The 72,089-nt window shown below is 40.5% G+C and overlaps 1 protein-coding gene across 1 annotated transcript; it reads left to right on the top strand.

The window, feature by feature from the left end:
• The first annotated feature begins 22,319 nt into the window (after positions 1–22,319).
• LOC145397169 (uncharacterized) lies at positions 22,320–56,757 on the top strand. Its single transcript, XM_080270365.1, has 14 exons — positions 22,320–22,399; positions 23,708–23,775; positions 28,077–28,177; positions 30,725–30,847; positions 31,117–31,220; positions 32,385–32,513; positions 33,521–33,679; positions 35,048–35,138; positions 35,441–35,536; positions 36,755–36,863; positions 38,778–38,995; positions 50,396–50,576; positions 51,991–52,090; positions 56,601–56,757. Exons 1-14 carry the CDS (start codon positions 22,320–22,322, stop codon positions 56,755–56,757), a joined length of 1,716 nt encoding a protein of 571 aa, XP_080126491.1.
• Positions 56,758–72,089: the final 15,332 nt, after the last annotated feature.

Genomic DNA, 72,089 nt, shown 5'->3' on the forward strand with positions numbered 1-72,089 from the left:
TTCCCAAATATCTTCGTATCTTTTTTTTATACTGATATCATATTCATGTAACTAGTTGGTATCTTAACATGAAATGCATTAGCAGTTTTTTAAAATGTTTATAATTTCTTTTGTGTGATACTATCTTTATTTATAGATTTTTAGGTGACTGGTGCTACCCTCTTATGATCAAACTACTGCTAATGCACACACCAAAGTCATTGACTTCTACCATTCCCAAGTTATCTGTGTCTCATAAAGTAGTGATCCAAGCAACTTCACCACTTATTTTCAAGAGCGCTTTATCTAACAGACTTGTACACCATTCCACTTTTCATTAGTGTCTTCAGAAAGGCAAGCACGTGGTATAATTTAAGGCCGTGGTTAGATTACTGCCATCGCCGCTAAATTCGAGCTGACATAATCCTAATCACTTCTTTTTTATGGTGGCCATAACTCAAATAACCTAACATATTTCTAACAATGCTAAAAAACAAACATAACCACTAACTTCTAGCGGTTTAAGCTGAACTGTAGCAGTATTAACCTATCCTAACCAACACTTACCTAACCTAATCTATCCTGTTTCTAACCTAGCTGAACCACCAAACAAAACAGCGAAATTCTAGCTGTCCTAATCCTAACCGTGGTTAGGATTACGGAAATCGCCACTAAATTCTAACTGCCGTAATCCTAATCACTGCCTTAAATTATACCACGTGCTTACCTTTCTGAAGACAGTAATGAAAAGTGGAATGGTGTACAAGTCTGTTAGATAACCTGACCTGACTTAACCTAACCTATTTCTAACCTAACCAAACAACCAAACAAAACCGCTAAATTCTAGTTGCCGTAATCCTAACCACCATTGGACCACCTCTCAAATATTAAAGTATAAGGTATTTAAACTATTTCCTACCATTGGACTGATTCGGAGACGTTGTTTATCATATTTAGCATATTATTTTCGTAATATATCACACGAGAGTAAACATAAAACAAATGACGGCAAACTTGCGCTCCTCCGGCATACCAATCTCACGATTTCTCTCCCAGAGAGCACCCCCGCAGCATACCAACCCTTCCTTAGTCTCCTTCTGGGAAGAGGCTGTTCAGCCGGGGTATAAAGGTACCAAACCGGGAATAGTCTCTTCACGAAGATGCTTCACGAGAAGGGGAAGAGGTTGTTTAATACTACCAGCCAGAGAATGTTGGAAGTGTAACAAATCACAACACGAAGTATTAACACACCTCTTTAAGGGCATGGCAGGCCCTACCTTGTCCTCGTAAGGTTTCCAAACAGCAGGTACTTCCATCACTCGGATACCTTCCCTACTGAGTGTCTTCTCGATCATCTCACTTTTATACATCAGCGCCAGGCACACAGCGACGACGCACAACAGGCTCTGCTCTGCCGCATTTTGCTTGGCTTGACATTTTGTTTTCCGGGATGAATAAACAAAGTGACCAGAACAATAACAGCAAACTTACCTTAGAAGTAACAGTAAATTCCTCATTGTTGCCTTTTTTTTTTTTTTTTTTTTTTTTTTTGGTGTATCATCTTGAAAATTAATTGAATGACATTTGGAGGAATACTTTATGCCACAGGTTTGATTCCACGTAAATGAACGAAGTCTCATTTGCGTATCTAGTTACGTTTGCCCGAACATTATCTGTAAGGTAGGGTACAAGATAATATATTTGGGTTCATTCATGGAGCGTACATATGTAAAACATATAAGGGAATGGCATTTGTAATGCATGTCAAACTATACAAGGAATACAGAGCGACCAACGGCGGCAATGCCCTCAGTGCGCGCGCGCGCGCGCGCACGCACACACACACACACACACACACACACACACACACACACACACACACACACACACACACACACACACACACACACACACACACACACACACACACACACACACACACACGCAGATTACATAGATAGATAGATACACACATACGATTACATACATTGATACAGAGAGAGAGAGAGAGAGAAGTACTGATACAGCTATAATGTCTGTGTGTGTTCATAATAAATCAAAGATCATGTAAATACGTACTTTTCTAACATGTCGTCTGACACAAAGAATCGGTAATAGTTTGGGAGGCCACGACATCATGTGTTTCGTCCAAAACTAAATAATTGGCAAATCCAGTGTAAAGTCGACCACTTTTACCCCATGTCTTATAGGCTGAATACCAATGATTCTGCGAATAACTGATACTCATACTTTCACAGCAGAAGTAAGTGATACAGAACGCTGGAGTTATATTTCCCAGTAACAGGTTCCCTTACTGTTATTGAAAATGTCCCACAGTAAAAACACAGAAACTTAATCATGAACAATGATCTTTCACAAGAACATACATTTTTTTATGCCAATGACCGCTTCTACCTCCCTCTCTACGGAAAAAGTAGAAATCGTATTTTACATTCATGTTCCTCTCGAGGAAATCATTGCTTTAAGCAGTCGCACTGAAAAGAAATACTGTACTCTCCCCTTTTGCCCTGATACCATCTTAGCTCGTTTAACCTACTTCTGCATTTCCACTCTCCCTTAAAAACTGTCCCATTATATATTCTCAAATTAGATAGTCCAACATCTATACGCTGTGTGTAATGCTGTATTCAGGTGACATTACACTCACTGGACACATACATGCACGCACACTATGAGGACATCATTAAATCAGCAGCAATCCGAAGCAAGTTTTAAGGATATTAGCTGAAAAGAAGTAATTGAGAGTATTAATGTCGTTGATTCATATTGCCGAATGAGTGATGCTGAGATAGAACACACGGGAATAAGGTTGTATTCTTTATTTCTCCTAAACACAGAAGTAGACACACTAAAATATTATGATGGTTGATCTTTATCATTTTGGATGTGTTGTGTCACAGCCTGATTGGTGATCACCCACAGCCCTTTCTGCCTAAGTACCTATTTGACCGACTTCGTTACATGATTTCAGATGTAAAGTCATGATTTCAGATGTAAATTCATAACATTCTATGACAAACATATGAAACCTTTTCGGTTACCGCCCACAACTTTGTTGCAAATAAGCTGCTGCCTAGTCAGTGACCATCATTTGGGGGGAATTATTTGAATGATTGATCAATCGATATAAAATTACGTGGAATGTGTGCTGTCAATGTACTATTACAACCAAGGCGGCCCTCAATGAATAATTATATTCTTAATATGTTCCTTGGTTTCTGAATAAAATTTCATAGGCACTGTTTACGTTGCAGGTGACTGAACAGGTGGAGATGCGACAGCCACTCATGGTCACAATTGTCTATGGGGTTCTGACAAACCAACTTGAGAAAAGGGTGGCTTACAATGGCACACCAAATACACAACAGAGGTCGAATTTCTTCTGCTCTTGTGTTTGTAAGGTTCTCAAGGAATTAGAAAGAAGCTTACGATTAGCCTGAGGCCTAACCCTCCATTCTGTGTTCATTCTGTTATCCTGTTGCTGCTTGTATGTGTGGGAGGGTGGTTTATTGTTACAAGTTGGAAGATACCTATATATCTATTTCTATGTCTGTTTCTCTCTCTCTCTCTCTCTCTCTCTCTCTCTCTCTCTCTCTCTCTCTCTATATATATATATATATATATATATATATATATATATATATATATATATATATATATACTTGATGGTGGCCAGAATTAGGATCCAAGTAAGATGGAGGAATAGAAGAAAGGAAAGACGAGAGGAAGGAGTAGTTGCAAAGAGAGTGGAAAGGTTACAAGAGGATGAGAAAAAGGCAGAGTATAAGAGAGAAGTGGAGGAATGATTGAGCAAATATGAATTGGAGCAGATGGGGGACGTGGAAGGTGTGTGCAGGATACTTACAGAAGAAAAATGTGCAGCATGTGATGTGGTGTGTGGGAGGAAGAGAAGACGGAGGGGGGGTGCAAGGAACAGCGTGGTGGACTGAAGAGGTGAGACAGGCTGTGGCACAAAAGAAGAAAGCATACAGTGAATGGATGAGAAATAGGGGCGTGGAAGAAGTTGAGAGGCGGAAGAGAGAGTTATATGCAGAAAGAAAGAGGTAAAAAGATTAGTAAGAGAGAGTAAGAAGAGAGTGGTTGAGGAATTTGGAAGGAATTTCAGTGTAAAGTGCAGGGACTGTAAGAAAATGTTCTGGAAAGAGGTGAAGAGAGTAAGATAGGGGGGAAGTGAGGTTAGCAGGGGAGTGAAAGATAAAAATGGTAGATTACTAGTGGAGAAGGGAGAAAAAGTGAGCAGATGGAGAGAACACTTTAAGGAATTGTTGAACATAGAGGATGGAAGTAATGCGAGTATAAGTGGCTGGGGAATGGCTGGGAGAAGGAGGGAGGTGAGAAGACAGGAAGAAATCAGTAGGATAGAAGTTGTGGAAGCAATGAAGAAAGTTAAACTTGGGAAAGCCCCAGGAATTGATGGAGTGTGTGGTGAAATGCTGAAGCATGGGGGAGAGATAGTAGTAGAATGGATGTGGAAGATGTGCAGATTGGCCTGGGGGGAAGGTAGAGTCCCGGAGGATTGGAAGTCAGGTATAATTATTCCCTTGTACAAAGGAAAAGGGGAAAAAGAAGTGTGTGGTAATCATAGGGGCATTTGTCTTCTTAGTATACTAGGAAAAGTGTATGGTAGGATACTTATTGATAGGGTTAGGGAAAGAACAGAGAAATTAGTTGGAGAAGAAGAGGGAGGCTTTAGGAAGGGAAGGGGTTGTGTAGATCAGATATTCATTCTTAGATCCTTAGTGGAAAAGTTTCTAGAGAAGGGAAAGAAGTTGTATGTGGCTTTCATGGCTTTGGGGAAAGCATATGACAGGGCGGATAGACAAAGATTGTGGGACGTATTAAGAATATATGGAGTAGATGGGAAGTTGTTGAATGCTGTGAAGAGTATGTATGATGGTGCTAAGGCTGCAGTGCGTGTGGATGGTGAACTAAGTGAATTTTTCTCTTTGAAGGTTGGGTTGAAACAGGGACGTGTCATGTATCCATGGTTGTTCAACCTGTACCTGGATGGGGTAATAAAAGAGGTACAAGGTAGGGTAGTGGATGTTGGAGTGGCCCTGGTGAGAGAGGATAGTGTTTGGAAACTCCCTGTACTGTTGTTTGCAGATGATACTGTGTTGTTGAGTGAATACGAGGGGGATCTGCAAGGCTTGGTGGATGAGTTTGGGAGAGTGTGTAAGAAACGGAATCTAAAGGTGAATGTAGGGAAGAGTAAAGTGATGGTCTTTGAGAGAGGTGAAGTCAGTGAATGTACAGCGAGGTTGGATGGTGAGGAATTGGAAAATGTGAGTACGTTTAAGTACTTGGGTAGTGTGATGAGTAAGGATGGAGGTTTGGAGGGTGAAGTTCTTGAAAGGGTACAGCAGGGAAGAAAGGTTGCTGGTTCTTTGAAAGCAGTGATAAGAAACAGGGAAGTGAGCATGGAAGTGAAAAAGTTACATGACAGTAATGTGATACCAATTCTAACATATGGAAGTGATGCTTGGACGTTGTTGGAAGGACACAAGTCAAGAGTGAGGGCAGTGGAAATAAGTTAAGAGGAGCCTGTGGAGTCACATGGAGAGACAGGCTGACGAATGAGGATATAAAGGAGCGTTGTGATGTGGATGTGGATGTGATAGGAAGCGTTATGAGGAACACAATAAGGTAGTTTGGCCATGTGGAGAGGATGGAGGGTGAGAGACTGACGAAGAGAGTGTATATGAGTGAGGTGAAGGGGGGAAGAGGGAGGGGGAGGCCGAGGATGAGATGGAGGGATGGGGTGGAGAGGTATATGAGAGAGGGGTGTGTGAGTTGTGAGCAGGGGAGTGAAATGGCGGGGGACAGGGCGACGTGGAGGCGATTTGTTCGTGGCCACCCCAAACGGGATTGAGGCGTCTGGCAATAGATAGATATAGACTATACTATCAGGTCCATTTGACACCTCTAAGACTGAGACCTCGGCGCCGGTTTGCTGCTGCGAGTCTAAAAGGTGTGGGCGCCTCTCATTAGGTGATGTTTCCTTATGGATTCCCTAACATGAACCATTGGAGTGGGGGAGACGGTGAGTTTAAGTTAATGCGGCCGCAATGATTGACACATATGCAGAACGACAGTTTAGACCTGATAGTATATTGCAAACTGATGGTATATAATAAACTGTCATTCTGCATATATATACAGTATATGTTATGGGCATATATGGCAGTGCACTCTTAGCGTTTAATTCATCACCAAAAGGGGTAAGGTAAAGCTCACAGGAAAACTAACTTTCCTTTACACTGTAACATACACACAAAAACAAAATCAGGTTCGTATATCAAAAGGAAATTCACACAGGCATCACAATACAAATATAAAACAATAAATTATATGTCTTACCTAACCACGTTACAATGAATGGAAGCTACGTACTAACAGCTTGAGGTATTAGAACTCGTTGAAACTTAAACCACACAACCATATGGTATGGAGAGGTAAACCAAAAGAAGAAATGATGTACAGTGTGTTTTGTAATCAAAGTAATGTATCTAGTAATAAACTGTGTGAAAATGTGTCTAGTTATGAAATGTAGCTCTCATGCTAATTCCTCAAGCTTATTTACTCCGTCTTCTTAGATTTAATGTCAAAGTACGGTTTTAAGTATAATCTCCAGCCAATTTCACATAAAGAAGGCATGAGCTACCAATTATAAACTGGCACATCATAACTCCTAGCCAATTTAGAGTCGTTAAGAGGCCGGAGCCGGTTAGTTATTGATAAACAATCTCATTTGCTCCTCCCACACGATATGTAACACACACTTTTGGTCAAGGACAAGGTCTCTATGCGATGAACATGAATAACATTTAATGATATTCTGCCCGGAAACAGAAAAAAACAAAACAAAATGATTTCGTGATCTAAAGTGCTTTCTTGAGTGAAAAAAAAAGCCTTTCTCAGGGCTTGTGTAAATAGTTAACATAGAGAGGTAATAATTTTCCCCAGCTCGCGTGCAACAAACATACAAGAAAGCTTGGCTAGTTAAGACAGACTCTCGAGAAAAGGATTTACTGTAGTGTTTTGGGGTGTTCGCCTTATATCTCTCCTTTATCAGTCACCTCTTTCACACGTTCGTTGTCTCATACTCCACGGGATAACTACAGCCGTGACTATATATATATATATATATATATATATATATATATATATATATATATATATATATATATATATATTTGTGTGTGTGTGTGTGTGTGTGTGTGTGTGTGTGTGTGTGTGTGTGTGTGTGTTTGAATGGATGAGTAAATGGGGAGTGTGTCGTCCTGTCTCGGCTACCTCCCTTTCCCTGAGGGAAGCAGCCTATATATATATATATATATATATATATATATATATATATAATATCTATCTATCCATCTATCTATCTATCTATCTATCTCTCTCTCTCTCTATATATAGATATATATAGATATATATATAGATATATATATATAAAGAAAAATTTGCACGCGTAGGCTCGTCTCAAAAATATTTTACGGAGCTGTCAAACCACTGAGCTTTATAATATGGAGAGTCTTTCTCATGGGTAAGACCACATAGTTTGTGTAAAAGCCGCCAGGGGCCCAGGGCGGCGCTGATGTTGTTTATCTACACCACCGACGCCCACGTCTTTTTGAAATTAGCCGAAGAATTCGGAAAGTATAGTGCCATGGACTATATAAACAACAGCTTATATAAACAACAGCGAAACAAAAACAGCAAGTTAAGAACAGTGATCCAACTGCATTTCCATGGTGAAGGCGACGAGTGGTGGTATTTCAATGTGGCGGCCAAAGCTACACGCTACCTGCGGAGATAGCCTCTGCATAATATAGAGCTCAGTGTGTCAAACTCACAGTTTGTAGTCCACATAATAACAGAAATCTATAGGATGTCGTTAGTTGCCTTGTACCATTCCTCAACGAATTTCATGTTTGCCTTGATTTGTAAGTAGCAATCATGAGCATGACAGGTGAGAAAATCAATGCCTTATGTACAGTTGCGTTCATGATTCCCTGGACACATCTGGAGGTATCTGGCATCCTCTTGCTACACGACATAGTAGTAATCTATGAATGAAGGCAACGATTTGTGTCGTGCCCGCTGTTGGTTACAGACGCTCAGTTCCATTGGTTACCAGTGTGAAAATAAAAAATTACCTTCTAAGCATCTCTAGAGTGTATTGAGTGATACTGTCAGTATAATGGTAGTGATATCACTGATTCAGTCGTACTGAGTAGATGTATCAGCATTATTTACATACATCTACAGTTGGTTAAACCGTAGTAATATAAGGAACAGCAGCCAATGGCAACCTATATTACATCTTGTTGGATTCGCTTCAGAGGATCGAAACAGAATTCATATTGACCAAAGTAAGTTAAAGTATTGTTTCTGCGTAGCTAATTGATGTTTAACATGTGCCTCAATCCTCTGTTGCTGTGTCCTAACACTGTTTGACCTAAGGAGCACTGCATCATTTCATACAGTTACTGTATAACGGAACACTGTGTGTGTGTGTGTGTGTGTGTGTGTGTGTGTGTGTGTGTGTGTGTGTGTGTGTGTGTTTCCAGTGTATCTCATGAAAGGCTTAAGGAATCAATATGAAACCTTCAGGGTATCAAGATATGGCCAAAATCGTGGCCGAGTTCGAAAATGGGCACTTGGGGTTAAGGTCACTAATATGGCTGTCAGAAGTCTACTAAAGTTTATCGCCAGCCTTTAACACCATTATATTTCATGAATAGCTTGAGCTATCAACATGAAACCTTCAGGGTATAAAGATATGGCCAAAATCTTGGACTTGGCCAAACATATTCTGGCGGGCAATTAGCATTCGGCTCCCGAACGCTTCTCTGTCATTTATATCTTATTTGCTTAAACATATTTTTTTACGAGAGAGTAATTCGAACCCGAAAGGTTCCTGCGTCCTTGTGGCGTCTTGGGTGAGTGATTAGTATCAGCGGATATCATATAGGCATACCGATCTCTATTTAGTAATTATTCATTATTAGTGTAACCCTGTATAACTTAAAACGTGGGCTCTCCGAGCCTAACCTGGAAGGAATGGCCATCTTTATACCTCGTTTCGTACTGTGCGCTACATTATTAGATTAAAAACTGCTTTTGTGGTCACCGATCAGTATTTTAATGCACAAATTCAAATCATAACTTAAATGCGGCTCATACACGTATGCAAAGAATTACTATTATCCTGAAACAAAATACCGGACTGTTGCGGAGTTACAGGGAGAAACGAATGTAGGACGTTTCGGCCACGGAAGTTTGGGCCATGGGACACCAACCTAGGACGTTTTGAAGTGTGAAGTGTTGTGAACCTTAACCTAACCTTACCTGACCTGACCTAACCTAACCTATGCCCTACCTTCCGTGGCTAAAACGTCCTAGGGTGGTGGCCCATGGCTCAAACGTCCTTGGCCGAAACATCGGAGTATCCAAGTGGTGAGGGTGCTACTATCCTGTGTTTTTTTGTATTATTTGTCAGAAATAGGTCCAAGAGACAGGCGTTATGGTCAGGATTATCTGGTATTCTGGTTGGTTGCTTTACCAACTGCGGGAGATTAAACAATTCTGCAAACAGCACGCATTTTAGACCAGTGACGGCATCCCTGGCAGAATACAATAACCATTCTACATTATGGACTTTAAAATCTCCCCAAACGGTCATTTCAGTGGTAAGGATAATGTTTAGGTTAGTTAACCGTGTGAATATGGAGTCAAATACACTGGGTTCTGAAGAAGCATTAGATAAGCGATAATTTTTTTTTTTAATGCAAGGGACAAGGAACCAAAGGCCAGGAGCCTGCAAACCATTCCTTTCAAGAAAAAACAAACAAAAACAATGCAAAAGAGAGCCAGTTTTAAGATCCGTTCATTTCGATATACCTGGACACACTGAGCTGAAAGACTGGAGATCATAGGAAGTAGGAAATACAGACAGAGGGAGACAGTTTCAAAGATAAACTGTTTAAGGACTAGAAGTAGCAGTTAACTCTTGCATTAGAGAGTTGGACAGAGAAGGGATGAGAGTTTGTTGCTAGACGGGTGCTAAGCGCCCATCTTAGAGGTGGAGGGATGCAAGCAGACAGTTCGGAAGAGCAGTGACCATTGAAGTAGCGACAGAAAAGAGATAAGAAGAAGCAACAATGCAACGAAGAGACAGCGGTTGAAGGGAGCCAGTAAGAGGAGTACAGTTAATGAGATGAAAAGCCTTTGACTCCACCCTATTTAGATAATTTAGTTTATATAGTGAATAACCAAAATTAGGTTTAGTGAAATTCAAATTAGTGTCAGCAACAAATTCAGATTTGATATAACAACAGGTTCCAAAATGGTTACGGAAGTTTGTGAGGAGTTGGTAATCTCAAAAAGAAAATGTGGGTATGTCAGTAGAGGGAGAGATTTGGGATTCTGTCCTTTCAGAAGAATAAACATTTAGAAATGATCTCGAATTATCTGAAGTCTCGTAACTCGCCCTAGAATATTCCTGTTGTCTTTAGATTTTCTGGCACTTGCTCTGCTTCAACAGGATATTCATCCACAGGAGGGACCCTGTATTCAATGGCAAGATTATGGAGCACTGCAGCTGCTACGATGTTGATTTTCGTCGTGTCGAGACTTGTCTGCATTGATCTGCCAAGACATGAAAACTCCTTTTAAGCACGCCAGACACGCAATACTGTGTTTCTTGTTCGAACATGTGATGCATTGTACCATTCTTCCTTGTCCACATGGGGTCTCAGAAGTGGTGTTAGCAAGTAGTTACGACAGGGATAACCACTATCACCAAGCAGATGTCCAGGACAGAGGCCGTCTTCCAGTTCTTGACATAATCTACTGTTTTCAAAGACCCTGCTGTCATGGACACTACTGGCCCACCTTGCAACAATATTAAAGAGCTGAAGTTGTGGTCCACATACAGCCTGCACGTTCAAAGAACAGAATTCCGTTCTACAATGAAAAATATCAGGCTGGTGGACTGAAGACCTTCTTACAGGCATGTGTGTACTTTCAGTGCAACTTAACACATCAGGCATGTCACCATTTGCTCTTGAAAGCTCGCATGCTTTCATGTATTTCCCTGACCAAGGGAAACTGGGTGATGTCCCGGCTCCTCCGCGCTATGGCCTTTGCAACTCTGGCCAGACAACGACTCACATATATTTGTGAAATGTCAAAAAAGTCTGCGACATTCATTTGATGACTGCCACTTGCCTTGCACCTTAGTGCTATGATAACCTGTATGTGTGGTGGAACTGGGCAGTGGGCAACCTATCAAAAAAAGAAGAGGCAGGTAATATCAAGAAAAGTAATGGTATGTAATATCATGAATTAAAAAATAAACAAAATAAAATATCAAAATTTTGAAGCTTAAATATTGTCTTAATAATTATAATTTTAAAATTTAAACAACCGTGTATGAGTTTCTAAAATTCACATACAATATAATCTCTTAATGTTAGGGGCTGTTAACCCCTTTATCATCCTACGAGTATGCCTTGGCTGGTCATATCGATCTAGACGTTCCAAGTAGCGGAGATGAGGAAACGTTAAGAAGATTACTTGAAAACAGAGTTTTTGAGTAAAAATCTTAATGACAGGCAATATTTAATATAGTTTTATTAAACAATGTCGACCTTTAAGTCAAAACCAGCAAGACATCATGCATTTACTGCAGTCAGTTGAATTAAAGCAAAAAAATAGTGCAGAAACATATGTGTGGCCATCAGATTATAGAACGTGTGGTATAACTGTATAAGCTCATAACATTTTCTTCTCGTATGCTGATATTATGTTCTGATGTTTATTGCCGAGACTCGAATGATTCTTACCTATATAAACGGTGCATGAGTTTCGTTCAAGAGATTTATGTTTTTCTAGTGGAGATAATTTTGCACACCAACCTCCAATATCCTCTATACTGGCATTTATACTGACAATGTATCAACTAGTAACTGTGAAGTATATCACAGCCATCTTTGATTGACGACTTTTTTTTTCTTTTTTTTTATCACGACCAATCATATTAACTCTTTCAACATAGCGCCATTGAGAACCCTATTCATATTAATTAAGCCTTGACAGGGACACCTGTTGTGAGAACTATTAAGGCTGGCCTGTCTTCAAAGAGAGAGGACAGTCATTTGTGGTACTATGACCATTACAAGACAAGTAAGAGGTGGATCTTTCTACCTGATCGTTCAATCTGTGAGCTGTTGCACCAATGAGGTTAGTACATTAAACATTTGCACCTGCAGGTGGGTAAGAATTATGTAAATGTTTTTTCCAGGTTAATATTCATTATGGTACCTGCAACTTAGGTTGGGTAAGGATCCAAGTTTTTTTTTCACTTTTCTGGTTAACATTTATGTTGCACCTGCAGGTTATGTTAGGTAAGGACTCATGTTTGGTATACTCCAGGTTAGGTTAGGTTTGGTCGTTAGGTTCAATGGACTGAATGTGGGTTATGGTAACATGTTTTCTGGTGTATACTGAAGCGACTTTAATGATTTTGACAATATTTCTTCCTCAATTACTTGTTTTTGCCATTTTTCCCAAACCAAAACTCCGAAATCCCACCAGTCCCGAAAGACCCTTGAGGGGGAGGGAGGGGGTAATTTCAAAACCATTGAAGAGAACTGAAAATAATAATCGAATTCGTTCAAACCACACCAAAACACACCAGGAAAACCTATTGCTAAGGCAAAAGAAATGGTGCGAACTTGTAAAAGTTTATTGAGCGCATACAGTACGTGAAACCGTAATTTACACTAATTGACTATGCACGATTCGTCTGTCTAGGTAATTCTCGGTCATTCTTTATTGTAGGAATCATTTCGTGCACTAACTAGTTATTAAAGTATCATGCACCAAATCCGGCGGCATACGACCCTGGCAGTTCCGCCGCCAGATTTTAATTATATTCTTATTCATGCACCATATCTGATAAACAGCTTGGCAGAAATACAGAATTAAAAAATGGAAGTGGATACGGTACTTTGTTATCGTCTCGCCGTAAATTAACCATCTCCGAAGGTGGTGAAGTTTTTTAAACGAAAAAAAAATATTAAAAGATTATTTCCTTACAAGATATTTTTATCATCAAATTACAATTCCCCTCACACATACCATACGGTCCATCAGATTCTACATAGTTTTAATTGCAGAAGGCTACTATAGTATGACGAAGGGACATGCGAATGGGTGATATGAGACTGCCCCCGAATTCCAATAGTACGCTGCGATAACCCTCTCCCGTTCGTAGGGGGATGCACTCCCTTTCTTTTGTTAAGATTACCAAAAGATAAAGGTAGGACAAGGTGAACACTTGCCCACAGTTTAAGACTACGGCCGTTGCAACTTCCAAGCAGTTTTTAACCAATCTGCATCGAATTCTTGGAAGGGTTTAGAGCAATAATAAAGTTGCTTGGTTTTGAAAACAATGATTCAAAAGTCAGGGTCACAGTGAAATGTCAAAAGTCAGAGTCACAGGAGAAGCTCATTCAGTTCTGATCCGATCTGGACCAGATTTTGTGACTGAGTTACTTTTAAAAAACAACTCGCAAAATTATCGTGCAGTCATATGCTCGTTCCTTTCATCAACTGGTAGGCGTGTGTTGCTATTGTTGTTTGTTGTTGTTCTTATGACATTATTATTATTATTATTATATTTATTATTATTATATAGAAGCTTGTGAAAGAACTGAAACAAGCCGTAACTGCTAGGAACTTCCTATTCAACTCGATGAATACATTTTTTCCAGCCGGGATAGCGATGCTGGTGTTGTTCTCGGTTTGTATGTGTACGTGTCTGTGTGTCTGTTTGCAAGATAACTTCGCAAAGGCTCAAGGTATCATCACAAAATATTACAGGCCAATGGTAAGGAAAAAATAGCAAACACGAGTTCGAAATTGGTGAAAGTAGGTCAAGGTCTATGTGTCTGTTACCACGATAACTTTGCAACCGCTTAAGATATCATCAGAAAATTTTACAGGTGTATAGTAGGGATGAAAATCTCCTACGAATATTGTTTTCATCTTGTCTGTGTGTCTGTGTGTCTCTTAGCACAATAAATTCGCAACAACTCATATCATCACAAAATTTTCCAGGTGTGCAGTAGAGATGAAAATCTCTTACGAATAATGTTTTCATTTTGTCTGTCTGTTTGTGTGTCTGGGTGTCTGTTAGCACCTTAACTTCGCAACCGCTCGACATATCTTTACAAAATCTTACACGTGTGTAGTAGGGATGAAAATTTCCTACGAGTTCGAGATTGGTGGAAGTACTGTAGGTGAAGGTCTGTGTTGATACCACGATAACTTCTCAGCCAATAATAATATCATCACAAACTTTTGCAGGTGTGTACTAGGGATGAAAATCTCGTACGAGTTCGAAATTGGTGAATACAGATCAAGGCCAAGGTCATATTCCGCGCCGCACTAGATATGTATCGGCTCGCGGCTGGTGTAATTACTCCTTTGGGGGTGCCTCTAGTATTTTATTTTTTTCATTCTTTATTAAAACTACATCCAGACTAGAATAACCTGCCAAGTAAAGATATTTCGTGTTGAAAGGGTCAAGAAGGGATTCTTCCTAACGCCTGAAGATCGAAAAGTTAACACTTAACAGACTAAAACAACTGAAGGGAGCAAGAATAATAGTATAGACTTGGTGCGGCACAAAGGCGGGGAACATTTCTAGGTCTTGCCTTATTTTTCAGTACTCAGTGCAATCTTAAGCTAATTTATTCAGAGCCTATTTTTATACTGTTCTAAACCTCCATGTTTTCTTATAACACACAATGTCCTTATATCATTGTTTCCTTCTACACATTTTTTGTGAGTATTCAGTCTTCATGATATTTACCCACATTTTAACTCTCCGTGTGCAATATCTTATACTTTCTTTTTATTTATTTAATTCTTAAATATATATAAATGTTAGGTTGCATTACTGTCTTCAGCACGAAAACCTCTTCATTTCATTCTACTGCTGTCAGAATCCTTCGTAGTGAAGATTTTAATGAAGACTGTATTTAATCTCTTTACTGTTAATGATCTTCCGTCAATCTGAATAATATCATTAAATCGTAGCACAAATTACACACACACACACACACACACACACACACACACACACACACACACACACACACACACACATAAGGATTTGCAGATTTCAGGAGGATGACGTCTTTCTCATTCGTTTGGGCTACGCACAAGACGATTTCCTCCAATTTACGGAACACTTCTTAGTTTGATAGGGTTTGAAAGTCTCTGCATTCACGAACCTCAGTCGTCAGATCCTTCCAAAGTTAAATAAGATAATCTGATAATATAACTAATGAATAAAGTATGGCGTCATCTGGTGGAAGGGGTTTGGAGGATTTAGATATACTAAAATGTTGTCATGACAGATTCACCAACGATCGTCACTACTAATCTTCCCTCACGGCATATGGGAAACGAATATGTGAAAATAATACCCCTAACCTATTTCTTTCCATGGACAAAAAAATTTGTTAAAGTATTGTGTACGTTATATAAGAACCACTCTCCTATTTCATATCAGAATATTAAGAAAGAAATGCATCCTGCTTTGCTGTATAATTTGAAGAATGCCATAGTCGTTTTTGTCAATTGGAACATTTATTTTACAAATGAAAATGGGATGAGGTATTGTCCATAATCAAAAAACAAGAAAAGCCCAGCACAATGGACAAAACAAACCATTAACATCATTTTCGCTACATACTTTTGCCTTCACTCCAAACGTAAACAACTGTACATATTCTTCCCATATAGATATTCCCCACATAAACCTATCAAAGTAAGTCAATCTGTCCACTATCAAGTTGGCAAAAGGCGTGACACACTTTTGGTCATGTCCCTTCCCACACATAGACTATCTCAGCCAACAAGTGATTTACTGTACGAAAGTGTGGGTCTGAAGAGAGAGGGTCCACTAAGTAATATAAGCCAGGGATCGATCTGGCCGACCCACAAGGTCTAGGCATCGTACCCTGCACGGGTGACTGCCTCACACACCTTTGGCTGACCATCGCCTCTCTGCTGGTAAGTCTGGGAAGTGAGGCGCCGTGCTGCCGTGGCTGAAGGTGTTAGTGTGGTGGTGGTGTGGGTGACGGTGATGGTGTGGTGCTAGTGTGGCTGACGGTGTTAGTGTGGTGCTGGTGTGGCTGACGGTGTTAGTGTGGTGCTGGTGTGGCTGACGGTGTTAGTGTGGTGCTGGTGTGGCTGACGGTGTTAATGTGGTGCTGGTGTGGCTGACGGTGTTAGTGTGGTGCTGGTGTGGCTGACGATGTTAGTGTGGTGATGGTGTTACTGACGGTGTTAGTGTGGTGCTGGTGCGGCTGACGGTGTCATCTATATTACAAGAAAACAGTATTAACCCTGTAAAATCGCTTTGTGCACAAGAAATTATAACAGGAATCGACCAAATTATAGATCTTTTTACTTTGAGGTCCAGGGTTAATTTCTGTTTGAAAGACTGGGTTTCCCACTGAAAGACAATGTGAGGAATACTCTTCCTAACTTCTGTTCATGTGAATGGCTGAAGTTTCCAAATAACACGTTTATCGAAATGGACAAAGTGGGAAAAATTTGTTGTCAGACGAATATTCCATGGCCTCCTTAAAGGAGTGATAGGCAAAACACACTTCAAAAGTGTGGAGTCCACTGTAACAGAGGTAGTCCTATTTAAACAAGGATAATGAAACAAATACTATTGAAAGACAGCGAGAGTCCAAGAAAGGAATGAAACTGATTGAGCATAAAGTGTCTGAGCTTTTATTTACCTCCGCATAGGGGGTTATGTTATTTCCTGCGTTTGTTTGTTTGTCTGTCCGTCTGTTAGCAACTTTACTAAAAATGTTATGAACGGATTTGGATGAAATTTTGTGGATGGGTGGGCCATGAGCCAAGAAAGAAATAATTAAATTTTCGGGCGGATCCGGATCCTGAGTATCCCGCACAATATCTCCAAAAGTTTTCAATGATTTTCAATGAAATTTTGTGGAAAGGTGGGCCATGGACCAAGAAAGAATTGGTTAAATTTGGGGGCGGATCTGGATCTGGATCCTTTTTAATGGCAATGGCATTGATGGAGGTATGCTCTCTCTGATTGTTTTCCAGTTTATAAATAGTTTTTGTTTTGCAGAAGATGAACAGAGGAAGAAAAACTATTATAAAAAAATCCCTACACCATATTACAGGTGTCCCCCATTGTAAGAAAAAATCTGTAACAGTTGACTCTTGAACTGCTGTGTTGAAGTTCAGGGGAAAACTAGTCTTGGGAAGCAAGTTCTAAAGAATAGCAGTTTTGGGAATAAATAAATTATGACAGGCAGAGGTTCTGCAATATGACTGTGTGACGGTCATCCCATGAGCACTACTGGATACCCGTGTGGCACGGGTGAAGGGGTGGAGAGGTGGCACAATGGATGTAACTTCATGTGAGCATTTGCCTTCAAAGTATTTGTACAATAATGCAAGTGAAGCAATATTCTTTTTTACCTGTAGGGGAGGTAGTTCATTTGTAATTGATGGGGTATTATTTATTCTTATAGCTTTGTTCTGAACACTGTCCAGTTGTTTAGTGCAACTGTTCTACATCCACTACACAAGTGTGAGCAATATTCGAGCTCGGAAATGATAACGCACATGGCTTTAAAAAAATTAAAAATGATGAGGGACGGACTTGAAAGACCTGTACATATCTGAGAGATGGGGGAACTAAATGTTTTGGCTGTTGGGAACAAAGCTACATTTGCCACTCTTCCCCTGCCTAAGATTAGGATATAAGCAAATATGTCTGAAGAACACAGATCACACTGAATTACACTTCTACATCTGCAGCTTTCCAAACGCCAGAAAGGGGGGAAAATGCAGGATTTGAGCAACATCAACCGTACAAATGATGTGTAAAAGGCTTATGATAAGTTCAGTACAATAATTTCACATACAGATAAGCGGCGAAAGAAGATTGGTTAGGATTTCACGAATATAAACATTAACAGTGACTAATGAATATAAGATTTTTTTAAAATTCCATAGCAGTAGAGGTTCTTGAATCTTGGACTAAATATAATCGTCTTGTTGTGGGTTGAATATACAGAGTGACACGACTGCATTAGAAGGATTTATCCCTTTCAACCCGAACTTGTCATCAGTAGATTAAACTTGCAAACGCCAGACGATATTTTTTACCTTAAGATTTTATTTTTGAACCAGGGGATTTTGATATAAACTTCAATGAACTCTCCATACGAGATGGCATTAGATAAGTAAAACAAAGTGGATGCTGCAGTTAAAGAACTACATCATCTCTCTAAAGGGCTTAATGAGTTGTGGCTAAGCCCATTAGCAATAAATTTTTTTCTTCCAAAAATAATTTTGGTGTAGCTAGAATTTTATAGAAAAATGGATTTGTTTTATCATGGTTTAAAAAGCATTTTAAATCCTTTCGGAGATTAACAAAATAATCTAGAGGTAATAGGACTGTAATATGAAAGGTGTCATTGTTTTAAAAATTATTAGTAAAATTGTTCTTATTATTTAAGGGAAAATAAGGTCGTTTAGCCACAATTCGAACAGACAGCATAACCAAAGACATAAAACCACGACCCTAATCTTAATCCACACCCCGAGACGTAGCACTATAACCGTAAGTGACCGTAAATGCTGTGCAAATGCCCGCTATTGCTTTGTAAAAACCTGTAAATAGACAGTGCTCCTTAAATGTCTGCAGTAGCGCGTCAGCCGTCGCTAACTGCCCTTAAATGTCCGCCAGTGCTTTCTAAATGCTCGCAAGTGCCCTTAAATGCCTGTAACTTCTTTACCTCCAGATATAACCTCAATGCCCTATCACTTCAAAATTCCATAACCACTATTATAACCTGGTAGCCTTACGACATAATCCATAACCCCTCAACATATCCCCCACAACCTCAGATCAAACCCCATAACCCCACAAATACCCTCATAATCACAAACAAAACCCCATAACCACAGATATACTTCCTCAACCCCAGACATAACTCAGAAATATACTCCATAGCATAAGATGTATTAATGATGAGTTCTTAATCCTTTTTAAAGTAAAATATAATCGTTTGAGACTAAAGACCAAACCTACATAACTCGACCCCATAATGCTAGACCCCCAAATGAAAGACCCCATAATGGTAGACCATTACTCTAGATCCCCAAATGGCAGATCCCACAATGGTGGACCATAACTCTAGATTCTCAAATGGCAGACACCATACTTTTACACCCCATAATGTCACACACCATACCCCAAAATTCTAGACCTCATAACGGCAGACCCCATAATTGCACACCATAATTCTAGAATCCATAATGACATACACCATAATTCTAAACCTCATTATGGCAGACCCCATAACTCAAGACAAAAGCAACCATAATGACAGTATCATTTCACTGTAGACCCCATAATGGCAGACTCCCTAAACCACGACCGATAACCTTTCCATCTGTTCATCATCCAAAGCTTTCATTGTCCCATCTCGAATGTAGTTGCAGTTGTAACCCAGGCTCATCTGAGCGTGAACCCAATGGACTGCAGGATGAATTCCCTTTCCTTTAATCCACCATCTTCCTTTCGGGGGATAGGGAAGGAGGTGAGAGGTGTTTATACACCCGGGTAACGGACCATCTCAGTTATATCAGTGCAAGCACAAGAAGCATCTCTCTCTCTCTCTCTCTCTCTCTCTCCCCGGCACCATATACAATGTAGATCCCGACACTAGTGGACTCAGTATATTCATTTATATCCCCTACGTCAGAAGACGTGCTTTTAATTTTAATTAAGCCACCATCGAACGATCGCATTTAGCATAATGGAGATCTCTTGTAGTGAAGGGGTTAAAGATGACTTTATCTAAGTTCTTCTATTCGAACATTCTCTACTAACCACAGCTAAGTTTCATAAAGATAGCGCGAACAGAAGAAAAAATAAATCTCTTAGTGAACGAGTTAAAGCAAAAAAAAAAAAAAAAAAGAGCATCATCATCATCATCCTGTTTTCCCACAGCAAGGTGGGCTGAGGTAGTAGGGTCCAGAGGGCCAGAGAAAATTGACAAAATAATATACCAATGTTTGCTTAACAGAATAAGCCACTCCCTTCCATGGCCATTCAAGCACTGGGAATCCTGGCTTAGCAGATCAGCAACCAATGTAAACCATCCTCCTCCCCTACAGCCTTGTGGACCACTAGCAATTAGACCATCTTAACCCACTAAACCCACGGTTGTTAACTGGGAGATGGGTGGTAGGAGGGGGGTGAGAATCTATTGGAAAAGTAATGTCGTGTGTGTGTGTGTGTGTGTTTGTGTTTGTGTGTGTGTGTGTGTGTGTGTGTGTGTGTGTGTGTGTGTGTGTGTGTGTGTGTGTGTGTGTGTGTGTGTGTGTGTGTGTGTGTGTGTGTGTGTGTGTGTGTGTGTGTGTGTGTGTGTGTGCAAAAAAAAAAAATCCTCATAAATCTGGCGGCCGTCGCTTACAAGTAACCCTAGTGATGTGGCTTTAGAAGCAATTAAGTTGTGCAACCCTGATTAAGAATACATATGAGCCAATTAACCTCTTCATTGCTTAATGTCCAGCCGGGCAAGGTCATAGCGCTTAAGTTTGTTCAGGGCTGATTTGGTCCAATTAAGCACAATTAGATCCAAATAGGTCCATTCGATACAGGTTTCATAGGTTCACGACCGTCTAATCGAACCTAACCCTAGTGACCGAATACAGAACTCAGTGACTTATAGGCCAACAACATTACGATCACTTCATGCCGTTGAGAGCTAATCAAGATCAAGTACTTTCCGTGCCAACTGCAATACTGCCAGATTAAGTCGTTCAGAGCTAGTTACTCGTTAAATCAGGGACTTGTGGGAACAACTGAATTACGATCAATTTTAGTCATTCAGAGCCAGGTAAGATTCAGTACTTTCAGGACCAACTACATTACGTCCAGTATACGTCTTTCAGAACCAAGTAAAATCATTCAGAACACTCCATGTCCATTCAGGCCCTTTATAAGCAGCCCGACCAAGTAGACCAATCCAGACCAATATAGGGCAGTTCAAGCAGAACAGGGCAATCTTCCCCGCCAGTCCGATGACATAATTTCCGTGGTTTATTCTCACCATCTTGTTATTCAGCTTTAGGGAAAATTTTAGTAGTCAAAGGGTGGATGAGACTATCTAAGCGTCTAGTTAGAAAAACATGTCCTTTGCTTAACATAATCGCCTGGAGATAGCAAGCAGAGAATGAAAAATGGGTCTCGGATTCAGAGGTTAATGGCCAGCTTCATTTACTAAGATATATTGCCAAATGAGCAATGTGAGAGGTTCAAGAGTTACTGAGAATTTATTTCTTATTCAGAGGAGTGTATAAGGAGGCATACAACATTCAGACTTCACTGGATTAGCGGTTATATAACATAGTTTTAAATTTGTAGTCCAGGAAAATTATACATCTTAAGTGGAATGGCGGTTAAACAGTAGTTGGAATTTTAATTCCATGGCGAAATTTTGATGCTCATACCGGTTCAGTGGTGATTGCAAATTTTCAGAGTTCTACTTTCAGCCCTTCTGGAGACGATGAGTTTTGCAGGAATTATACAATGGTGACACAAGCAACCCCTGATTACATAATAAACGCTATACTGTTGTATTCGAGCTTTACCCAGATTTTCGTCCTTTTACAGCTTATTTCACACAGCTCTGTGGCAGAAAAGGAAAATACTGCAGCTTTACATCCTTCCCACAGCACCTCTTCTTGGCTAGCATCATATTTTATTGTTAATGCATTGTTACACATCAGCACTAAAACTGGAGTGATGGTAATTTTAGGTCAAGTCAGAGTAAGTAGGTTATAGTGTCGAGCACTGATCTTATTCACACACACACACACACACACACACACACACACACACACACACACACACACACACACACACACACAAACACACAATGTCTAGTGCTCAGTCAACTCCTCATCCCTCTATGTTCTCCGAATGATTTCCGGAGCGATACCAGCTACTCACTTCAGCCCTTTACTATACTCGTGTAGGAGGAATTAAATTGTGGTGGTGATCGTGGGGCTTGAAGCCTTAACAAAAAAGGTACTCGTACTGTCGGTGTTAAAGGACACTCTCTAAAATGTGTAAGATCAGAACGAATATTTCCCTCCCAGCAGACAAAGCGATGCAGACCTATCGCTCTCGCAGGAAAACCGGGATGGCGGAGCGTGAGACGTATGTGTTGCTGTGGCTGGCTGGGATGTCCTTCAGGGCCATTGCTGAGAGGACGGGAACCAGGTAGCATATTCCAGAAATTATTTGGGCTCCATCCTTTTGCTGGAATAACGTACTCATTCTATATATCCTTGCTATCTGTACTTGATGTCAGCTTCATCCTTATGCTCCGATAGCGTTGTTTTTTCACATCCTTGTTATCTATGTTTATTCATTTGCTGCGATTACGTCATTTTTATATGTATATTCTCGTTGCCCTCATATAATTTAAGTCTCTTGGGAAGAACCTTTATAATGACGGAATTAGCGCAATGGAGAATAAATCTCTTCAAGTAGTAAAGTCTCCTCTGAGTTAATGAAAATCGTCTGGAGAGCAAATGACAGATGAAACAGATGTGATTATACTGAACGGATTCAGATAAAATGATAAACGTTGTCTTAAATTATCGTCACTCATTGAGCTACCAACATCTTACAGCCAAATACAGTAACATCTGTGTGAGAATATACTAACTCTATCTATCGACAGAATCTTGATAGCATAAGTAGTCCCTACAAACAAATCGCCTCCATGTCGCACCGTCCTTTGCCACTTGGATACTCTTCCTCTAACTCACCCCCCTCCCTCTCCCATTTCTCTCTCTTTTCCTTTCCTCCATATCATCCTTCATCTCCTTCTCCCCGTCCCCTCCTGCTTTATTCATGGTCGACCTTGATCAATCACATTCTTGAAGGAAGTATTATTTATGAAGAATCGCCACCAACTGTAGTCATGATTGATTTCTACCATGTATAATCATGAAGTATTCCACACACCTGTATTAGTGAAGCAGCGATGTGAAACGGTGTTAGCCATCTAATGCTTCAACTTCTACTACTACTACTACTACTACTACTGCTACTACTACTACTACTACTACTACTACTACTACTACTGCTACTACTACTACTTATTTTTTTTAAATAATAATCACCTTCATCCATTGGGGAATTATATTGTGAAGATCAAAACTACTACTACTACTATTACTATTACTACTACTACTTGTATTACTACCACCACCGCAACAACAACAATTACTACTGCTACTACTAGCAGTAGTAGTAGTAATAGAAGAATAAGAATTAGTAGTAGTAGTTGTAGTAGTAGTAGTAGTAGTAGCAGTAGCCCCCGGTTCATCGGAATCGTGAACCTGATGGATTGCAGAGGCCCCCTTTCCCTTTGCAGCCCATAACCTCCTCTTGGAGGATAGGGAGCGGGTGAGGGACATTAGTGTAACCAGACACTTGAGCTGTTCATATGAAAGCGTTCCTATCGAGCACCTTGCATACTCGAGAGGCATTAATTCCATGTGACGTTCACCTTGGCAGTTCCAACACAGCGCGGCGGTGGGTGATGCGCTGGCAGAAGGAAGGCAGCTTACTCTCCCGCAGACCCGGTAACGTCCTGGACCCCCATACTGGCAACTGTGCATCTGTTTACCACAATTACCCACAACACTGCCTTCTGACCTCACCTCCGTTTATCTGTATAATGATGAGTTTCCTGTACGAATACGATATTATTCACAGACGTGGTCACTCACTCACCCCACTACCAGGCAATTTCCTCAGATGAACTAATTACCCCGCCAACGAAATTGGACAAAGGTTATGCACTCACCCGTATCTATTTATCTGTGTAAGGATCTCAAAAAGTTGTTATCGGATTTCAATGTAATCGGATGGACTGGTGGGCAGTGGACCAAGGAAGAGTTTGTTAGATTTTGTGGTGGATCCGGATCCAGATGCAGGAATAAATCAAATTTAATTGGCACTGGCGGAGAAATGCGTCCTCTGATGAAGTGTAAGCGGGGCACTCTAAGACGTAGAATTAACTGACTGTGTGAGACCTTAAAAGTATTTGTTTGGTACGAAAGAAAATTACAGCATTATATCAGAGTGTACTATTCCCTATTTGATTGACCTGTGCAACTGAGATGTATGGGGCGAGTTGAATGTTTAATTCGCGCCTGCTGATTGGCCGCCGATGATTTGAATCTACAGCTCTTCTTATTTTAACACATGTATTTATATTATTTAATTGCCTGCAGTATAAGCAGCCTATTTAAATATGGAATAATTTCCGAAGCTAAACAGCTCAAAATTAGCTGTAAAAGTTTACTGTTATCAGAGAAAATTAAACTTGATTATAATGTTTCACAAAACGATGAGTGGCGTGTGAAGTAAATTATTCACCCATGGTGTACACCCACGTCCGCATGTTGTACTGCATCCACCCACGGTGTACACCCACATCCGCATGTTGCACTATAATATCCACCCACGGTGTACACCTACGTCCGCATGTTGCACAACAATACATGCCTGCATTTACTTCAGTGACATCATCGGCGGCCAATCAGCAGCCGTGTATCAAACACACCCTACTTGCCCCATACTTCTCAGTTGCACAGGTCAATCAAATAGACTATAGTGCAGGCTGAGGTATGCGTCCTCTTGGTGCTTTTTGTTCGTCTAGTGGCAGCAAAAGACAAAATGCAAATAATGTCATCGTGTTACTGTTGTGACATCAGGCTCGTCTGAAACGTCAACCCAGTGGACGGCAGGCTTTAGGTGCTTCTTCCTGTAGACCACCATCCTACATTCCGGGGATAGGGAAGAATCTGACGGACAGTTGCATAACCTGGTAGTGTAGCCAACCGATTATATCGTTGCCACCACATGAAGGCGTCCCTCTTCAAAACTTGTCATCATCGTACTCAAGCCATCACCATTCCCTTTTAACGTCAGCTTCTTCATTTCATTACTGTATACAATCAAGCACTAATATAAGATTATCAGAATATAATACGTTTGTTCTGAACTGATCCGTAAACCCGTCAATAGAAGTTGATGGCTTTGCATAGCCAGACAGAGGGTTAATCTGACTAGTAACCAAGGAAATTCATCCGTACTTTATAGTTAAGTTTCATCGAAAATCATGCAACCTTGGCATACAGTACATTCAGGTTTTGGGATTGGTCCAGTTCCGTCAGGTCAAATACACCTTTCCATATCATTTTTTATAGTTATATCTTAGGCCAGTACAGTAGTTGCCGATGCAGAGAAACGTTTGTCGCCGTGTTTTTATGTTGACCTTTATTTTTGATCTGTAAAGTTTAATTGCATTGTTCTAATTTATTGAATACCTAAATGAAAATACATATATTATGAGTATCATTTTATCCTGTATTTACCATACTGCTTAAGAAGAAAGATTTCACTTTTTCTTTCGGGAAATCATAATTTAAATTAGTTATACCTTGACTACATTTTCCTGATTAAGTCCAGTACAAAGAAGTACAAAAAATACAGAAGAGTACAAAAAAAAGCAAACAGCAGCAGGCCCTTTAATTCTTTCGAGGCTGTTTGTTACAGGAAAGTATATAAATTTGGCAGACAATTCCAAGAGATTGGGTGTGCTAAGCCGACTCCGTTCCTTCTTTACCCCTGCACAGTTGTTGACTCTATACAGGGGTTTTATACTCCCCTGCATGGAGTACAACTCTCATGTGTGGGGAGGCTCCCCACATACAGCTCATCTCAATAGGGTGGAGTCAAAGGCTTTTCGTCTCATTAATTCTCCCCCTCTTACTGACTCCCTTCAACCTCTGTCTCTTCGCCGCACTGTTGCATCTTTATTCACTTTTCTATCGCTACTTCAATGGTCACTGTTCCAATGAAATGTCTGCATGCATTCCTCCACCTCTACGACGGGCACGCAGCACCCATCTACCAGCAAACTCTCACCCCTTTTCTGTCCAACTCTCTAATGCAAGAGTTAACTGTTACTCCCAGTCCTTCATTTATGCAACAGGTCAGCTCTGGAACTGTCTCCCTCTGTCTGTATTTCCTGCCTCCTATGATCTCCAGTCTTTCAAACGCAGTGTGTCCAGGCATCTCGAAATGAATGGATCTTGAATTTGGCTCTCTCTTGTAGTTTGTTTTTCTCTTGGAAGGAACAGTTTTGCGGGCTCGTTGCCTTTGGTTCCTTCTTCCTCACATAAAAAACAAAAAATTCTATGGCGTAAGGGAAGGCAGAAAAGACTTAAGGGCAAGGGCAGAAAAGACTTAAGGGCAAGGGCAGAAAAGACTTAAGGGCAAGGGCAGAAAAGACTTAAGGGCAAGGGCAGAAAAGAACTAATACGGTTGGAAAAAGAAAACACGATAGATGGAAAGCTAATATCCTGGGCAGTAAAATGGACCAGACACCCTTATACTCATCGTGCAAACCCCTAGAAATCGTACTTGTAACCTACTACCCACACCAAAGCTATATTCTTTATAAGTGATCTCTCTGTCTATCTGTCTGTCTATATCTATCCATCTATCTATATTAATCTACTGGTATCTATCTATCTATATAAGAGAGAGAGAGAGAGAGAGAGGTGCTTCACAGAGACTGTATGACCTCATCTTTACGCAGGCATCAACGTAATATACTGTACAGTATTCTGCCTACCTCGAGGGAACACAGTAAATTCTGACTGTAGTTAAGGGCTGAAAGAGAAAAAACAAAATGAAGTGCAGAATACAGGTGGACTGGGACGAGCTTCTATATATCTATCTATTGCCAGACGCCTGAATCCCGCAAGGGGTGGCCACAAACAAATCGTCTCCACGTCGCCCTGTCCCCCGCCATTTCACTACTTATGGGGGGTAAATATTAACATTTCTGGACACCCTTATTGCATAAAAATGGCAAAATAGCCTATAAGTGTAAAAGGTAGATCACTTTGGGGGAGAATATTAACAGAACTTGTGTATGAGGGTGGTTAGCATGGGGATAAATATGGACCGTTCAATACGCATCCCCGACTTCCCATTGTCCCTGTTCACCCACCAGCAAGAGTTAAGGACCTAGGTGTTCATTTGATGGCTGTTGGCCGTATATCTGGGAAAGTAGTACATCCTGTGTCTTCCTTATGGCCTTCGTCCAGTCATCAAGCAGTAATCTGAACCTTCTGTGGTACAAGAGAATCACTGCTATTGGCTTATGGAGAGCAGGAAGTTCTGTACGTCTCCGTCTTTGACACCTGTCCCCACTGACATACGAGTAAAAGCCTTGGTCTAGCTCAGATAATTTCATCATTTCAGAGTCAACTCCATGAGATATGAGGGCTAAGGTGCCACTGCTGTTCTTAATCGCATCAGCCACAGTATCATTTGTGGTGAATGAAGCACTATTTTACCCAGGTAAGAACTTTATCAGCTTCTTATCCTGTGTATAATGGGGTAAATTCTCCCTTAATAATAAACACCTAACCACATCCCCAGGATGATATATTTAACCATGCAGTCCGTAAATATCACTAATAAAATCGTTTGGAAGTAGAGGAATGATAGAGGATTATGTAACTGCAGAGAAATGGTTAGATCAAGAACGTCATCATGACCGTGACCTCAGTTTTTTTAACGTTAGGATGGATGTGGATAAAAACAAATGAACAAAACAAAACACTGAAACCGATAATAGTGTGCATAGTGAAAGCTTCCATACTTCAGTTGCACTTAGCATTTTCATACTCCATAGCCTTCATTCCTTCCCATATACATCCACACGTAGCTTCTGTTTGATTATTTCCATGCCAGTCGGAGGCTTCAGTTAAATATATAAACTATTTTGGAACCTATACCGCCATATTTAATGAGCATACTGAATTTGCCTATAATTGTTATGGAATTCTAATGCATACAGGAACAGACATGATTGACAAAGGAGTGGAAGTGGTGAATGCAGTACTGGAGGCTGCATCCGAGCGGAATGATTTTGTCACCCTTATCATTGGGACTACATCGGTAAGTATTGCTTTCTACATCCTTATACGCAGACGGCGTCACTTGGAAATTTATCTATCTGTCTCTCTGTCAATTATTCTCTTTGTCTACACACACACACACACACACACACACACACACACACACACACACACACACAGTAATAAGATTTCCTCATTATGACCGATTACCAACCAAGGAGTTGGCCAGGTTATATACTAAATATTTTTGGTGTCGAATAAGCACCCCATTTCATACCGTGGCCATCAAAGAATCATACATTCGGTATTTAATACGGTAAAACACAATCCTCACAATCCTTTAATATATCGCCTTATCTCCCGTATATTTGCTCTTCTCGTTCCAAGTGATTCACACATGCCTAGTAAATGTTGACGTAGTACCAGTTACCTATCAGCGGAAAAGAATCAGTTCCAGTTTCTGACAATAATTAATCGGTAAGGCCAAACCTACTAGCTGTATTCCGGGTTGCATTACTTGTTAATAGCCAGGGTTAGTATGGTAATTTTGATCAGTCCTAGTCAGAATACAAGCGATTTCCTTTTTCACTCTATATTAGTTAAATCCCTCAAAAATAGCCTAAAATTTTATATAACCAGTGAGGAACACATTGTTTTTCGCTTATCGAATGATTCTATTTATTAAATGTCCTTGGCTCTTGGATGACGGGTGGTGTTGCCACATTAATGCATACTGCCTTGTGTTACCATTTTGCAAATTTTGTATCCCAACATGTCTGACGTGTTAATAGCTCAGAAATACAGCGGTAATATGCCGCTCACATAAGAATATTGCTTACCAAATGAAGGAAAATAAAACACACACACACACATACACACACACACACACACACACACACACACACACACACACACACGCCAAACATCTCTGCACCTCCGCCATGACCTTGAGTAAGTGTATGAGCATGTGGGACACTGCCTTGTACTTTACGTGGTTTCGCTTAATAAACAGCAAAAATTATCTTTTCACTCTCTCACATCTGTAGCGCTTTTGCTGTGGGATTGTGAAGCACTTCCTGCAATGCTTTGTACTATAGGGTGAGTGTCATCTAAATGAACAGGTAATTCGTAAATTACTGAAATTAGCATTATACTACAGAGTGAGGCACTAATAATTTCTTAAAATGGCTCTGATCACTTACCTATATTAGAGAGAATGGTGCTTTTAGAATACATTATGCTCTTATCATAAAATAAATATATATACATATATAATAATAACTCTAGTAAGGTAATAATTGTTGTACTCTTTAGATGTGAGAGGAATCATTTGGAGTGAACCTGTAAGTCGGTAGTTCACTAGCGTTATTCATAAATGAGCTGTTTTGGTCCGTCAGACTTACGCTACTTTACCGAAGGCCCATGTTATGGCCCTGAAGTTTCCGCCTCGCACCTGTAGGCAGTGACATATCAGGGCGCTGAAGCTTTTGCATCTATCTATCGCTTCTGTACGTGCTTGTTTTCGTTCTGTACGTCGTGATAGTGAAACTAAAACACAAATTTTCGATGAAAACTTCTTCCCCTTGAACGCACATCCAGTTTAGTATGTTTGTGATAGGACTTTGACCGTTTTTCTCCAGGCGTAGTGAAGAGTCAGCAATATTGCTGCTGGAGTGATGCATATATATCTGAGGCACTTAAATGGTACTACACGGGTAACTGTTGAGTCTGAGGGAGTGATGAGTGTTACATGTGCATGGTGTCCTTTATTCCCGTGATAGTACCAGGTTGTTGACAGACTGGTGGATGGGGGATGGGGATACCACCAACCTGCTACACCTCTAAACCTTAATGCCTGTTGGGTTTTTGTTGACTTGGCTCCTCCCGACGATACATATTCGTCAATTGATACCATGAGTAAGATTTCAGGTAATTGTAGCAACGTGTACACATAATATCTAATTAGTGTATTTGCTATTATAATCTTGTCTGTCCTTTTAACCTGACTCTGTATTCAATCGCTTTCTTGGACTAAGTTATAGCATCACAAAAGAGTACTGTAATTATTAAAAAGTTTGTGTAAGATTTGTAAGTTCCCTTGAAGTAAGGTGTATTCACTTAAGAACATGAAGTTGATTTGCCGTTACAATCGATATTAATTCATAAGTTAAGCAACGTGCTTTAGCAGCTGTTCCCTACAACTCAGTCTTCATAGTTGATTCTTACTGTGTAATCTATCTTCACTGCAAATTTTAACACGATATCCAGTCTTCATATAAGAGGTTCGTAACAAGAGGAAAGTGGAGCGTGGTTGGAGAGGCGTATTTTGCTGAATGTCATGGAAATAATATCGTGTGCATGGGAAAGTCAAATGGGTCTATCTGATTCACTTTTATCATATTTTGCGAAGAATGCTTATTATAAATTTACATCCTGCCCAGTAATGCCCAGTAATGATGCAGCCATGCAACAGAGAAAGAAGAGCCGACCAACAGACTTGAGACACCTAGTCTCCAGGACGTACTGTATAGAATTTTCATATGTCTTCAACACTCATATCCCCATTCATACTAGGCTTTTAATATAGTTCCGCAGTGTAAGTGAGGTGTCAGCACCTTGGGGTGTGGGTGTGTTCGAAGTGGCTGGAGACGACCAGGACACCAACGTGACCCAGGCACAGCTCTCCCAAGTGATCAACTTGGCTCGCCAGGTAGGTCTATCTCGCATTATTGCCAAGGTCAGTAGGTCTCTCCCACAGTGCAACTGAGCAACAAAGTGCATTAACATATTATGCAAAGTTGTCTAATACTAACATTGGTGGCAGAAATCCAAATGACAGTAATTACAGTGTTATTGTAGAGTGAAATGAATCTTGAAAGAAGTAAAAATCTTTCCTGTGTGTTGCTTAAGTCTTTCCGAAATAACTCTCACCCTATTTAATTTTTAGTAATAGGATTACCTTCCACTTTATTGCTGCAGATGAGACTGGTATCAAAACACATGACGGTGGTGGTGGTGAGTGACGACCCACTGTTCCTCACCGCCTTCGCTGAGTTGTCACACAGAATCCGACTGATGGTATGGTCAACAAGGCTCCTCGTCCTCACTCGTCTCCCGATCTATCACCTCCACCACCTTCGTAACTTCCTCACCACCACCAACTCCATGTTTCTCCAGCTCACAGATAAACCATCACTCAGGTTATTTGAACACATGTTTTGTCCTAACCATATCAAGAAATATGCTGTCACTTTGCGAGTGCCGATGTAAACATTCCTAACGTAATATACATCTCAGCTACCTTTTTCGTTGCGTTTTATGTATTATGGAATATACTATAGTGTCGTAAGCTCAATAGACATCCATATTTTCATTCATTTACGAATTCCCTTTTTTTTGTTCTGTCTATTCTATGCAAGAATGTTTTTATTCCTCTTCTGTTTATCCTATATGACTTAAAAACCTCTTTAGTCGAACGACCTGTGTGTTATGTTAATCTTTGTCGCTACTACGTGATTACATTCAGCTTAGCAGAAGCTTTTAGAAATGAAAGGTAACATAACTAGAGGCCCTCCAAGGAGGTAATCACACCAGCTGCGAGCCGATACGTACCATTTCACCAAATTCGAACTCATAGGAGATTTTCATTCCAACTACACACCTGTAAAATTTTGTGATGATACCTTAAGCGCTGCCAAGTTATCGTGGTAACAAACACACCGACCTTGACCTACCTTCACCAGCTTGGAATTCGTGATCTATTTTTTCCCCTACTACGTACCTGTAAAAGTTTATAATGTTATCTTGAGCGGTTGCAAAGTTATCGTGATAACAGACACATAATCAGACAAACAGACACAGGCAGACAAACTGAAAACAACGCTTGCTTCGCTATCGCGGCTGGTAACAATCACGTCGCCTTTCACTTCTAGGATGCTCTCTTTAGCGTAATTCAGTCACATGGGCAAAGCAAGAACTTAATGATGTCCCTGTGTTCAGCGTTAATCCTTATCATAACAAACGGTAAATTCAGTTTTTGCTCTCAAGGTATGAGTGCCTGGCCACAAGAAGAACACAATGAATATACTCATGTTTTCAAAGTTAATGCTTACCCCAACAATGAGTAGCTTCTTATTTTGTTCTCAGGGTGCGATTATCTGATCACAGCGAGAACTTACTGCAAATGTCCTTATGCTCAAAGTTAACCCTCGCCCTAACAAATAATAACTTCATATTTTGCTCTCAAGGTGCCAAATGTTTGTAGAGATGCCCTATAGACCTTCAGGAGGAGAGCCTCATAAGGTGGCCTCTTGGACCCCTTCAGGAGGGTTCATTCGCAGATTCACCACACCAGTATTTCCGGACAAATACTCTCGGTAAGGAAGAACTAGATCAAAATATTAACACTGTGTTTATCGTCAACATATTGCACTGTTTGGTATATCAGTAGGATGGTACATATATTGCGCCTCCTTGCCACTCATTTGGCGGATTCACGAGTGTTGTGAGGCCCCTTAGTCAGTGATACTTTTCAGGTTGTTTTCATACATAAGAACTCGGCTACTCTCACTGCTTGAATGTAAGGTCGTGGCTGACTGAAATTCGACGAGTCTTAGTTATGCGGCAGGAATGAGTCTCCTTGGTTGCTGATCAGATTTACTCTACAGTCTGACTAACCCTTACACATCACGTAAACTGAAAAGGGGCTATGAATCTTTGTCATTTGAAAACAAACCAATTATACCGTCAATCTTGCATCTCTTTATGCTTTCCTTAAATTATTCTACGAACCATTATGCAAGTATTTTTATATCTTTTGATTATGGTTGATTGCGAATTTCATGGCGCTGCACACCTTACCAGGAGGAGTCATCAGCACAGCACACAAAAATCCGTCAGCTGAGTTTGTTGGGGGAGTACAAAATGGACCAGCCTGTATATGATTGTTCTCTCTCTCTCTCTCTCTCTCTCTCTCTCTCTCTCTCTCTCTCTCTCTCTCTCTCTCTCTCTCTCTCTCTCTCTCTCTCTCTCTCTCTCTCTCTCTCTCTCTCTCATTATGTCTGTATAAGTCTTACAGCCATCAGCCTATCTTTAAATCTATCCATGTTTTTTATCTACCTCACTTTGTCTCAACCAGTGTATCAATCACTCATTTAACAAGTCAGTCAACCAATTCATTACTCAGTCAATCAACCCATATATCAATCAGTGAGTCAAGAAACCAATGCGTCAATCAGTGAGTCAAGAAACCAATGCATCAATCAATCAATGAGTCCAGAAACCAATGCATCAATCAATCAATGAGTCCAGAAACCAATGCATCACCCAATCATCACTTACTCACTCACTCGATCAGTCCATTTACCAGTCACCGTCTATGCAGGCTATCGGAGGGCCCAAATCTGGTAGTGTCCAACGTGCCGCTTCCCACCTTCAACACCAAGGTGGTTGATGACCCCAAGGCGCCAGGCGGCAAGAGGGTCATCGTCCTTAGTCCGGAAAATGCACTCCTCGAAAGTATAGCCTCAGCCATGAATTTTAAGTAGGTTGAGTAGGAACTATATTTAGCTATCTCTCTATCTATTTATCTATGTCCTTCTATCTGTGTCAAACTATCTATCAGTCTATATATGTCTGTATGTCTGTTATATATCTGTCTACCTTTGTATCTACCTGGCCGTTTATCTATCTGTCTGTCTGTCTACACGTATATGTGTCTGTCTGTCCATCCACCTATGTGTATCTTTTTGAATCTATCTCTCTATCTATTCATCCATCCGTCTTTTTTCTACAGTATACAAAGACACCTTAATTCCGGAAGAGGTGGTCACAAATGAACCGTCTCCATGTCGTCCTGTCCTCCGCCATTAGGTTGCCCTCTCTCCAAGTCACTGTATCCTACTTCATGTACTTTCCCACCACATATCTCCATCCCCTCCTATGTCTCTTCCTCCCCCTCCCCCACACTTCACTCACACACACACTCCTCGTCAGTATCTCACTCTCCGTTCCCTTCACGAGGTCAGTTTATCTCAAGGTGCTTATGAATCAGCTTATTAGGTAATTTTAACCCCTTCAGTTTAGCGTACGTAATTTTCTCGTGTATTTTTGCTGTGTCCAAAGAATTTACTCAGCACAGAACAGATTTCAAGTAACAGAAGTGAGGAGAGGGAAATGGGAGAAGTGTTAAGGAAAGAAGTGAGGAGACACTGGTTCGTACTCTCGTCTATTGAGGATGCTCCGTTACGCCTCGCCCTTAACTATTTATTATTGGATATGGCTGGTCAGTGTTATTTTTTTTTTTACATTATTTATGCAGATTATGGCGATTTGGAAGGACTTATGTACCACAGAACAGGAGAGTAAAATGTGATAGAGGAAATAAACCGCTTAGGAAAAGGTTTTAGGGAGCTTCCATAGACGACGAGAATATGAGCCACTGAGAGGAGAGGGAGAGGTGAGAGGAGATGCAGGAGAGCTGGAAGGAGATACTTAGGACTTTCTCACGTCCCAGCAGGTTAAAGTTCTCCAAAGCTTAATTTAGTCACTTTAGGGGCAGCAAGAATAAAATACGTCATGGGAATGAAGGGGTTTAGTACCTGGGTACAATGACACACAGGCAAGACCTCCTTGGGGTATGCAATTTATTTCATTTTAATAGTTAACACTTTTGCTACGGTTTATTTATATATTTTGTATGTTTATTTGTGGATTTACTTTTTGCTCACGCCATGCCAGTTTTCTGAGTTTAGGAGGTCGTCTCAGATTAAGTGCATTAATGAAGGGAAATACCTTTACTTAACCCTTCCACCCAGGAGAGTTTTTCAACCAGATTGTGTATATAGCAAGAACAAAATTAAAACGAGGTGGCAGGGATAATGGAGTTTGTAAGAAAAGTATGGTGTTTCAGGTTCACATACGTCACACCGGAGGACAGACTCTGGGGGACAGAGCTGCCAGACGGATCCTGGACTGGTATGGTTGGCATGGCACAGCGAGAGGTAAGGCAGTCGGAAACCCGGTGGTGTAGTGGTTGCAAATCCCAGTGTCCGACATGAGCACTGGCTTAGCAGCTCGTTCCCTAAGGCCCTGTAGTCCCGTTACATACCATACACCTCCACATGTCACCACTTTGGCGCTGATACCCATCGTCCATTTTGTATATAATTATGCTACCAATCCTACATGACTTGTGTATTGGCATTTCCTGGGGTGTTTTTATAACATACCGACAGGTTTTGTGGTAGATTAGTACAATCTACATTAAAGAAATTCAGTTCTTTTATATTGTTTTCTGCCCCAGCCGGAATTCCAACCGGCGTCCACTGGGACAGAAGACAACTTACCGACCGACTCGGCCACAGCCAGGTTGCATTTTAAAGATTTAGAGTTTGTTAGGGTCAGTCCTACTCTGCACGAATTTTGTTTCTCCGTTGTACCTGCCTACTAAGACGAATCTCTGGGGACCTGGATGAAATATGAATGTCGCGTGCTTAATTCTAGCTGGAAGATTGTTCCCTAACCAAAGTCGATTGTGTATAAATGACCGTTAACTGGTGTTAATCCCATTATTTTTTTAGAGAGAACACTGGCATTACCGACGCAACAAAGGATAAAGGAATATTTGTATAAATAGTGAGACTACTAGTGACAGAACACAAATACAACTAAGGCATTCAGAAGTGACAGAACTCAGGCATCAGTGAGAACGCAGGCAGTACTGGTGCCATGAGAAATAAGAATAGCCACGGTTACGGCCTGAGAACTTAGGCACAGTCGATGCAATGAAGAGAACATAGGAAAATTTGGTGCAAATAGAGCACGACGCAATATGCCAAGTTGAGGAAACCAAACACGGTCATATAAGGCACATGGAAATGGTGGATGGGAGAGAGACACATGCTAGAGCGTGAATTGTTTATTTTTTCTAACGTTTCAGGCTACACAGAACCCATTTTCAGAGTTTAGTTTGGGGTCTCTGTAACCCGAAACGTTAGAGAATATATAGTAATCAAGCTCTAACCTGTATTTCTCTCCCACCCAACATTTCCACTTGTCACAATGGATCATCTACATATGGCACAATTAAAACTGAATGAACACAAATGCAAGGCAGCAGTGACATGACGCACACAACACATAATTATGCCAGCAAAAAGTTAGAAAGCAGAAACATACATGGTAAACATGCATGATTAATAGATATAATTATCGTGGTATCTTGACAAGCAGGCAGTGCGTACGTATTATTTTTCTCGTTTCTACGCGACGCCAACAGCAGAGATTGTGGAAGTTACGTTACGAAAACTTAAGTTTTTAAAAGAATGGAACATAAATAAATGAAAATGAAATGATATGGCTTTAGGATAATGAGAGTAAAAGAGCACAGATTGAAAGTGAGAAGAGTGATTGAAAATGAGAAGAGATGTGACGATCATGTGAGAAAGCATCAACAGATGCAATACTAGGATTCAACGAGCTATTTTAAGTAGCAGTAATATTGAATCCGTGCAAGTAAATCAGTATGTGTGTAAGAAAATTTAGTGAGATTAGTGAAATAAATATAGCTGGAAATTACAATGAAAATAAAGAACTAGAATTTCACTTTTTGCTGCAGGAGGTTGACATGAGCCTTGGCTTGTTCGATATGACTGCCGCGAGAGCCAGGGTGGTCGACTTCTCCTTCCCTGCTGACATCGTGAGTACTCGACTGATAATCGGACGAGGTAAAACCGAGGTGGATCCCTGGAGTTTCCTACTACCTTTTGGGTCTCTGGTGTGGGTGGGGTTGGTAGCTGCTCTGGTGGTGGTTGTAGCTGTTATGGCAGGAATGGCCTTCTGTCTCCCTGCTAAGCCACTGCATCACACACAGTTCCTAACCAAAGCAGCAACTTGCGTGCGTGTGTTGTTGCAGCAAGGTGAGTAATCACTGGCCTATAGTCCACTTAATTTAGGAAATTGCTCCTATAGCCAGAATTAAAAAAAACAAAAAAAAAACACGATCTATTCTTGTTTCGGTCGTTTAAGAAAACCTCACTTATATTCCAGAGGTAGTTATCAGGGACAAGTACATTTTTTTACCCTCCACCTGACAAAGTCAGAGGAGGGTGTTATCACTGGGATCAATAGGTGTCCATCCTTAGAGTTGGGTGGCAGGACGGGTAGACATTTCATTTCTGGGCCAGAACTCAGAAAATTATCACTATAGAATCAAGAAATTTCATATTAATATGTGTTTTATAGTGAACTCGTGCCTTTTGATAGGCCGAATGTTGTGTCTTAAGTAGTAGTTTTTTAAAAATAATGAATGAGTAAAAAAAAAAAAAATCAGAAGTCATCTTACTTGCACAAGGAATCTAATTTATTGTTTTTGTATGTTCATTATCAGATTATTCTATAAACTTATTACCTTCCACCTGACGAAGTCAGAGGAGGGTATTGTTATCACCGGGATCAATAGGTGTCGGTCTGCAGAGTTGTGTGGCTGCCCAGCATAGAGATTTTGTTTCTGGGTCAGAAATCAGAAAGTATTCACTAAAGTCATGAAAATTCACATAGTTATGTGGCTTATTGTGAACTGGTGATTTTTGATAGGTAGAATGCTGTGTATTAAGCATTTTTATTTTTTAATAATGAAAAAAAAAGAAAATTTTCCAGATATTTCAATGCGACCTGCGCAAGGAATCTGAAGGGCCCAGGCTATGTTAAGGTGTTCTCCTTACACCCATCTTTAAAAGGAAATATGGGGGGGGGAAGGGGAGTTTTGCGCTTGGTTAGGTGTGCGCAGAGGTGGGGGTATATGCTTGGTCAGGTAGAGGGGTTGCGACAGTGTAGCTTTGCCAGTGTCAGTCAGAACTAACTGTAAGGTAATGACCCATGCTTTGTTTATAATCGGAAACAGCTGTTAAATACTTAACCCTCTAAAACCCAGTGTTACCGAGGAGTACAGTGATTTATTTTCAAAACTCAGGAGGGAATACTGTGGTCTCGATTTATGAACTTTATGAGGGATTATGGCGTCTGGCAATAGATAGATAGATAGATGAGGCGATAAGCCAAGGACAGTACACTAAGTACAGCAATTACTACATCACATGTGCAGAAACCTTTGGTTTTGAAGGGTTAGGTAGGTAGTTAGAAAAGTATATAATTGTCTTTTTTTTTTACATTATATTGTGATTTGAACATAATCATTCTCACTTCCTTGGTTTATGATGATCTAGCAGCATATAACTGTCCCAAACCCTGAATGGATTTTAATCTGTGGGATGGTGATGGTGCAGCTTGTGATGGGGGTTGTGCAGGCTAGTTTCTCTGACGACGAGAGAAAACGTAACTGACGTATTCTTGTCACTCTGGGACAGTATTATTCAGGCTAGGTGTGACCTCTCATTATGTAAGGGATAAATATTAATGAATGTTAGCTAATCCAGGTGTGGTCGAGTCCCAGGCTTAGTGGTATTGTGGGCATGTAGATTCGGGTGTGTTGATGGTCATGTTCGTACTGATCTTAACCCAGCCTAACCTAACGTAACTTAGATATGGTCTAATCTGCTGGCCAGTTGTGGTATGAGCATCGCAGTCTTGGGTATCTTGGACACTGGCCATATTATTGTTGATCCTGACCTAACCTAATCTAGATGTGGTGGAGTCTTCGGGTTGGTGGAGGTGTGAGCGTGTGTTGGTGGGCGTGTGGATGCTGGCCACGCTGGTGATGACGCGGAGCTATGCCGGCAACCTCACATCATTCCTGGCCGTCAGATACATACCCATGCCCATACAGTCACTCCAGGACGTCGTTGACAACCCTGTTACGCTCTTAATCCAAAGCGGAACTGTTCAAGATCAGACCGTTCGGGTAAGCATCCTATATCGAAATGTTTTACGCTAAGGGTAAATATCTCTTATTTCTTCATATTTACAATCGCTCTGGATTATAGTAAACACGCCACTTATGCTACTGGCGCTAAACTGGACTATCTGAGGTGTGGGTGTAGGTAAACATTCACTGTATCTTAATATATCGGCCGTAACACCAGTGATATCATTACTCTCCTACGAGTTAGTGCCGGATATTTTGTTTTACTATTGGTTTTAGGATAAAGTCTGTAATTCAGTGGAACTTTATGAAATGCCCTGATTCTAAAGGCAGACTTCACGGAACATAATAAATCTAATAGGATTTCACCAAAACCAGTTTAACAGCCATGCGAATTAAATGGCCTTCGCTCCAGCTGACTATAGCACGTTTAATCTCATCTTACAAGGTTCCCCAATTCTTTACAGCTCAGTTGAGAGCCAGGTGTAGTCAGACTGAAGGGGAAATCTGACTAGTAACCAAGGATACCCAATTCTACATTGTAACTAAAGTTCATCTAATTTCACGTAACCTCGAATTAGTATTTAACTTGGAAGAATGGCTCAGTTCCCTAAGATGAAAATAAACCGACTATAGTGCTGATGTATTTTACAAAAGACTTGCTTGCATTATCGTTAGTTTGTATTGCATGTTGTACAAGAGGTCTTTGATATTTCAATCGCTCGGTGATGTGATAGTATGATTATATCATGTGTGGTTACTTATTAGGAATTTAAGAAAAATGAAAAAAAAAATCAATAAATCATACATATATGCAGCTTTTTCTGTCATCTCTGTACGGGAGGGTGCGAGATAACAACGTGGACCTTTTTATAGAAGATAAATATTCTCTTGCCAGTGACTATCCAGTTATACCTTGTAAGCGTATATATATATATATATATTGCTTCGCACGCCTGATGTCTGCCTTGGTTCGTATCTCTGACTGGGGCAAAAATAATCTTCTTGTTTTTAATGCATCAGAGACTCAGTTTTTACACCTATCAACCCGACAAAATCTTCCACGGGAGTAACCAACTAATGTTTAATAATATTCAGCTTAATCCTGCATCATCCTTGAACATGCTTGGATTTCATTAACTCGGGAATTATCTTGGAAAGATCATATTACATCTCTTGTAAAATCAGCTTCCAAGAGATTAGGTGTGCTAAGCCGACTCCGTACCTTCTTTACCCTTGCACAGTTGTTGACTTTATACACGGATTTTATTCGCTCCTGTGTACAGTACAACTCTCATGTGAGGGGAGCCTCCCCACATATAGCTCTTCTCAATAGGATAGAGTCAAAGGCTTTTCGTCTTATTAACTCTCCTCCTCTTTCTGCCTCCCTTCAACTTCTGTCTCTTCGCTGCACTGTTGCCTCTTTATCTCATTTCTGTCGCTGATTCCATGGCCACTGCTCCTCTGAACTGTCAGCTTGCATCCTTCCACCTCTACGACGGGCACGTAGCACCCGTCCAACAACAAATACTCATCCCTTTTCTGTCCAACTCTCTATTGCAAGAGTAAACCGTTACTCTCACTCCTCCATTTATGCAACAGGTCAACTCTGGAACTGTTTCCCTCTGTCTGTATTTCCTACTTCCTATGATCTCCAGTCTTTCAAACGCACTGTGTCTAGGCATCTCGAAATGAACAGGTCTTGAATTTGGCTCACTTTTGCTTTGTTTTTGTGTTTTTCCTTCGAAGGAATTGTTTGCGGGCTCCTAGTCTTTGGTTCCTAATTACTTGCATAAAAATTGTATATATATATATATATATATATATATATATATATATATATATATATATATAGAGAGAGAGAGAGAGAGAGAGATAGAGAGAGAGAGAGAGAGAGAGAGAGAGATAGATAGATAGATAGATATAGATATAGATATATATAGATATAGATATATATATATATACATGTATGTATATATATATATATATATATATATATATATATATATATATATATATATATATATATATATATATATATATATATATATATATATATATATATATATATATATATATATATAAATCAATGCTTGACAAAGACCTAAGTGTTTGTTGTCCAAGTGAGATGATATTTCATATGCAAGTGAAATCAATACCGTTCCCAAGAGAGATGGACGATAGTTTGTGCCACATACTGGCACAATAACTTAACTTCATCCTGCACTCTGAATAATGACATGGTACTCCTGCACAGCAGAAGAAACTTAGGACAACTTATATTCTTACCCTGCACTTTTGTAAAACGTGTCTTCATAGAGTTGGTAATTTGTTTCATACCAACTCAGTTTCTTAGTCTCAAGAATGTTTTACTTTGCTAATGTGCCTGAAAATGACTTTGTACACACTTGATACTAATTGGGACGTATTGATTGTATATGGGAATTTAGGAGGGAGAGTAAGGCGGTCACTACTGCTAAAACTTGAGCCATCTGGTCTCAAATAGGGCGTCAAACTTCCAAACTGTACATACGTGTTTCCTGGCGGAAGGCCCCCCTATTTGCCTTCCTATCTTGAGCATATACATATGCGTTCCCTAACACAGAGAAGCTCCGCCTTTCATTGCTGTTGGGCTAACATATTCTGAAGAATTTTACTTGGCTGCATCAAGAACAGACCACATTAAGCTTTTCAATTAAGTCTATCATTTTTACATATTTATCCGACCGTACGATTATTTTTCAACATATGAAAGGACTTGTACTGAAGATGTTAAAAAATACAAAATATAAATCAGGTGCTGAAAGGGAGCCTACATGTGATGGCACTGTGCACCCTGGGTGGGGCAGCTGTGGCGTTCTCCTTGGAGTGAACCCCCCATCAATCCCAGCACCTTGCCATGGGAAGGACCTTGATCCGATCCTGGCGATTTACTGTCTAACCACAAAGAAGCGCCGGCTTCCTACACGATACTGTACCTGTAGGTCCAACCCTGGCAATGCACTGTCTACTACAAGGGTGCGAAGGACCCCAACACGGTGTATGTATATTACAGTGCCTATATGATGGCCCCACAGAAGTAGTTGCTTACCTGAGGTCATTGACTCTTCTTGGCCGGGCAGACTGGGATTAACAACAATATTTGAAACTTCATTAATTAATCTCATGAGGTGAATAACATTTTGCTGATAGATACAGTACAATGAATGCATCATCGTACAGAAAACGCTGACAGTCCTATAGCAAACTATTCGTAGCCATATTATTGTACATAATCACTTTCGGTTATGTAGTACAGGATTAACTTGTCTTGATTATGGTGGCCTAGATAGTACATAAATAAATAAATGTGTGTGTGTGTGTGTGTGTGTGTGTGTGTGTGTGTGTGTGTGTGTGTGTGTGTGTGTGTGTGTGTGTGTGTGTGTGTGTGTGTGTGTGTGTGTGTGTGTGTGTGTGTGTGTGTGTGTGTGTGTGTGCGCGCGCCACTGATGACTGCAGTCGCCAAAATTTTCGATATATGTAGTCTTCACCTCATCCACCTTGTTCAAGAGGATAACAGCTCACCTACAGGGCGATGTAATTCAACACCACTACAGCAGAAGTCATGGTCTTGTCTTAACCAGACAACAACTTGAAAACCAAACTATTATCCTGCATAAAGAACCTGACACGAGGAGGCAAAGCATGAAAGGACCTGTTTACTACCACACCAATAAACCTGCGATAAACATATCTCAACTGCCAGAATCTTTTCTCCCATTAAGCAGGAGACTGCATGACGCTATCTGACTGGCTGAGCGCCCTCCGGTGTGCTTTGTGCTCTGACTGTCTTAGAACCTGCTATCCCCCATCACCTGATTTAACAGTGAGGCTTAAATACTGGCTCATCTGCCACCAACCTTCATTCAGCTGGAACTCTATTACATTTCAGCCCCCGCAGTGGAAACACCTCCATCCTCTACTCACTCTAGCTCCGACCCACCGCGTGTTCACAGGTGTGCACGATCAGAACAGCGTTTCACTATGGAGACCCAGAACACCCCCCCTAAAACGAAACATATGAATATCTACATGGGGGAAGTTAAATGGTTAAACTACAGGGCAGGATATGGTTTCATTTCAATCAGGACTATTTTGTCCACAAGTCCTCCATCACAAAACCCAGCTCCCAAAAGGTTGGAATGTCCCTGGCAGATGGAGAGGATGTAGGGTTCCATATCAAAATGGGAAGGATAAAGGACCAGAATCCTTTAGTGTTACAGGCGAATTTGGCTCGGAAGCACAGGGATCCAGTCAAGCTCCAGCACAGCTAAAATACCGTCAAGCTACTACTGGAGTAAAAAACGACATCCAAGCGCTGTCCAAAGAGTCCACCCTCATAACTCTTTGTATTGAGATGGTAAATGCTTTTTGTGGTAATGACACGAAGACGCTGCTGGTTCCTCTTCCCAGCATCAAGGAGAATGGGTTGCCTAGCTTAACTATCCTCAAAAACTTTGTTGATGCTCCAGCAAGAAAGAAAAAAACAAAGGAAAACGAAGAAAAGAGACGAACAAGCAGTCAGCATGACCTTGGAACAGCCTGCAGCCAAGAATATAACTAAGCCTACACCTAAGCCAGCGGTTAATTCAGAAGTCGAAGGAGAGAACAGTATCATCTCTGACACGACTGACGCAGTCTCCAAGAAACCAGGGCAGCTGAACACGAAGGCTGTCGTCTGAAGGAAGGCCCGAAAGCCCATCAAATTTCAATCTTCTTCTGGCGGTACCACCTTCGACATCTCTCACATCACACAAGAGAAGATTTCAGCCAACTCGATCAAGCTGCGGCGACGTCACCATCACCACCGCGCACAAGACAGGAACTAACGAACAGAGAGCCGCAGACGACTGGAACTAGCCACAGTAATGGGGTCAGCTTCCAGTATTGCTCCCACTTTAATTTCTTCCCATTCTCTCCTCCCTTCTCATCTTTCCCCCCTCACTTTTCTAACCCAGGATGAAGCTCAATTTTTATTCCAGCTTTAGCATTCCAACGAAACAGCATCTCCTGATGATGGTCTAAGGATAGCTGAAAGACGTCTCGAGAAATCACAATGGAATTTAGAAATTTACTTAGTACTCTGAGCAGTGAACATTCTTTCTTTGTCAGAAACATTGAAAAAATAAAATATTAATTGAACAATGTCATCACCACGCAGACTTCAATAAAACGTGTATTCATAATTGCCTCCATTCAGTGTGTGTGTGTGTGTGTGTGTGTGTGTGTGTGTGTGTGTGTTTTTACAGTATAGAAACTATATATATATATATATAAATATATATATATATATATATATATATATATATATATATATATATATATATATATATATATATATGCGTCATTTGAAGTTCACTGCTGAACATAGGCCTCCCCCCACCTTCTCCAAGCATTCTTTGACTGAGCCAGTCTCTCCCTGGTCTGCTGAAGAGCTGCCTACTTACACCACCAGCTGTGCGAAGCAAAGCTAGCTGAGGTATATACATCATCAAGTGCGAGGAGCCCTTAAGTTTTCATGAGACGTGATGAAGTGCAAATATGATGCCAAGGCAAGTGAGGTGAGCTTAAATAATGGTGACAAAGTTTGGTTGTATAATCCTCAGCGGAAGAAGGGACATCCGAAGCTGCAAAGTCCATGGGACGGGCGTTACACTGTGTTGGACCACCCATCAGACGTAATGTACTGGGTTTGTGGAGGCAGAAAGTCTCGCCCAAAGGTGGTACATGTGAACCGTCTGTGGCAGTACCATGGGCCAGGACAGTACAGCTGGGATGTCTCCGAGGAATTGTACTCTACCGCAGCCGAGGATGTTGAGGAGGACCAAGGAGCTGAAATACAAGAGGATGGTTTCCAAAGAGAAAAAGTGCATCAGGAAGAGGACCAAGACATTCCAGGAGGATTGGACTGTGTGGAGGAGCCGGAACGTCATCGGAAGCAGCTTAGAAGACCTGACAAGTTGAAAGATTACTTTATACATAAATAAATGTTTAGTTTGGATTAAGGATTATGTTTGTATACATTGTGTATTTTTGGGGGGGACGACAAAGGACTAGGTAGGAGATAGTGCTGAGAAGCGAGATTTTCTAGTTATGTAGTCTGGAAGGGTCTCAGTTTTTCTTGTAATTTTACTGTACGTGTCAGAGTTGCCAGTTAGCCTGCTATTTGTGAGTGAGATATTTTGTAAAGTTATACATTTTTTTTTATGCTCTTTTTCTCTATAATGCTTTTTTTGTGATTGTTAATTTATGTAATTTCATATACGTTTGTATGCTAAAGCATTTAGAGTGATTTGTATCGTAAGTAAACTCTGACATGTTTTGGATGAGTTGGTGACAGTGGTACCCATTGCTCCTTCGAGAATGCTCGAGAACTCTGGAGAAGTAATGGATCAGTCTAAAATACAGGAAGCTTATATAAGAATGGGGAAGGGACTAGAGCAGTTTTCAGTCAGATTGGTTCAGTTTGATTGTAGATCAGTGTCAGTGCAGTGCCAATGTAGTTAATGAAAGATTTTCTCCGGTACGTGAAATGAAGTTGGCAAGCATTAAGTGTAATTACAGTTAGTGAAGATTGTATATCTTCGGCGCTAGTGGAAACAGCGATGTGAAGTTGGTAAGTATTAAGTGTAATTTGGAAAATAAGGACAGTGAACTTAAGAAGCCAGTGTTTGTTTACGACACCTAAGCTGATCCTGTGTACTGTACACCGCAAGGCTGCCTCCAGGAAGAACAACTCACTGGGCAACGTCCTTCTTATACTGAACTACTGCTGTTGGAGCCTGTGGCAGTGTGGGAAGGGAACGTAACAATGTTATGTAGGTTTCTCAATTAGCCGATTCATTGTGTGTGCATCATCAGTAGTCGAATACCCGCTTCGGTTTTCTTCCAAATTTCTTGTTATTCTGTTCGTAAGGACTTGAGTGAAGAGTTTGTAAATAGCTGGTAATAAGGTAATGGGTTGATACTTGCTAAGACCTTTTGAGTTGCCCTTTTTCGTAAAGCAAAATAACTATTGCATTACATCATATTTTTGGGAATTTTATTGTTTTATGCACTGAGTAAATAAGTGGGTGAGCCTGTTTTGTACTAACATTCTTGCATCCAGCGGTAAATCTGCTACTATTCCATCTTCTCCTACGGCCTTCCTTCTCTCTAGATTTTGAGGAGAAGTGTTTATAATAATTGGTTTTACCTCAGGTAATTCACTTACGTCTACTGAAAATTTAGATTTTGGTACTATTGTCTTTGATGCATACAGTTCTTTGTATATTTCTTAAACTCTCTTCACAGTCCTATTTTTTCATCTAACTACGTTGCCATTTTGGTCTCTCAGTGATATAATTTGTTGCTTTCCTAGTGCCATTTTACTTCGGACCTATTTCAGACTTTTTCCTTTTTAGATGGTTTCATTCATCTGATATATGTCTCTCTTTCTTTTTTCTTCTCTCTATCTCTTGTCGATAAGCTTGTTCATTTCTGCTCGTTCTATTTAATATTCATTTTTACTTTCCTCTCCTTTTTTTTTCTTTTTTATGAGCTCGAGTGTCTTAGCTGTATAGCCTACTTCATGGCTTTGGTTGTAATAGCTTTCCCTACTACCTGCGCTGATTCTCTTAGCACTTTTGTTACTCTATCATTTAACTCTTCAGCGTCACGCTTAGCATAACTTAAAGTCTGAAATCTGTTTGTGATTTTTAATAGAAAGGCTGCTTTGTTTTCGCTTACTTGTATTGGGCATATATTTTTATTTTAATAATCTTTCTTTCACTTCTGAAATTTAGTCTGGCTGTGGAAACCGCCATTCTTTGGTCACTTGCTTTTTTTTTTTTTTTTTGCAAGGAAGAAGGAACCAAAGGCCAGGAGCCCGGAAACCGTTCCTTCCAAGGAAAAAAATACAGACAAGAGCCAAATTCAAGATCCGTTTATTTTAAGATGCCTTGACATACTGTGTTTGAAAGACTGGAGATCACAGGAAGTAGGAAATAAAGACAGAGAGAGACAGTTCCAGAGTTTAACTGTTGCATATATGAAGAACTGGAAGTAATGGTTAACTCTTGCATTAGAGAGTTGGACAGAAAAGGGATGAGATGGGTGCTGCGAGCCCATCGTAGAGGTGGGGGGATGCATGCATACAGTTTAGAGGAGCAGTGACCATTGAAGTAGCAATAGTAAAGAGATAAAGACACAACAGTGCGGCAAAGAGACAGCGGTTGAAGGGAGACAGTAAAAGGAGGAGGGTTAATGAGATGAAAAGCCTTTGACTCCACCCTATCGTGAACAGCTGTATGTGGGGATCCTCCCCACATATGAGAGTTGTGCTCTACACAGGGGCGAATAAAACCCGTGTATAAAGTCAACAACTGTGCAGGGGTAAAGAAGGTACAGAGTCGGTTTAGCACACCTTATCTCTTGAAAGCAGGTTATACAAGAGATATAATACAATCATTCCAAGAAAAAACCCGAGAGAATGAAACCCCAAATATGTTTAAGGATGATGCAAGGGTAAGTTGGATATTATTAAATATTAGTGGGTACTCCTGTGGAAGATATTGTTGGGTTGATAGGTGTCAGAACTGAGTCTTTGATGCATTAAAAACAACAAGATTATTTTCACCCCAGTCAGAGATACGAGCCAAGTCAGACATTAGGTGTGAGATAGCCTCATCCCTTGTTTGTTGAAGTAACTGCTGAGATGGACATTGCAGGAACCAAACGGAAAGGTGAAGGGTGGAATCATCAGCGAATGAGTGGATAGGATTAGATGTACATCTTAGAAGGTCATTGATAAATAAAAGGAAGAGCGCTGGTGATAGGACAGTGTCCTGAGGAACACCACTGTTGATAGATATAGGAGAAGAACGGTGACTACAACAGCAGCTATAGAACGACCAGAAAGGAGGCTATAGATGAAGGCACAGATAGAAGGATGGAAACCGTAAGAGAGCAGTTTGAAAAATAAAAATTTAAGCCAGACTCGATCTAAAGCCTTTGAGATGTCAAGTGCAATGGCAAAGCTTTCACCAAAGTCCCGAAAGGAGGATGACCAGGAGTCTGAAAAGTAGGTGAGAAGATCGCCAGCAGAGCGTCCCTGACGGAACCCATACTGACGATGAGAAAGAAGCTTGTGATAGGAAAGATGCTTTTAAATTTTTCTGTTAAGAATAGACTCGAAAACTTTTGAGACACAGGATGTTAAAGCAATTGGGCGATAAGTAGAGTGTTGGAAATGGTCACCTTTCTTTGGGACTGGCAGAGGGAGCAAATTTCCAGCAAGAAGGAGAGGCACAAGCTGATAGACAAAGGCGAAATAGTTTACGTAGGTAGGGTGTAAGCACAGAACCACAGTTCTTGAGGACAACAGGAGGGACCCCATCAGGCACATATGCCTTGTTAGTATTGGGGCCAGTGATGACAGAAAAAACAACAATTGAAGAAATTTAAATGTCAGCTATGAGGAAGTAAGAAGGGGAAAGTGATGGAGGAACAGCACCAGAATCGTCCAAGATGAAATTGTAGGAGAAAGTCTGAGCGAAGTGATCTGCTTTATCTTACTTTGCTGATAACCGTGACAAATATGATGTGGAGAGGATGGAGAATGAAAGACTGACTAAGAGGGTGTATGTAGGTGAGGTGGAGGGAGGGAGAGGGAGGGGTAGACCGAGGATGAGGTGGAGGGATGGAGTTGAGAGGTATATGAGGGAGGGGGGGGTGAGTTGGGGGGAGGGTAGTCAAATGGTGGGTGACAGAGTGACCTGGAGGCGTTTTGTCTGCGACCACCCTTTGCGGGATTAGGGCGTCGGGCTATAGATAGATAGATAGTTATTCTTACCTCCTATTATGAAGTCGATTTAATTCTTTGTTGCTCCATTTGAACTTCTCTTTGTAATTTTTCGCCTTGTTCTTCTATGAAAGAATGTGTTCCTTATTCTCATGTTGTACATTTCAGCAAAATTTACCACCATTTCTCCACTTTCATTCCTTTCTCCAATTCAAAATTTTCCCATAAATGCTTATCCATTTTTCGTTTTCCCAACTTTTGCATTGAAGTCTCCTCTGAGTATAGCATATGTGGTCTTTTTTTCTTCCATAATCTGGGAGATGTCATCATAGAATGTTTCAATTTCTTCATCTGAGCTTTGAGAAGTCAATGCATATACTTATTTTACTTTAAGGGTGTATTTTTTGCATAGTCTGTTTATTGTCCATGCTGCACTGTCCGGTACACTACTGAATTTAACGATGTTTTCCGGGAGATTTCTGTTAATTAGAAATCATACACCATTAACTCTTTCATTTTGCCTTGCCCTGTAGTAAAACAGGCATTTGCTGTCTTGGAGCTGAATCACGCTTTCTTCTTTTCTATGGACATCACTCAAACATACAATATCAATTCAGTCATTAAGTCATTAAGTTTGTAATCTTCTCCTAGGCTTCTTACATTGTACGTACAGATCTTCTTGGATTTCAGTTTGTTTAAGGAGGTGTTTTCCCTTGTTGATTTCACCATCAGAACACAGCTAAAACGTTTTAAAATTACAGGCGGAGTCTCCGAATTTTAAACGTTAGAGCTGATGCCAAAAACGGTGTTACGAATGAAAATCTTATAAATTTGATATCATAATTGAGGCATTTACCGATCTGAGCCGAACACTCCCCTGGAAAACTAGAGATTCCATGGGGTTCGTATGCCTTTATGGATGAGTTTTTAGTTGATAACTTTTACTGTATGAATGTATCACTTGCAGAAAGAATTTCATCTCTGCTTCACAGAGGGGTAAAGTTATTAGCTTCTGCTTACCTTGATGGTCGGATCGGGCCTTGTTGGGCCAGGCCGCTCAGTTCCAAACTAAACTGAGAGTAAACATCGCTTGCTCGTTAGCTCAAGATCAAGGATTCCAATACTAAGCAAAACCAATAAGAAAAAAATAATGCAGTATATTCTAGCACCTCCTAACATTGATTTCAGCACCCCCTTTGGTTGCATGCACCCCATGTTAAGAACGCTCTAGTTGACTAACCCCAGGCCTCTATACTCCTGCTGGGCAAAAAGAAATTGGATGACTATTTGTTATCATTTATTATTATTATTATTATTATTATTATTACTGTTATTTTATTGACATTGAAATTGTTTTTATTGTTATTTTTACTATTAATATTATTATTATTATTACAGTTATTTTATTGATATTGAAATTGTTTTATTGTTATTATTATTATTACAATTATTATTATTATTATTATTATTATTATTATTATCATCATCATCATCATCATCATCATCATCATCATTATCATTATCATCATCATCATCATCATCATCATCATCATCATCATCATCATCATCATCGTCATCAGTATTACCTCTGCTGCTACTAATAATACTTGGCCCGGTAGACAGCAGAGAGTGGTATTTTTCGAGAACTGTACAGCCTGAACTCAGTGGGCAGATACCACCCCATCCATTCCATGGAGCTGGCGACCAGTTTGGACAGGAAGGTCAGACAAGGCGACCACGTTCTCATGATGGTGGGAAGTGTAGCCAGGGTGCTGATGGCACAGGATTTCTCAGCCACAGGTTAGTATTTATAGTTGACCAAGTGGATGGGTGAGTATTAGAAGGAACGGGAGATAAAAAAACGAGATGGAGAGGCAAGATGTGAGGGCATGTAAGGGGAAGTAAGGGTCTGATTATGAAACTGAGATGAAGCTGGTGATGGTTGAAGATTAATTTAATATTTTAGTCTGGTGTAACTAAACAGACATTCAGTGTGATGGTGGTTACAAAGCAGTGAGTAGCAGTAAGACAATCGCGGCTGGAACAGGTGATCCACTGTGATGTGTTTGTAAATAGTGGGTGGTTGAAAATGGCAAGTGGTGTTACGAAAGCTTATAATGTGGAATAAAGAAGTGAGAGAGAAAAGGGAAAAAAGAAATGAGACGTCAGGCTGGACACTTTTCATAGGATTGTATATATTTGTTATGGACGTGCAGTAAGGAAGCCTAAAAATCATCAAAGGGTGTAAAAGAGTGTGGTTCGATGATCTGACTGTGAAGAGAATGGAGGTGAACAGGGTAGTGAGAAGGATATAAATGTTAGTAATGTTAGAGTGAGAGACTTTTGAAGATAATGTAGATATTGTATAAGGGTAATTAAGGTATGATGTGGAGCTTAGGGGTGGATCCAGGAATATTTTTCAGGTGTAATCCATATTATTTTCTAAAGTAAAGAGGGTTTGTCATCTTCATGCTGTAACCCAACTAAGTCACACCTGTTAGCAAGGATTGTTTGTGTGGGAGAACGAAGCAAGCATAAAAGATACATTCTACATATGCACAGTACTGGATACTACCATCGTGTGATACACCTGGAGTGGGGCCCGGTCAGCATGGTCAATACTCATGGATCCACCCGTGAGAGAAGGCAGGAGAAATGAGTATAGAAATGCACGAATGTTTTTTTTATGTATAATGTGTGCATAAACACGGCGTGAAATATCGGAAAGCAAAATGACAGACGAAGGATGCATATAGGTTGATGAAGAATGAGGCAAAATGCAAATAATAAGAATCCATTATTATTTAAGACACGATATTGGCGGATTGGTCTGCTTTATAAGATTTATAATTTTTGTGTGAATTATTCAGCCTGTTAAATGTCCGAAGTATTGAAACTGTTGATGACGAGTGAACAGATTTATTAGCATTTGGTTAGGTCTGTAGGTATGTACACGTATGTATGCATGAAAGACATATGGTAAAATAGACTTTTACACACACACACACACACACACACACACACACACACACACACACACACACACACACACACACACACACACACACATTCTTAGAGTTAACTACTGATTCCACACAACTGATAATTGTCAAGAAAATTAACAAAGTTTACGTACCATCCAAGGCAAAATATGAAAAGGGAGTTTGGTAATTACATTTGCTTTGTACAAATAATACACAGCGTCAACCAACAGGCAGGTGTGACTTCTACCTGGCAAGAGAAGAGTTCCTGACATCGATGGGGGCCATGCTCGGTCCAAAAAACAGTCCCTTGATCGGCGAAGTCAGTCGAAGGTAACATGTGTCTTCTGTGTAGTTCAGATGTAAGCTTTGTTATAGGTTTATGTGAAGGTGTAATTAAGTAGGTTTAGGTTTAGGAGTGGCTTAGGCTTTCGTTTAAGCTTGGTTACGCTTATTGTTAGATTACGCAAGAGTTATAGCATTAGGGCAGGTTTGAGTAGGCAAGCTTGAATTATATTATGTTTATGCTGGGTTAGGTTTACTGGACTTAGCTTGGGCTTATGCTTAACTTGGGCTTAATTCTAGACGAAGATTTGGTTGAGGGTCAGGATTAGGCATAGGTTTAACTCTGGCTAAGGTTTAGGTTTACTTTAGTCAAAGGCTTACTATTAACATTGCCTAAAGCTTAGGCATAACTAGGCTAATTCCTACGTCTATTTTAGAATCAGGTTTATATTACCCTATGGCTTTGGCTTAGGTTTTACTGAGACTTTGGTTTAGATGATACTTAGGCGTTGACTTAGATATGACTTAGGCTCTGGCTTAGATTTAGCTCAGGTTTATGTTTTGTCCTTTTTTTAGGCTTAGTTTAAATTAAGGTTTAACTTCAGCTTTGCTTAAACCTAAGCCTTAGTTTAACATCAGTTTAGGTTGAGATTTAAGAGCTGATTATTAGGTTTATCTTTTTAGCACTGGTGTAGGCTGAAGTTTAGCTTGGGCTGTGTTTGTACTAAGTGTAACTGCATAAACTTTAGTATAGGCTTAGGTTTACTTAGTCACAGGTGTACATTTTTGGGGCTAAGGCTTATACTTGGTTTAAGCTAAAGATGAGTTTAGATTTAGGTTGAACTTACACTTAGTTTTAGCCTTGGCTTTGGTTTAGCTTAGACAGAGTTTAGCTTGGGTTTGGATGGAGGCTTCCATTAAGCTTTCGGCTGAGGTTTAGTTTATAATTTAGGGATAGGTTTAGATTTGGATTCTGCTTTAGGGTGAGGTTATCTATAGTGATAATTTTAGCTTAGGGTTTGAGATTACCTTCAGGATTATCTTCAGCTTATGCTTTGATTAAGCCCTAGATTTCAGCTTAACTTTACAGCAGGATTGCCCTTGGGCTTAGGTTTAGATATATGCTTGGGTTTGATCTTAGAATTAACCTTTAAATTAGGGATAATTTGGCCGTAGACCTGGGTTTATAATTAACCTTAAAATTAGATCCGGCTTTAGGTTTAGTCTAAGCCTTTGACAAAACCTCAAGTTTTAGCTTTACCTTTGGCCTTGACTTAACCTTAGACTCATGCCTAGCCTTAGACATTAGTCTTAGCCTAAGCTTAACCATATGCTAAGGTTTAGTCTTAGGATCAGGTTCAGCTGTAGACTTAAATTAGTCTTACCATCAGAGTTAATTTTAGCCATAAATTTGTGTAGCCTCTGGTTTAGGTTTTGACCTTGGCTCAGGTTTCTGTATGAGGCATATGCTGCTTGTATTTCTTCTCACAGTCTCGCCAGTACATCTATCACACTTTATCTAATCATTTACTTCATAGTGCACAGAAAGTTCAAAGGCTATTTTATCAGAATTAAACAAACAATAGGTACAATACCGCGTGATGTAAATTTATGTCTCAACAAACAGGAAATAGATTGATTGATTGCCTGGTTAACCAAAAAAAAAAAAAAAAATGGTGGAGCAACTGCCAGGGTTCTATGGCACCGGACAACAACGCAAAAGGCGGCAACAAAGAATAAGAAAAGAGAAGATCTAAAACATAAGCAAAACTAATAACTTAAAACACACAAAATCAATAAAATCACTAAAACATAGAAAAGGAAGTACGAAACACTAAAAACAGGATAAAGACACCAAATATTAAATCTTATGAACCAATCCAACTGCCTCCACAAAGCTGTGGGTTCCCCTTCCCATACAACAGGCAACCTCCTCAAACACCAACGAAAGACGATACGAGCAATCACCAGCCTGATGCTCAGAGAGATTAAGACGGTGTAAATTCCCATGACTGGGGCACATCGCCAGAAAGTCCCGAACGGTCAGGGGGACCAAGCAATCGTTTTACAAAAAAGGGGGAGCACCCTCCAGTAAAAATCCTTGAGACAACAGGGCGTGTCCAGTCCAAAGCTGGTATAAAGCCATCTCCCACCAGCGATACAGGCCTCGGTAAGCGAAGGAGCCCATCTCATCACAAACATCACCCATCTTGTTAGACCCCACAGTATTCCAGCAGTCTTGCCAAAAAGGCAAATTCGCCCAGCAAGAATCATATGCAGTCAGGTGATGCAGAGGACGGTGGGATCCCACAGCAGTAGAACGGTGAGTCGATGCTGCCTTAGCCAGCAGACCATCTGGCTCATTCCCGGCCGCATGTTTCCCTTCTGCATTACGGTTCAGCACCATCACCGGAACGTCAGCCAGGAACGACGTTCGTCCCGTCGTTTCAAAATTAACCATAGGTTTTTCTTGGAAACATGCTCAGTGTGTTTCCCAGGCAAAATTACGTATCTTTTTAACCTAGCCTAGCCTAGCAATAACCTATCTCACAAGGGCTGCCTGGCTGAGGGCAGTGGTGCTGAACCGTAATAAAAAAGGGAACTATGCTTCCCGGACACAATCAGGAATCCAACAAAACCCCTCACGACAGCCAGGGAGGAAATCACCCTAAACTTGATAAAAACCAGTGGATGAGGTGAATTAAAAGACTCCAGTGCAGAGAAAGAGCACTGCAGGTGTCACTAAAAATAGTAAGAGCATACTGGGTAGGAGTGAAAATTATGTGACGTGTACTTAAAAATCGCAGCCAGGTCCGCCGAAAAACTGAAGAAACGAAGACGACATCAAAGCCTACTCTTGTTGTGAGGTCTTTCCTGAATATAAGCATGGCTATTCAACGCTGTTGAACACGGAAACTAAAAGCTGTGTATGGCTTATGAGCCTCAAGTATGTTTGACTAATGTTGCTTCTCGAATTCAGAGACTTATTTGCACAAAAAATGCAAAATCTTCATACTGAACTTTAATACTGGTTGTCTTATTTTAAACATGGTGTTAATGCTTACTTGTCAGATGAAGTCATTTTATTTTCGTTAGTCTTACAATTGCCTGTATAGTACCATTCTGCACTTCATATAGTAACTTCTACATAAAGTAATTACTTCATAAAGCAACCACAGTTTCACTCCTGTGTAGTATCATTGTGCACAGATTTGATGTTAATAATTAACTCCTTAATATTGTTCTTACAGTTTCAACCATTTGATAATATCCACTGTAGAAACATTGTATATGAAATTAGTCAATATACTGTATAACCATTCAGTAATCAGTGTCAGATTAATGGAGGGTACGGTTGATGATTTGACAACTCACGGGGACTTGGTGAGAAAAAGGTTAGGAACCCATGGTGTAGATGCTCTAGGCTTGGGGATGGGGATAACTAAAAACACCCCAACAAGCCGGAAGCACCAGTACACTAGGTTCTATTGTACAACGACAGCAAAAACGAAAGGAATCCATCATACGAGTGACGTAAATAAGCATAAGGAGTATCTTCACTGCCAGGAGCGAAATCATGGCATTGTGGCAAAGTTGCATGAAGTTCAAAATTAGAAAAAAGGACGTTATGAGACTCTACCCCTGAAGAGACAAAGCTTAGACATTAAGAATACTAATGCCAACGGTGGCATGCCGAAGGCAAATGTGTACTCTTCTATGACACGTTAGTTAAATGATCTAAAAGAAGTTCAGCAGCAGCAAAATGATCAACCACAGTCCCATCCTGTATGATACATAACAGGAAAACACGGAATGGAATAATTCCTCCAAATTTTCCTCACCCCGTCCACACCTGAGTGAAAGAATTCCTCGAGGCAACTGAGGAAACATAACTCCTCCATGAGAAAATGCCTGCAATGCATGAACTCTCGCCCTCCGAAATGCTGCTAAGTGCTGAGGATCCCCATGATGGTGACGAAGACGAGATGGCGACCCGTTTGACCATCACTGTAGAACTGCACTGAGGGGTCCACCAAGGAACCGGGCGTTTATGAATTTGACTATTCGTTTATGGGATAGATGAATTAACTGACGAGTGCAACATGAGTAAAATAAGCAACTGCCTCATCAGTACTCCCCAAATCATTCACAGTGGTCACTCTAACATAACTACATGAACAGTATTCAGACTGCCCTATCCAGGCACCAGCAAGGATGATGAGGTTGTGGGCCACCCTCAGCGGCAGTTAAAAAATGACAGGGAAATGGTCACTGCCGTGCAAGTCTGGCAAAACACTCCAGTCAAAATCTAGAGGAGCATCGGCTGAGCACAGAGACAAATCGATGGCAATATAAGTCCCAGTGTGGTCATGGAAATGCATCATCTCACCAGAAATCACGACACCCAACTCCAAATCCTCCACCAAAGAAGAGCAATGTACTCCAAGGACTAGCCACAGTGTCACCCCACGGTGGGTGACGACCATTCAAATCTTCCGATAAAAGAGAGGGGGAAGGAAGATTATCAGAAAGTGCTCCAGATCCACCTTTCCAACAGCAGCACTAGGTGGGACATGGAGACTACAAATTGTATTCCAACGATGCAGACTGACCAGAATGGCAGCAGCTTGTACCTGAGTGGAAAGGCTCAGAAGAGCGAATGGAACATCACGACGAAGGAAGATAGCAATATCCCCACATTGTCCTTGGTTTAGAACAGGATCAGAATAAGAGATATGGTAACCGGGAGGGCAAGAAGGAACGGTGTCACCAACCATGGTCTCCTGGATGCACATGCCTACTGGCAAAAACTGTGCAACAAGATGACGCAATTACTCCCAAATGGCACGTAAGCCACGACAGTTCTGCAGAATGATAGAACTTATAATAGTGAGAGGATCAGGATAAGGTGCGGGACTGCATAGTCCCTGGCAAATGGTCAGGTTTGGAACAGAGCTTGGGAAGGCCCTTAGAAAGAGATATTCCGGCACCAGAAGACTGTACACTGGACCAACCATCTGAAGGCAACCACGAGGAGGAGGAAGCAGAAATTTTAATAAACTTCTTCTGAGCTGGAGTAACGGGCTGCCTGGCTGATGGTTTGCATCACCACCACCAGGAGCATCAGAAGTAGAAATGGACCACACAAGACAAGGACCCTGTGAGGACGAGAACACATACATCTGAACGGGAGCATCAACAATCTGGGCAACACCATCACCCAGAGGGGGCTGGACCAACGGCAAAACACTAGCCTCAACCTGCAACTGGCCAGACTCCAGGGATGCCAGAGTAAGGAAAATAGCAGAAGGATCCTTGCAAGCTACCACACTCGATAATTTAGGTGGAAAGTCTACAAGCTCAAAGCATTCTGAAGTACCACAGTGTTGCTTGCCAGGTACAGAAGGAACTGTGGGTAGTCAGGACAAGGGGACACATCAACATGGATATCCGTCACCACCACAGAGAGGCACAAACCCTCCGTCACAAAAGTGGGGGCAAAAACAGCAAGAGATGAGGGTGGAAGAACGTTAGTTTCAGAAGTAGTAGAAACTTTAGGAATGGTGTCTGGCAAACCACAGAATGGAGACTAGGGCAACGGAGCAGATTGAGGCACCTGCCAAGACACAAAAAGGCAAAGAGAACTAGAAACGACAGAAGCATAAGTAACCCCAGCCCGGAAAAAACAAGTCCGGGTCCTCCTCTTTGTTTCTTGGTACACAACCTTCTCATGGCATTTTTTTTTTTTTTTTAGTAACAGAACGGAGGAAGGAACGACAAATGAAAAAAATAAAAAATCTTTACACCAGATTACTGGTGTCCTCTGTTCATAAAATATCTATAAGAGTTAGACTTGAACAGCTGTGGGTTGAAATTTGGAGAGAAACAACTCTGGGGAAGTGAGTTCCAGAGAGATGCAGTTCGGGGAATGAAAGAATTCTAATAGGCGGATGTTCTGCAATATGGCTGAGTGACATTCAAGTCATGAGTGCTACCAGATGCCCGTGTAGCACGAGGGAAGGCAACTTCGTCTGAGCATTAGCCATAAAAATATCTGTAAAATAATGCAAGGGAGGCATCATTCCTTCTTACTTGCAGGGGAGGTAATTTATTTGTAATGGCAGGGTTGTCAATAATTCTAACAGCTTTGTTCTGAATTTTGTTCAATTGTTTTAATGCAACCTCTCCACATCCATTCCACAAGAGTAAGCAATATTCAAGCTGAGAGCGTACATGACTCTTATAAATTATAACTAATTGCTCATCAGTGAAGAAGTTTCGGATTCAGTAAAATAATCCAAGTTTTTTTTAGTCTGTTTTAGCAAGTGATCTAACACGAGAGGTCCAGCTGAGGGCATTCTTAAGTGAGATGCCAAGAATTTCAGTACTTTTGGAGATGGGAATATTAGTAGCATTGAAGGTAATGTACTAATCTGGCAAAATCTGTTTATTAGGAAATTATATATATTTGCAGTAGTTTTACAAGCATTAAATGAGACAAGGTTGTTTTGTTCTCATTCACTGATCCTAGACAGGTCTTGATTTATGGAGATGGCTGTATTGAGTTGAGAGGTAGACTTTTATTAATGAGTGTCTGAGTGTGAATGAATTGTGTAGTGTTGAGTCATCTGTGTATGAGTGAATGGGATTGTGGGTGACAGATAAGAGATCATTAATATGAACCAGGAATAGGGTTGGTGCCAGAACTGATCCCTGCGGCACACTGGCATTAATTGAGTGAAAATTGGAATATACATCATTTACTTTTACTCTTATATTCCTGTCACTAAGATATGAAGAAATCAAAAGAACAAAAGACGTTAGTCCTTTGCATGGGAGTTTGGACAGCAGGGAACGGTGCCATACTCTGTCGAAAGCTTTCGAAATATCAAGGGCTACTGCATGAGTTTCTTCACGTAGATCAATTGATTGATGGATGGATATGAATGGCCAAATATCCTTTTCCAAGCAGTAACGAGGATGACGTCAAGAAAACGCAGAATGGACACCTCCACAGTGATAACATTTAAGGGGCCCCAGACAATCAGCAGCATGGGTTGAGCTGCCATGGGAGACACACACCAGGAAGGCTATCCTTTGTATGGTGGCAAAAGTGGGTAACATGTCCATTCCCTTGACACTGGAAACACTGCTTTGGGACCGGTACGTAATGCTTCACAGGAAGTTGCAGCCAAGAGACGTTAACAGATCAAAGGTTAGGAACAAGGTCGGATTCGGGTTCAGAACACCATCTATCTCTGGCAAGTGTTCAACAGTCATCACACCAGATGATCGCAATTAATCCAGCAGTTGTGTCTCTGAGTGGTAGAGGTCACTGGAGAAAAAGATATGTTTACACTGGTGAAAGGTAGCATGAGGGATGCAAGACATGCTATTACAGACACAGAAGTCAGAGCCAATAAATGGAAGCTCTCGTCAGGGGAGGACACTTCTATAAAGATCCCACCACCCTTTTGGGAGGAAATTATAGGTTCGTGTTCACAAGAAGAAACAAGAACAACATGAACTTCAAAGATGTCAGTATCTGAAATGGATCCACCCTTGGCATCAATGCGACCTATTTCACATAAATTATGAAACGTCTCTAGTTGCATTCGGATGCTGCGACAAAGGAGGACAATCCCCAGGGGCCTAGAAAGGCTTCTGAGTAGCAACGAGCGGCGAAGAGTCTGAAGAACGTCCAGGGACAGATGTAGCATTGTCAACATCATTTGTTAAGTAAGGAGGCCGTGTACGTCAGATATAAACTTCGCTCCCTCATCTCTCCACCCACCATGGAACCCAACAAGGGGAGGCCATATACCAGTGATAAAACTCCTGGTGACTTCAGAGGTAGTGATTGAGTATACGTAGGCAACCAGGTTAACTCTTGGACGATAGAAGCCACCACGGTCCACAGGGTCCACATGATCCTAGTCAACATGTGACCAGCTGGTTGACCTGGTTGGGCCCATCGAGGTTGCCCATATAGCCAGAATTGGGGACCATAAAGTTGCTGCTAGCTGCTGGGTGCACCATGCAGTATCACTCAACCCCCACCAATCCTGTTTTCCAGCATTACAGGACGCCACACGCAGCAAACACATGATGAAGCAAAAACCCTGCCCAAGATGGGAGATGAGCAGGGATGAACAATACCACTGGCAAGCCTCGTCCTCAAGTGATGCAGGAATGTGGGGGGGGGAGGGGGCTTGGTTCATGAGGACAACAGAAGCCGAACCCTAAAAAAGGCAGGCAGTCATCCAGAGTAGGTGGCACCACCAGCCACGCTTCAAGCCCCGTCACCAAGACAAGGCGACCCTTCAGCAGGGCCAGTAAGCAATACATGACACGACACACGAATAATGTCCCAGCCAGCTTTAGGTTAAGGGATACTTCCCGTTCAAAGATTACCCCATTCATGGAATAATATCATCTGGAGAAAGTATGAAGAATATAAAATAAACAGTAAACTGTTTACCAATAACTGCAGGTGGCACAAGTAAAAATGCAGAAGAATTTCCAAAGCTGGATTTTGGTAGAAATAAATATTATGTATAACTTTGGACTGAAAATCTAAACTATTATCAAAACACCTAACAAACATTTATTTCATACCATTACCATAATGTATATACATTAAGATGTAAAGTTTTCGCACACACACACACACACACACACACACACACACACACACACACACACACACACACACACACACACACACACACACACACACACACACACACACACACACACACAGGTATATCATATGTATACATAATCCTATATAGATGAAGTGACAAATTTTCCAGCACCAAGTGTTATGTACTGTACACTGGCTCACTGTAACGGGTGTACTTTTATATTCATACTCATTCCACTGTGTTTTAATCAGGAGAGATTTATCCAGACAATGCAAGGGCTGGTCATTGACTTGTAAAATTTCCATCTGTAAAGAAATTGTTCTGAGGTAGTCAAAATGAAACAGCATAATGCATTTATGGAAGACGAAAGAGTTAAGGAAATGTTTGGTTTTGACTTGAGACCTAATTATCTTTCTCAGTACTCAAATGATTAATCAAAATTTCTCACAATGAGGGGATGAAGGGGTGTATTCATACTTACCAGTGCTCTCTCACATCAGGGTTATGGCAGTGGTAGAAGCAGGCCTGTTTGATCACTGGTACAATAAATTCATCGCCAACATGACCTCTTGCTACTCGGCACCGTCAACTGTAGTGGTCAAGTCTGCACTTGGACTAAACAACATCTGGGTAAGTTAAGCAATAAACAGTGACTGCTGACTTGAGACAAATAGACGTACAATTATTCATGTGATATCAAAATCAATATACTAAAGTTAATTTCCCTAAAAAAATGCACTGCAGTTGAATTTAAACAATGTTACAAAGGAAAGGAGGGGAAAGAAGTGTGTGATATTCATAGAGGCACTTGTATTCTTATTAGTGTAACAGGGACAGTATAAGGTAGGGTACTTAATGACAGAGTTAGGAATATAACAGGATTTAGTTGGAGAATAACAAGGATGTTTCAGGAAGGGAAGAGGTTGTGTATACAGATATTTATCCAAAGGGGATTTACTGAAAAAGTTTCTAGAGAAGGGAATGAAATTGTCTGCTGCCTTCACGGATCTGGAGAGCGCATATGACAGAGTGATAGACATGGAACCTGCAAATTATTAAAACTAAATGCAGTAAATGGGAAGCTGTTGAATGCCTTGAAAATTATGTACGATGCCGCTAGGGCTGCAGTGTATGAGGACATTGAACTGAGTGAATTTTTCTGTCTGAATGTTTGATTGAAACAGGGATGTGTCATGTCTCCATGACTGTTTAGTTTGTATATGGATGTAGTTATAAAAGAGATACACGGTGGGGCAGTGGATGTTGGAGCGGCCCTAACGAGAGGGGACAGCGTTTGGAAACTTCCTGTCCTGTTTCGAGATGATACTGTATAGTTAAGTAAAGACGAAGGGGAACTACTAAGTTTGGTGAATGATTAGTATATAAGGAATGGAATCTAAATGTGAATGTAGGGAAGAGTAAAGTTATGGTCTTCGAGAGAAAAGAAGTCACTGAATGCAGTGAGGCTGGATAATGAGGAAATGAAAAATGCAAGCTCATTTAAGTACTTAGGGTGATGAGTTGGGATGGAAGTTTGGAGGATGAAGTGCTTGAAAGGGTATAGCATGAAAGAAAGTTTGCTGGTTCACTGAAAGAAGTGATAAGAAATAGGGACGTGAGTGTGGAGGGAAAAAAAAAAAGTTGCCACACGACAGTATTGTGGTTCCCACACTAACGTATGAAAACGAAGCTTGGACCTTGTTGTCAAGAGTGGGAGTAGTGGAAATGGGTCAATTGAGAGAAGAATGTGGAGTTACAAGGAGAGACAGACTAACAGAGAAAGAAGTGAAGGAGAGTTGTAGTGTGGATGTGGATGTGACTGAAATCGTTAGGAGAAATACACTGACGTGGTTTGGCCATGTGGTGAAGATGGAGTGTAAGAGACTACCTAGGACAATATATGCAAGTAAAGTAGAGGAGTCCAGAGAGAAGGAAATACCAAGGATGAGATGGCGGGATGGAGCAGAGTGTTATTTGAGAGAGGGGGATTTAAGTTGAGGGGAGGGCAGAGAAATTGCTGGGGACAAGGAGACATGGAGGCGATTTGTTTGTGGCCACCCCTCACGGGATTAAGGCGTCAGGCTATAGATAGATAGATCATTCCGACCCTCACTCTTACATATTTATTATGTCTGCCTCTTGTAAGTCAACTGCTAGATGCGAAGAGTGAAAGCCTGGATTGCGTTTTCACTATACTATTAGAAAATTAATCAAGAGGGGGGTGTCTATATTAATAATAATGTACAGTACGTGAAATGAATGCCACAGTGGCGGAGTGCCTGCTTTTGGAAACAAGTATAAGTATTTACCTCCCTCAGACTGACATTTGTTCTCTTATAACCATGTGAGATGGATCATTCACTGGTCACACTGACAGATAAATTTCTAAACTTTTAGTCACATATTCACTACCTGCTTTGATTATTTGTCCAACAGCGTTCGTCAAGAGCACTAAATAAAAATAATAGATATCCGGGCGAAATGACATATACTTTTCTTATGAGGTTCAGTGGCTTCCTCTCTTATGGTTAAAAAGAACTAATCAGAATGATTACTTTATGCTATATGACCATAGGTTATAATACTCAAAAAGCGGGTGAAGATTTTCCGATCATGCAGAACAAAAATTGGTAGGCTGCTGATGTCCCATTAAAGGGAATTAAACGAGGCCTGTTGCTAGAGTTACAATTTCCACTTAACTTTTACAAGAATCTTTGGTGGTGTTAGTTGCCCCTATTTTTGCTGGAGGTACTATGCTTAAATCTCCCTCTGTTGTGACTGTTAAAATCATATTTTTAGTGGTAACCAGACTTTTTCTTTTCTTACTTTAGGGCCGATAATTAATTAGGTGGTATTCTAAGCTTAATCAGACAATCTGATCTTTGTGAGAATAAAAACATGACGTCCTCAGATGGAAGAGTTAAAGGAACCAGTGTTTACTTTTGCAGGGAAGTCTAATGGTGCTGGTGGGAGGATGGGCAGTCGGTGTTCTCCTCCTCCTGTTGGAACTATACCATCTCCTCCCTGTGTGTGGTGGACAGAAGGAAATAATGTCACTTTAACTCCATCGTTCCAGAGACTCCAATGATTCCTGCCACTATACTGTCTCCGTCCTGTGTGGCGCTAGCTAAGAGAAAAATATAATACTCAGGCATCCAGAAATACTACACAATTAGTTCCGTGTGTGCAGTGGACTAAATTTAAACCCCACCACTCCATTGACTACAATGATACCTATTGGATGTACTACAGTCAACACGATTACCTCCCTGTGTGCAGTGGTAAATGGGGAAGGGTCCTTTCTAAATCTGAAATAGCAAAGTGAGATGCAGACTACAAACGGGTGACAATGATTTTCGATTGTATAGTCAGGGAAAGTTCCGCATTACCCACCTCCCGAAGCACTGGTATGAGACGGATGAATATGAAGCGGCGCCAGACCTCTTGTGTCTGGTAACTGTGAGTGTGAAGGAGGGGGAGGCGGGGGAATGGGGGTAGAGGAGGCTTGGTGATAGGTTGGGAATCACGTGTAGGCGTGCAATGTATGACTTGGACGGTGTGTTAGAGTTAATTTAGTAAGGATAAATGACAATATGATGCTACCATTATATTTCTTAGAAATACGTACTTGTCCGTAGAGTCTGTGTTGTCAGAAAAGGTATCAAAGTTCGCTGGGTTCAGACAGAGGTATGAATGCTTTCATTCCCGTTCGACTTTAACATGACACGTTTCCCCAGGAGATGTTCATAACTATATAACATATCTATATTTTGTGTTGAATCGAAAACAAAGCCACTATATCACTATATATGAACATTATATATATATATATATATATATATATATATATATATATATATATATATATATATATATATATATATATATATATATATATATATATATATATATATATGTGTGTGTGTGTGTGTGTGTGTGTGTGTGTGTGTGTGTGTAAATTCATATAAATTTGTTTAATTATCTATCCTCTGTCATTCCACTATAAACAACCGCCTGCAAATATTTCCAGTGTTATTGTGGTAATTGCTCATCTCCAACTAGTCTTGGGTAGTGTGTAATAATAATTAAAACAAAAATCTATATGAGCGACTAACAGACTTTTCGTTTTCCTTTAGACAAAATGACATGGAAAGTCAAAATTTTAAATAATCAGTCTCTGTAACTATCATTCCCATCGAACATTACAAGGAGGCAAAGATGGATTCCATTGACGGTAAATATGTATTATATATGCATAAGGTGACCAGATTTATCTAGAGCTAAAAGCGGGACACTATTTCCCCTCCCCACCGCGTGTGTGTGTGTGTGTGTGTGTGTGTGTGTGTGTGTATATATATATATAAATATATATATATATATATATATATATATATATATATATATATATATATATATATATATATATATATATATATATATTCTCTCATGCAACCCCTTACTGCCCCACCAGGAGTGAATGGGTCACTGATTATACTACTTAGTCCAAATATTTATGGCGTTAGTGGCCAGTCGCCCCTCCTTGTGCAGTGTCATGTGAAAAATATACTCCATGACCACACAGGTATAATCCCTATTGGGTCACTTTAGAGGTGGAGCTCCTTAACCCACTAGTCCAACAGGCGTCCATTTAATTATATGGTTGCCATCCAGCAAGATAAATTGCCTTAGAGCAGCGTTTCTTAACCTGGGGTGCTAGCACCCCTAGGGGGTGCTGAAATCAATTTTAGGGGGTGCTGGAAAATGCGGTATTATATTTTTTCTTACTGGATTTGCTTAGTACTGGCATCCTTGATTTTTTTTTTCTTTGAGACAGTATAAAATAAACTGTCAGGCAGAACTTCACTTTAACCCTGTAGTAGTGTAGCAACTGCAGTCCCAGTAACCAGATGTAGAGGGGTGCTGGACTGAGACCTTATTACAAGGGGGGTGCTGAGGTCGGAAAAGGTTAAGAAACGATGCCTTACAGTTTTATGTGTCTGGTTTGACACTGCTGAGATACGTGACGATAGAATAATTTGTATCAAGTGAGTGGGTCTTGGGCGCCCTTACCTACCTTTCCCCCCACCCCCACCTCTCCAAAAAAGAATAATCACAATGAGACATTACTAAGGAGTAATAAAGTCCCCCAACAGAAAAAAAAAAAATGGTCGAGCGAGCAGATTAGTTACTGATATTTTCGCCTACTAAGTATGTGCGTTGGTTGGGTGTATTGTTAATAAATTCCGAGACAGCCCAGATGTGGGGTTCAGTTTAGCTTTTGATTATTATTATAAAGATTAAGGTAGGTGTTTTGAGAAGCCACATAAAAAACACCTTTTATTTTTCTTCTGTAAGCCTTCCAACGATTTGCATAGATTCGATGTAACCTTAATTGTGTCTGAAAAAAAAACAGAAAACTTTGGTGTTTTAGTTCCTAGTCCTACTGCTTGTGGAGTGGTAGGCTGGGCGCCCATCATCACTCAATGTAGTGCTGCCAACTTCTTCCTTCATGTCACATTGTTTCTCTGTGTTTGTCTTCCCCTTTTCCTATTTCTTCTCTTCTTTCTGGCACTGTTTATTGCTCCCCTTTCCACTTCAGATGGCTGAACACTGAGAGACAGACCTAATAGTTTTCTGTAGCCCAGAAAACTATTTACAATGCTGGGTGGTAACCATATAGCTAAATAACGGGGTGATGTGGAGCCTACTATGATGCCTTTGTTAACTGGGAGAAGAGAAGTAAATGGGACGTCCACCCAGGAAGCAAACTTTCACGCTAATCCCCGTGCCTCGCTGTGGTGAGGAGCTGTCAGCTGCATGGAAACATCAGTTCACTGCATGGGACGGTCCTGCAGAGACAGTTGCTTTCTTGTGGTTGATGGGTCTGTTTAATCAAACAGACTGGGGTAGCATAACAACAATAACACCTACATAAAGGGTACCTTCCCTTCCTAGTTACTGCTTACCAAATACTGTACATGAGCGGTAGTAATGTCGCTAGCTCACATTGCATTGTTCGGTCGCTCCAAAATAATAATAATAATAATAATAATAATAATAATAATAATATAATAATAATAATAATATAAATGCACTGCCGAGTTACCAGAGATTATTCCTAACCAATGCTGATAAAAGGAACTTTTTAAGGTGACCATAACCATCTGATGGCAACAATTTTTTTTTTTTTTTTTAAATAACAGAAACAGAGGAAGGAAAAACAAATGAATAAAAAAAAACTAATCCATACACCAGATTACCGGTGTCCTCTGTTCATAGATTATCTGTAACAGTTAGACTTGAACAGCTGTAGGTTGAAGTTTGGGGGGAAACAACTCCAGGGAAGCGAGTTCCAGAGAGATGCAATTCGGGGAATGAAAAAATTCTGATAGAAGTTCTACAATATGGCTGAGTGACATTCCAGTCATGAGCGCAACCAGATGCCCGTGTAGCACGAGGGAAGGCATGGAGATGTGGCACCATGAACGCAACTTCGTCTGACCATTTGCTATGAAAATATATGCAAAATAATGCAAGGGAGGCAACATTCCTTCTTACTTGTAGGGGAGGTAGTGTAATAGTAACAGCAAGGTTACTGATAATTCTACCAGCTTTGTTCTGAATTTTGTCTAGTTGTTTTAATGCAACCTCTCCACATCCATTCCACAAGGGTGAGGAATATTCAAGCTGAGAGCGCACATGACTCTTATAAATTATAGCTAACTGCTCGTCAGTGAAGAAGTTACGAACTCTGTACAATAATCCAAGTTTCTTTGAGGTGGGTTTAGCAAGTGATCTGACAAGAGAGGTCCAGCTGAGGGCACTGTTAAGTGAGATGCCAAGAATTTCAATACCTTAGGAGATGGGAATATTTGTAGCATTGAAGGTAATATACGAATGTGACAATATCTGTCTAATAGTAAATTGTATATATATTTAGTTTTACTAGCATTAAATGAGACAAGGATGTTCTGTCCCCATTCACTGATCGCATATAAGTCTTGATTTATGGAGATGGCTGTACTGAGTAGAGAGTTAGAGATATCAGATTTTGTAAATGGGTGTCTGAGTGTGAATGAACTATGTAGTGTTGAGTCATCTGCATATGAATGGATGTGTTTGTGGGTGACAGATAAGAGATCATTAATATGAACCAGGAACAGGGTTGGCGCCAGAACCGATCCCTGAGGCACGCCGGTGTTAATTGAGTGGAACTTGGAATATACATGATCTACTTTTACTCATATTTTTCTGTTGCTGGGATATGAGGAAATCAAAGGAACAAAAGAGTTTAGTCCATAGCAACAATGTCTGGATAGCAGGGAACGGTGCCACACTCTGTCGAAAGCTACAGAAATATCAAGGGCTACTGCATGAGTTTCTCCATTTAGGTCGATTGATTGATGGATGGTATGAGTCAGAAGATTGAGTACGTCAATGGTGGCACTTTCTTGGCGAAAACCATACTGTCTATCACTAATTGAGTTGTTGGATTCAAGATGTTTAACAATGTGCTTATTAATTAAAGTTTCAAATACCTTACCAAGAGATGTGACAGCTATTGGTCTGTAATCAGAGGGGTCAGAAGAACTTCCTTTCGTTGGAATTGGGTAGATATTGGCTTCTTTCCATGAATTTGGAAATGAAGAAGTACGTATGCATAGTCTGAACAATATAGCTAGAACAGAGGCAAGATGTGGGGAACACTTTTTCAAAACAATTGGCGGAATTCCATCTGGGCCTGGAGCTTTGTTGGTAGGTAAATTCTCTATGGTGAATTTCACGTATCTTATCTGTATTTTAAGTGGAACAATTTCAGGAGAGTCAAGTTGTAGTACTGGGGCGTTCTGGCTAGCATCATCCATAGTAGAATTTCTGGCAAATGTACTGGCAAAAATATCTGCTTTCCCACCTGGGTCATTTGTAATGCTGCCATCTGAAGATTTTGGTGGGGGAATGGAAGATGAGAATTGAGAGTTAATCAGAATATTCTATTGTCATTAGGGTTGTTAAGTAGTTCTGATGCTTGATTTTGAAGAAAGTTTGATTTAGCGAGATTTATTACAGCTTTTGCATGGTTTCTAGCAAGTTTAAATTGAGAGAGTGATTCAGATGTTTTGTGTTTTAAGTAAGAGTTATATGCTGATGACTTTTGGGCTGTTGCTCTGGCACAGTTGCTAGCAAACCATTTTGGAGAGTTCGATCTTTTAGTGAACTGTTGACTTGGCATGAATAAATCCATACCAGCTAGTATTAAGTCGCAAATGTGGGACTGGGTAGAATTGGCATCACTAGAGAAGAAAGACTGCCATGGAATATCAGCAGTATAATCTCTAAATGCATCCCAGTTTGCCCTATCAAAGTGCCATCGGGTCACCCTGACAGGTTCAGAACGGATAGGTTTGGGGAGGCTAACTAATGAGGCTTTGATGAGATTGTGGTCAGAGGATCCAAGTGGAGACAGTACCTCTATCCTGTATTGATCTGAATTATTTGTCAGGAATAGATCTAAAGGATGAGCATTATTATTTTTTTTTTTAATGTGTCCGACTCTGGGCATAGGCTTTACAGCCTGCTCTCAAGGCCCAGTAGTCCTACATACCATACGCCTCTCTACATGTCAAGATTATCTGTTATTCTGGTTGGTTGCTTTACCAGCTGCGTAAGATTAAACGATTCTGCAATCAGCTCGCATTCTAGACCAGCATCGTCAGTCCTGGCAGAATGCAATAACCATTCAACATTAAGTTTGTTAAAATCACCCAAAACGATAATTTAAGTGCTAAGAGCAAGGTTAAGGTTACTCAGCTGTGTGGATATGGAATCAAATACTCTGGATTCCGAAGAGGCATTGAGGGAGCAATAGACTACACAGATTTATTTGGTAATATTTTGACAATTTAGTTTATACAATGAGTAATCAAAACTGGATGAAGTGAAGTTTAAAATGGTGTCAACTGCATATTGAAATTTGATATAACAACAGGTGCCGCCTTTGTTATGGAAACAAAATATGGATATTCCAGTAGAAAGTGAGATATGTGGTTCTGTGAGAAATAGGGCCAGAGGGGATATGGACTGTAGGAAAAAATGAACTGAATTTAAATTGGTATTAAGACCACGGATGTTGGTGAAGAATGAGGCAGCACTTCCACTTCTCCGCTGACGGGCATGACCGGAAATTGCACTAGTCGCTGCCGGCACAGTCGTTTGATGGCGAGCTGGAGGACCCTGTGCCGCCAGCCCTACCCTGCCGATGGTGACAATCCGAGGTACCACCTATTTTGAAAGTAATAATGCAGCGGCCATTGCTAAAGAGAGCGGGAATAGAAGGTTTGATCTGTGCACGTAGCGTGGTGTAGGGAGCTGAAGGTAGAGCTATTAAGAGGGTATGCTGGCCTACTCTCTGTGTAAATGAAAGCACTGAAAATGTTCAGCAAAGGGAGATGGTCAGGATCAAGTCCTTAGGGCTGGTGAAACGGGAGCTCCAGCTCTCCCTATCACCAGCTTGCCATCCACCTTGGGAGTACTACCCTGTTCGAAATACAAAACTGAAGAGAGTACTATTTCATCCTGATTTTCCTAGTGAGAAAAAAAAGGAATTGGATCTGAATTATTTATCAGAGATTAATGTATGATACTAGCAAACATATCTGCATATTTCACAAGCGCAGTTCCGGGAAGTCCTTGTTACAGTATTCATTCTCTCTCCATAGCACTGCATTCAAGATGAGACTTCTCAGACTGGATGGATTAGATTAAACATTCATTAACCTCCTCACTATGACACTTCTATTAAGTTGAATGATTTAATATCAGTACATATGAGTATATAGCAATGCACGAGAAGTACATGAATTGTAATAGGAAGTTCACTGTCCCATGACGAGGTTGTCTCCTGGAAAGAAGCTAATTATACTAAGATCTAATCAACGTGTTACAGAAAAGTATAGAAGAGAGGAAGGCTCTCCCCCGCATCCCACCATCCGGTAAAACCGACAGGAAAATGTAATATAAAAAAAAAGGTGTGTTACAAAGAACAAGCATGGAAACTTTCTATAGGAAATCAAGAAGAGAGGCAACTTGCACTATTTAATTTGTAATCTACAGCTCAGTAACGAAAAGAGCCGAATGTTCTCACTGATAAGCAAACGTCTTAATGTCCTCAGCTAACTACTGTTGAGCTAACTACTGTTGCTGGTAGCTTATTACGTTGTTTCACCACGTGAATATAAAAGTAATTTTTCCCTGTATAAGTGCTGCATCTCTTGTTTTTGAGTTATTACTTACTTATTTCTAATCACCCTATCATTCTACATTTCGACCAGATTATTATATCTAACACTGTCGAATTTGTTGGGAATTTTAAATACATGTATGACGTATCCTTTGGGTTGTCGTTTTATTTTTTTACAGAAAACATTTAGTTTCTTTTGTTGCTCTTCATGAGGTAAATTTCACTGCAGTTGGCTTTGTGGCTCAGCGTTGCACACTAACGAGTTTGTCCATGTCCTTAATTTCAGGAACCAGTGTTGCACACAATATTCTAGGTGTGGTATAGTTAATGACACATAAGGTTCAGAGATTACATTGGGCGTTTCATGAGTGAAGTTCCTTGAGGAGAAGCCGAGATTTTTTTTTTTTTTTTTACTCGTTCCTGCATTATATCCCTGTCTGTAATTTCTGAGGCAGTTATTGCTAAGATCTAAATCTTTCTCGTCCTTTCCTTCCGTCGGTAAAGTATCGAACATGCAGTATTCATATTTAATGTTTTTTTTTTTTTCTCCAGTGTGAATGACCTTACATCTATCAACATTCAGTTTCAATTGCCATTTTTTCACTCTACTTTTTCACGTTATATAAGTCGTTTTGTGTAGATCAACAGGCCGTTTTCGTAATTACTTTGCCTCCAATCTTCGTTTCATCTGCAAATTTTGACACAATGGAAACCAGCTCAATTTCTAAATAACTGATATACAGTAAATAGTGAACAGAACTGGTCCTAGAACTGACTCTTGAAGAACTTTGTTGTTGATTCTAACCAGCCTGATGATTCGCCATTTATCACTAACCGTTGCTTGAGATTCGTTAACCAAACACCAACTCATGAACATTATCTTTTAGAGGCAGTGGGCATTTTTGTAGTTGTCCTAGATGGGAACCTTATCAGACTCTTTCTGAAAATTTTGTCAGATGGTATCAACGGTGTTTTTATGTCCCAGTTATCATGCATAACGATGAATAATTACAAAACCCGAGTAGATTATCTGTTGTAATATTATGCTCATAAGGAATAAGGTAATTTTATCTGTGGGATTTTTTCCGAAAAAAATTGCTTAATGCTGACGTTAGGCTAATTGGACAATAACTCATGGTGTGTTTTCTTTTTATCGCCTCTT

The sequence above is a fragment of the Coenobita brevimanus genome, chromosome 40 (genome assembly GCF_032717465.1).
Source record: "Coenobita brevimanus isolate Jiangsu-jjx chromosome 40, ASM3271746v2, whole genome shotgun sequence".
Classification (NCBI taxonomy): domain Eukaryota; kingdom Metazoa; phylum Arthropoda; class Malacostraca; order Decapoda; family Coenobitidae; genus Coenobita; species Coenobita brevimanus.

Bases quoted from the DNA above. Each gene is read 5' to 3' on its own strand.
- LOC145397169 (XM_080270365.1), top strand. From the start codon at position 22,320: ATGGCGGAGCGTGAGACGTATGTGTTGCTGTGGCTGGCTGGGATGTCC. The intron at 22,400-23,707 runs GTAGCATATTCC...TCACCTTGGCAG, and splicing joins GCTGAGAGGACGGGAACCAG to TTCCAACACAGCGCGGCGGT. The intron at 33,680-35,047 runs GTAGGTTGAGTA...ATGGTGTTTCAG, and splicing joins GCCTCAGCCATGAATTTTAA to GTTCACATACGTCACACCGG.